Consider the following 62223-nt stretch of genomic DNA (forward strand, 5'->3'; position numbering starts at 1 on the left):
TGGAACAACTAAACCCTAACTAATAAGGTCTTCTTCCAGTTTCAAAATACTCGTTCCTCTCTTCATTTTGTTGGAGTAACCGTCATGGCAAACATTCCACTTTAATTCATATTTCAAAGAATAATTGAATATCGTCTGGAATCCATTTTATTGGATTCCTCTTAGAAACATTATCATTCAAACAAGCCATGATTCACTTGACCCAAGATACTTCACAGGAGCGGCACAGATGCTCTCACCATGGCTGCATCAGCGCTACTAGCCACTTCTCCAGCCAAGATATCAACACATCGTTGTCTCTCTCGGCCGCGCCTCGGGCACTTGCCGGCGCATGCCTCTGAAACGGCTGAACCCCTTTACACAAGGCTAGTAGCGTGGACAGTTCAAGCGCCGGATGAACTAGCGGCTAGTACTATCCCTGTGTACAGGCACCTTAACCGCCCGGCCTCCTCGCCGATTCTGACCAGAAACTGGCGCACAGAGCTGGGATCGAACCCGCGCCTCTCTGCGCCAATCCGGTTACTCAAAGCTGTAACCACTGGGCCACCATAGTATAGATATAGTAGTATAGGGGCCCAGCAAGTTAAGTTATCTGCAGAGCATCAATCAGCTAGAGAATCAGTGTGGTACGAATTATCTCTAGCAGGCAAGTATAGCCTCCTCATAGGCGTCTTCAAATATTCTAGACCTAGTGTTTACTAGTGAAGTATCAATGATAGATATGAGCTTCGACATGATGCTCCGTTGAGCAAAAGGCACCACTAATCATTGTATCGAGTGCTATACAGAAAAAGACGAGTGCTAGTTCAGCTAAAGACAAAGAAAGATGCTAAGAGCGTTATTTACGGAATCGGAGCAATGCTGATTATAACCTCTATGCACGAACTCGAAATCCTGCTAAAAAATATGTCACACCACAGTAAAAGACTTAAAAAATTGCCAAAAATGCAAAAAAGAAACCGAAAGCTTCTTCTTATAAGATAGTTCGAACAAACAACGGTATTTCTGATTTTACAGTAGATAAGCGAAAGATATCCTGTGATGAGGGCAAGGCTACGTTCTAAATCCGTTCTCTAGCAGCGTCTTCACAGTTAAGGACTCGAACTGTATTCTAGCTATTGAGGAGCGCCCTGTAGGGTAGAAGTTAACAGGTTTTGAAATACACGAAGAAGAGGTTCTCAAGCGCCTGGTCGCTCTGAATCCCAACATGTACATGTGAACCAGACGGCCTCCACACCAGATTGCTTAAAGAATTATATAGCAACCGTCCTGGCTGGCCCTTTGACGGTATTCTTTCGAAAAATCTTGAACAGAGGGACGGACTTTGCTGGCCGATTGGAAAGAAGGTCAAGTGACACCATTGTTCAGAATTCACATCTCCCATCAGACGGTCAACATGGCTTATATTTGCCGGTAGATCCTGAGCACAACTAACCTCTTGTCTTAGTTGAACGATTGGACTCGCCAGTGGATGCAGTGTACCTCGATTTTTCCAAAGCATTTGACAGTGTTCTGCATGAGCGGCTGTTGCGTAAAGTGAAGTCTTTGGGAAATCGAGGGAAATGTACTCCAATGGATCAGAGATTTCCTAGTAGGCAGACGACAACGTGTCAGTATTAACGGAACCGTTTCGGACTGGGCATCAGTGCGCAGTGGCATGCCACAAGGAAGAGTTATTGGGCCTTTTTTGTTAGTTGATATTATAAACGATCTGCCGAAAGTAGTGTCAAGCATGTGCTCCATGCCTGCCGATGACAAAAGTTTTTAACAATGTTAAGGATGTGTCAAATAAAGTGAAATTGCAAGATGATCTTGACAGTTTAGTTGACTGGTCTGCCACAGCCACGTGGCTGCTGCGTTTTAATGCTGACAAATGTAAAGTATTTTACCTCTGGAAGAATAATTAACAGCAAGATTACAGTATGAGAAGAAGTGGTTGCAACGAGAGAGTAATTGTTGAAAAGTCTAGCGCGGTAAAAGATTTGGGTGTTATTGTCGACACGAGCAAAAAATTCTAGGCATACTGAAACCCAAGTTAATAAATTCAATTAACTTCTTGGGCTGATCAGACGCTCATATGAGTTCCTATTTAAAGAAGCGCTGAAGCTGCTTGTCGCTGTCGTGCACCCGAATCGAACACAGAGTTCGGAAACGCCGTGTGTTAACCGTTTCTGAAACATACCTCCGACAAATTTACGGCCGTACTCGCGGATAGGTCTCGAAATTCAATGAGCTTGAAATGCCAGATTAACAGTAAGTAAAATTAACAAACGCGCCAGTTGTTACGTTAGTCTTTCTAACAATTTAGAATTTTAGGTTGAAATTAGCCCAGTTGATAATTTAGAACGTATTAGAAGATAGTACCTAAGTTCCGAGGAAATTTAAGAAACAAATGTTAAATTTATACTAATGAATTTAAATCATGACAACCAATAAAAAATTAAAATACTGCTACAAAATAGCAGAAAGACGTATGAAATCATTGAAAAGTATTATTTAAAGCAGTTTATTTCTCATTTATAAGAATGCTAAGTAAAACATTTCTTCAAGTACATCCGATGGTACGGAATAAGAACTTGTTTTCGCACAGTCTGCTCAGCTGATGGGTTTGTTTACCGGTTGATGACTGTCGGTCTGTCGTTTACTGCTTGCCTTCAATTTAGTTTCTAATTCTCGCTCCTTCAGAGTAATGCCCCAAGAGTTCTCTTTTATTTTCTGTACACTGCAAAGCAGCTACTTAGAGCCACTACTTGCTTTACCAACTTGGTATTAGGAAACTCCAGGCTTTGCTTTGCTGCAGTACTGCACCAGTGAGTGGCACTGTGGCAGACTGGCAGTGAGCCAGTGACCAGTGCACTGCTGCGGGCTGCCCAAGCTCAAGCTGTGAGGCTGGACTCTTGGACTTTCGCCCTTCAGTAACTTATACAAACTTATGTGAGGCACAGTTTAGGGCATGGATACTGCAAGTTGCAACTAACTGGATTTGAATTAAATAAGTCTAATAAGAGACTGTCAATGTGTTGACGGGTGGCTATGACCTAAATTATTTTTTGACCTCTAATGCCAAACCTCAATTTTGTACCTGCTTTCCTTTCCTGCTATTGAAAATATCTGGTCAAATCACTCAAATGACAAGATTTTAGATGTTATATGAAAAAGTTGTAAAAAGTTCAAGATTTGGCTACAGGCCACACCCACAACACACCACACCAGGTCTACTCTTTAGTTCTGACATCACTATGTTATGTTCTGTTATTGGGCCTATTGCTGAATGCTAATGCTAAAGCCTAATGCCAATGGCCTAAATCCACCTAATGCCTATGTTACTAAACTAATAAGTGAGTAATAACTATCATTGCCTTGCATATTTTCTACTTAAATATGTGGCCAGTTTTTACACATCATATTCTTTTATTTTATTTATTTTCTGCAATCTTTGTTTCTTAATTCACTTGTTTTTATTCTTTTTGTTGTTTCATTATTCTTCTTGCTCAGTTGCTGTATTGGTGTTTGTTGTATTGGCCTTTTTTGTCTGTGCATTGCAGATTTTCAGATTGTTATGTGACTATTAATCTATTCCTAGTATTAGACACCAACAATTTAAGAAAAAAATAACAATTATTTTATTAACTGTTAGAATACCAATTATAAGAGGAAGTTAGGCGTCAACTATATGAAGTATGAAGAATTTATGGACCAATTATAAGAATAAATAAGAAGAAGATGTCAGTACTGTCAGTACTCAGTAGTTATAGTTCAGTAGTTGTGCTGACTAGGGCTAGGCTGGACATCACCTTTAGTAACTACTTTGGGCTTCCACCTGAGGGGACCTATAAGGATGGGCCTTTGGTTCCCCCATAAAGCATTAATTGAGGAAAACTAAACTGTACAGTGTACACTGTCATGGGTCTGCATTGGACAAGTTGACAAGTTGTCAGAGGTCCCCAATAAACATTGACAGAAAAAAAAGACAACTGTCAGCTGAGGATAGTAGAGATTGATGACCAATGTTAATTGTAATTAATAATCTTTTATGTCTTTAATTAGTTCTTATTAATATATAAACAGAGCTGGGCAGTGCTACTTTGAAATGTAGCGGCCCTACCGCTACATGCTCTAAATGTAGCGGCACTACCACTACATGCTCTAAATGTAGCAGGTGCTACTGCTACCGCTACACCCACTAGATAGTAGCGAGCGCTACCGCTACAGTAAAATGTAGCGCTGCTACATTAGCCGCTACAATGGCCAAAATTATTGAAAATCTCTAAATATTTATTGTTCTGCTATTGGGATTTACTCATAAACATTTAATAACAATAAAACATTTTCATAACCTATCAATGCAACTTTATTGCAATTAACCTAACCAAACTAGTATGGGTTAGATACAGTAAATAAAAGTTACAGTTATTTTTATGTTATACCTTCCCTACATGGATGTCTACTTTAATCTACTAATCTCAAAAATTATCCACATATACATATAAAAAATCAGTCTTTTATTTGTATATATATGTGGATTATTTTTGAGATTGGTAGATTAAAGTAGGCATCCATGTAGGGAAGGTGAAATATAAAAATAACTATAAGCAAACTGAAACGTGGAAAAATACCTGTAAGTGGTAACTGGTAACAACTTAGAAAGTAAAAACTAACATGTTGGCACTAGTAACAGGCTGAGGTTGACAACATTACACTGAAATCTTTTGTACAGTTTTATTCTGTAATTTATATTATGTAGGTATCATGCTGGTTTTTAAATAATATTTAATACTATTAAGTAAAATCTAAAAGCTTTATCTATAAATGTAGTGGTAGCACTGTAGCGGCAAAACCTCATATCGCTACTTAAATATGTAGTGGGTGCTACCGCTACTGCTACAATTGCTTAAATGCAGCGCCGCTAGTACCGCTACTGAAAATGTAGCAGCCGCTACATGTAGCGCGCTACTGCCCACCTCTGTACATAACTATAGTTGCTAAGATTGCATTTCTATTTTATAGATTCTAAGCAGGTGCCAGGTAGCTTGCTTTCGATATCCATGATGACTTCTCTCATTCCTAGCAGTGAATGTCGAGTTAGTTCTGTTCTTCAACGTAATGTGAAAGAAGTTGGTAAACAGTTCATGTTTGACAATAACCCTTCCACTTGCTGGAATAGTGATCAAGGTTCTCCCCAGTGGGTTGCTTTCAAGTGGACAGAAAAAGTTATTCCAATAAGCATCTTGGCTACATTTCAGGTTAGTTTAATTATCTGCATTATATCTGTTCATGAACCAAACCCTGTTTTTCACTCTCACCTAATTTATTCTGTGCAAATTAGATAAAATGGCACATTTTTGCCTTCAATTTTCAAAGGTAAGCTATAAAATTATCATTAGGACTTTTGATTTTGGGAAAATAATGCCTGATAAGAGTGGCATGGAGCCATGACTAAATTCAGAAGCTTTTGTTCTTGGTTTATTTATATTGCATCTATGTAAAATTATTCTGAGGCATCAATATAGTTTTAGAGCATTTAATACATTTCCATGGCCCAAAACTACCTAACTAAAAAATGGATGGGAAAAGGATCAGCTTCCTGTTATATATACATAGTCTATCTATTCTTCAATAGCTTTCTGTTTTATAGAGGGAATTCTTATTGTTGCAGGGAGGCTTCTGTGGTGGCCGTGATACTGCAATTCAGGTGTGGAATGACGACACTGAGAAGTGGGCTGAGCTCTGCCCCTGGTATCTTGAAGACTCTGGCAGTGAACAACAGCTGCTGTTGCCTGCAGGTGTCCTGACTAGCAGGCTGCGGCTCTTCTTTCCGTCTTCTACAGATTTCTTTGGTAGGATTATTATGTACAAACTTGAAGTTTCTGGTAGTAAATCTTAGTACCCAATCAAATCTTAAGTTTTATTTGTCTCCGTCAGTTATTTCCATACAACTTTTAGTTGCTCCTTGAATGAAGTCATTAAGCTAACTACTTGGAGTAGGTGATACGTAGTAAACTATGAATTCTTATTTGAGTTTCAGCTCGAGAAATATTGTAATGATTATAAGAAATATTTTGAAGTTATTTACAGAAATAATCTTAGCCCTGAACTTATCAGCAGGCAGTAGATCGTCGTACGATTTTTTTCCTCGGGGTCTGAAAACTGTTGTGCTGCTATGCAATCTCATAATATTATCTCATCCGAAATAATAGTAATCATATACGCTTTTTCCATGGATTAATTGAGTTCCGTTTGTTATATTCCTACTAAATGACGTAATGAGAGCTATACACCATCAAAGGGTTAGACGTGAACGCATATTGCGATGCAGTCAAGTTGCTGTGTGGTTCCTTAAATATTCCATTAAATTTCTTGAAAATTTCGTAGTTCTAGTTCGTAGAATTTTAAATTGCCTGAAAATCGTAGTTCTGAATTGGCAGTATGAGTAGTAAAAGGGCACTAGTTAGTACCGGTACTTATCATATCGATTCCTAAATAGTATAATGATTGTTCTTAAGATTCTCTTATGTAGGAATAATTTCATCGGCTAGGTATTCAAATACTTGATTTTCACTTTGCTTTTATTTCGTGGACCGGCGTATTTTATAATTTTTGATTAGTTTATTGCCGTGTAGTTACGTTAAAGTTTAAAAATGCAAGATGGGAGCATAAAAATACATGTAGTTTTATTTAGATTTATTACTCAACGAAAATAAAACATTTCAACAAAAACTGAAAGAAACACAATGTATAAGAAAACAATTGAGCAAAACAGTGACTAGTAAATTACATATCCTTGCATTCCGTCGTAAATAAAATTTTCATAGCTGCGACAGTCAAGATAGCTGCACGACTATTGTCTCTGGAATGTTATATTGTTCCTGGAAGGTTGTAATCTGATAATTCCAACTGGCCTCTTCAAATGAAAAATACATATGTTTAAAAATCTGTCAGTGTGTCTTGCTTGACTGTTGCTCATAAGCTTCTCAGAACTTAAGACTGATTCACGTCAATTCGTGTATTCAGTTGAACATGAGCTCAGTTATAGCAATGCCAACGAATATGAAACTGACAGCAACGTCGCTGTAGAACATATATAAAGTTATTTTTAGAGAATACAGTTGCTGAACCGTCTGTAAAGCTGAACAAAATCGTCAAAAATGATTTCTTACAAAGCATAAGATGATAAGATATCCAGTAAATGAATTGCTTCTCTATTGCCAAGGCCACGATGAGGCTTCGTTCTCTGAAAAGAAGTAATGAGAAAATTCCTATGAATTTCTAGAAGGAACATAAAATAAAAATTTCTTACTAGAAAACAAAGAACTCAAATAAAAGGGCAAATTCTACTCTATGCTATTTAACTGCCAAAATACTTATCATACTTTTTGGAAAAAGTAGCAGCGATATTTGCATTGCATCGAAGTGATCTATACTAACTTATTTCATGATTTAATGACTAGAACTTGAGAAATAAATACAAATTAATGCCAGTGTTAGTTTAAGTACACAGGATCACATCAAGTCACACATAAATAATAAATGTAATGTAATTATCTATATTATTATTGGCTGTTTAGTGCGGCCTCGGAGACAGGGTTAGATTCTCAACCACATTCAAATGCGATACCCTAGCATGCAAACAGGAGCGGGATATTATAATTAGTAGTGAATTCAGTTCATCATTAGTAATGATTAGTTTACAATCACGTTGTTATTGAGTTAATTTTGGGAGGCGAGTGTAAAAAAGATGATAATATGTCTCATGCCAGCAAGGTGGTGAATGATCAAAAAATGATGCATGAAATTGCATAACATCCAGGAAAGAGTCGCACAAATATCGCGGTTTAGTACGTCCAATAAAGGAAAACCTAATCATTATTTTAAAGAACAGTTTTTCTTGTCAAAATGCAAACAGAAATAGCTGGAGAGATGAAACCTTTCTCTCGAGCCACTCAGTCAAAAATCGTAAATGTGCTACAAATTACCCAATCTCCGTTGATTGTAAAATTAAAGTCATGATTATTTCAATATTCATGTCAGTAAAACATATCATGGTCAATACTTGGAATAAAATTTGAACATGAACGCGATTTGCACATCTTGAAAATGAATGAACTTCCTTGCACAATAAATAAAAAATAATATTCAACATTGTAGTCAAGATAACATTGCATAATAAATAACTAACATTGTATCACTTGACAGCAAGTGTGAACAAGTTGCCCGCAAGGTTGGAATGCTGCAGTGTCAGGAATTATCAAAACTATTACGCTTTCGTATTGAATATAAGACGAGTTCGAGGTGCATAATTCACACATGGAAAGCTAAATGACAATGGAATGTAAAATTCTGAAAAATGTACATCTCAGCTTTTGTAATGTTGATTAAAGTGCTAAATAAGTTAACCGGATTAGTAAAAACTACCATTACTGGTTGCAATGTTCCTTAAATGTATTCTACATACAAATAAAGTTGACTGCAAAATGAATGAATTCATTTCACAATGTAAGTACGGCTGTTAGTAATGAACGTAATTCATTGAAAATTGCACTTGAATTCGCTAAGTGTGGCACACGCGACCACGTACATCATGCGTCCGTAAAGCTAGAGTACAAAATGTTATCCTTACCAGAAAATTAGCAATATTATGGCGAGTGACTAGAGTCGTTCAAATAACCAGACATAAACGCCTTCCTCCTATTTTCTTCATTTGTCAAAAAAATTTACGTAAATAATAAGTCGTACAATTAATGGTATCAATAAATACCGAGTCATGGCTGAGCTGGATTAATGTACAGCAAAGATACATCTGGAACATATCTCTGAGGCAGGAGCTTGCCTAGTGTCTGAGCAGCAGAAGGCTCGCCGATTCCATCAGGGCAAAGCGATTAGACTAAATTATCATCTTAAAATGTCTGTCATCCAGTAAAAATATTTTCAGTACATGAGATTTTACAGAACGATGCAACAGAAAATTAGAAAAAATATTTTTAGTACATGAGATTTTACAGAACGACGCAACAGAAAATTAGAACAAAGAGACGATTTAATTATAATAGATGTTGCAAGGCCTATTCGATATGGCCTGTATATGGAATTCACAACCTGAGGAATGTCAGAATCGTCATTTAAAGAAACTAAACTCATTTCCGATGTGAGCAAAGCGTCGTAAACCCTGCAACGCCCTGCACCGTTAACTAGCTAGTCGATGGAGCTTCACTAGCAAGAAAGCATTCGCTACATCATAGGCGCTGCACGGGACCATAATCTCATATGCCCATAGTGGGCAGATTAAGACGGATCACGATGTAGGAAGTTATTTTCCATGCCCTTAATTAAATAACCTAACATTTTAATAATAAATACCATTGAGAATGCTATAGTGCAATAGTGAGAATCATTGCACACAAGATGTCTTCGTGACGACACTCTCACGAAGACTTTACTCCCCACAAAGTTATCATTAGCTCGTTGCAAGCATTGCAAAAAGTTGCGTATGCTGCTCACGAAACTTGATATAATACAGCTATGTGGAACTAATTATTAATCCTCGGGTTCAGGTTTAATAAACGTCTGGAGAGGAGGGACAACTTCAGACGTTTCCGAGGCTTCTTCGTCGTCTTTTTCTAATTTTATGTTTTGAGTGTCGAAGTCTGGCGGCTCGAGTTTTATAACAGGAGATTCTTGGATGACATTAGGAGGGCTAGCAAACATAAACAGAGGCGCGGAACTTTCTTCTATATGTACAACAGGAGCAGCATCTTTCTCCTGTTTAATGGTGATATTATCAGACCCGGTGACGCCATTGATGTTTGGGTGGGACCGAATCATGGCAGCGGGACTAGACTGCAAGAATACCAGTCTTGCTGGTCCCCCGTTGATGCCTGGCAGCAGCAGGAGCTGTTGTGGTTGCGTTAACACGACCATCGGGGCGTTGGTGGCGACGCCCTCCGAACTGCCCCCGCCACTCATGCCCTTGTTAAGCACTATGATGCTCTCGGTTACGGGAGTGGTTGGCTTGCCTGCGGTTAGTGCGGCTTGTAAAATACTACCACTCGTGCTGGTCGTCGTGGGGGCGCTGCTCTTCACTGTCGGGTCTTGCCTTGACTTCGCAGGCGACGTTGGCGTAGGGGACACGTTTTCTTCCAGTAGGGAAGTCTTTGGCTTGGAGTTAGGCTGGATTTTGTGAGGGGAAGCCTGGGTTGACTTAAGGAAAAGTTTCGATGCAACTTCCCCCAACACCAAAGGCTGATTGCCATTAGGACCGTTAGGGAGGATGATTCTGGTGGCTGGTTTAGGTGAATTAAACGAAGATTTCCTGGAATGTGGAACTTTGACAAATACGTTATCTATAATGCCTTCTTTTTTCTCTTCTCCAGGCTCGGACTTCACCTTGACAGCCGCAGAATCTAAACTCCCAGAAGACTTGGGCGAGACAGGGGCCAGGCCGTAAGTGTTATCATTTTTACTGACAACCTTGAGACCTTTGGCCAGCAGTTCTTGCTCTTGGTCGTTCAGAAACTGGCGATACGTCATACTCTTGTTGTTGACTTTTTCTTGCGGCGTCATCGGCTTCGATGACACGATGGTTTGTGGCACTGGACCAGGCAGTGCAGGCTTCTCAGGGATGGAGGTTGTATATTCATCATAGCTCGTGTTGTCGAACACGCGATGTAGGCCTCTGCCTGGCATGGCCTTCTTGCCTAGAATGCCCGACTGGCTGTTCTCGACGATGGTTTTGTCTGGCAAGTATTTGCTGTCGGTCGTGAGGTTGACGTGATGCAGGTTAATGTGTCCTGTGATGCTGGCCTGCGTGGCGCAGTACACGCCGCATATCGAGCACCTGAAAGATTTTATTCCCGTATGACTGCGCATATGTCGCTTCACCTCATCGTTCCTAGGAAACCCTTTGTTGCATACTGTACATTTATACGGTCGTTCTCCCGTGTGCAGACGTATGTGAATTTTATGTTTATGCCAATGCCTGAAAGCCCTGCCGCAGTGCGGGCACACGTACGGTTTTTCTCCCGTGTGGTTCCGTCTGTGGACCAACAAACTCTTCGAGTGTGTGAATTTCCTACCACAACATTCGCACTGGTACGGGGTTTCTTTGGTGTGCGATCTCATGTGGCTCGTGAGACCAGACTTGTCATAACATTTCTTGCCACACTCGCTGCATGAGTAAGGACGGTCCCCCTTGTGGATACGCATATGTATCACGTAGCTCGTCTTGTGCGAGTACGACCGTGAGCAAAGGTTGCATTTGTACGGTTTCTCCCCGGTATGCACTCGCATGTGCAGATTCACGTAATTCTTGTGATTGAAGCGTTTGTTGCAGATAGGACAAGAGTAGGGCCTGGGAGTCTTATGGGCTACTTTCAAATGATCTTCCAGCTTTGACTCCTCGAAGTACTTCTTGTCACACATCGAGCATGCATATCCTTTGTTGTCCGTGGCGTCTATAGGCTTGCCTCGTGTACTCGGTCTCACTGCGGGTATCAAGCTGCCTTCTTTGACCGTCGGAGACTCACTATCATCGGAAATAGCTCCCTCGTCAATTTCCATCGATTCTGACATTTCCTCGTCATATTCTACGAAGTTTTCAATCATATAATCTTCGTCTTCAATGCCAAGGATATCTTCTACTGAGTTTTCCAAAGGATCCCGAATATTCGGAGCAGTTTCATCATCGTATTCCACAGGCTCTTCTTTGACGTTGACAACCTCGCACAGTTCGATGGGCTCTGCCTTGATATTCACTACTGGCACGGCCAGCTCAGCATCTTCAGTGTTGTTCTCTTGAATATCTTTAAGCTTTCTAGTCTTTTCGTTTGCGATTTTAGACGAGCTAGACTTATTATTAGTAAGTTTTGCATTACCCTTAGGTTTCTTTTTAGGTTTCCTTTGCTTATTCGTTCCCAACGCAAGTCGCATCCTGAATTTCTCAAGTGTAGGCGGGAGTTTGTTAGGAACACTTGTGGTTGATGCTATAGGTCCAGGAACGCCGCTCGTACCGCCTGTAACGGTGCTCGTACCATATGTAACGGAGCTCGTACCGTATGTAACGGAGCTCGTACCGCATGTAACGGAGCTCGTACCGTCTGTAACGGTCCTCGTACCGTCTGTAACTTTGCTAGTACCGTCAGTAACGGAGATCGTAACAAGTGCAGAAGAATCCACAACCTGACCGGCGCTGTTGAGCACAGGTTTAACGTCTCTCTCCTCGTCCTCCTCGTCATCCGGGGCCTCGAGTTTGATGGCAAGAGGCACGTCGTGGCCGTGGCAGTCGTGCTGCTCGTACAGCGCCTCCTCTGAGAATCTGATCGCGCACACCGCGCACTCGATCGAAAATTCGCTCATTTCTACGATCAATTATCAACGCTGGGATTTGTCCGTCTCAATTTGTTCACATTAGCTGCAGGGTTTTTACTGATTTTTTTTATCTGATCGAGACGCTTCGTTGCAATTCTTTAGCTAAACGCCATTTATTTTTTGGTCAAAAGTCGTGTTTCCGATGATTTTGGTTTTGTTTCGACAACAGATGGAATTTTATGAATCAGTTTTGATTGCACACATAAACCTACGTTTACTTATTCAAATGCAACATTCTTGTTTGTTTTCATCACTAATTGCATAAATAGTTTTACAGACTAGACACTCGTGATGGCACAGTTTCACTGTTAGACATATTTCTTTATCAAACTGACTAGTTTCACGACAATTTAAAATTTACAATAAAATAGATACTAGTTTCTTTTTATTTATAGCTTTTATATTGCCTGCACTTGGAGCTTTGACCTCGCACAGCTCATTTAGACTGAAGTATTGGAAGCCACTTCTGACTTCGCTTTTCAATTCAGTGCCGATTTCGATTAAGTTCACTGCATCTTCATAACTATAAAAACGTCATAGCCTCGTGCATTCGAAGGATAATGGTTGGTTATCAGGCAGTATGAATTTTAGTGAGTTAGTTAAACATTGACGAGCAAATAATACAAAGTTAGTTACTTGTGGTAGTAGCGAGCAAGCGTCGCAAGCGCGTGCAGAAGTCAATCGGGCAATCGTTAGTTTTGTTATATATACAAGTTTTTCAGCCACGATCCATTGATGTAAATTTTGTAATAAGTTTTTTTTGCAATGCGTGTCAATAATCAAATAATCATTTTTCTATTGCCTTCAAATAAAGCTGATCGAATTGGTTGGTGAAGGCGTTAGTGGTCAAGCAGAGCAGAAGTTCGGTTCGCTACTCGCGAGTTTGGATGCAATAAAATTATGTGTTAGTTTTTCATATCAGACGCTTCGTTTGAAGTGTTAGTGAGAAGAAGCTTGACATTTTACCAGTTCTTGAGCTCGAAGTGAGGTTCTGGACGGGGAAGAACCTTGTCAACATCAGGACTTGACCGAGTACTTATAGCTGAGTTAGGTGGACTTCAAGTGGGCGGTTCTGCTGTAGCACGACCTGTAACACGGGATATTTTCAGTCCACAACAACGTTAGGAATATCTAGTTGTAGGATAGAGTTTATTATAGAATACATCATTAATAAAAAAACATTCTAATTAATCCTGTTGTTTACTATCGGAACTAGAGTAGCAGGTTCCAACATACAAATAGTATTGACGGCAGATATTCTATTCGTAAACAAATTGTTAACTGAATGCAGGCTGTTGCTCTAGACTCTAGAGCATAAGTGCATAACCATTATATATTACCATCGATAAATATTTATTCAATAGTGAAGCAGCCAAACCAAATATCTTGGACGAACAATTGATGTCAACGATAATATTTAATTGAGTTAATTAGGCAGCAGCCAATTTATTTAATTAAAACAATACGCACGGGAACAGCTAGGGTCTGTGTCGAGCTCTGGCCTCAGCTTTACCATAGGTAGATTAAAAGTTAGTGAATTAATTACATTATATTGTGAGTAATTAGTGATACTGCTTGGTATTTGTGACGATTATTTTGAACGACTATTGAATATTTCTTATCTGTCCTGCATGTAACCGTAACACCCATCTGTCATATGGCCACAACACCATCTGTCATATGGTCACAACACCATCTGTCATATGGTCACAACACCCATCTGTTATATGGTCACAACACCCATCTGTCATATGGTCACAACACCCATCTGTCATATGCTTGAAGGATCATTGGTATTCTTTGTATCCTGCCTAGCCGCCTAGGATTATTTCACTCTGTATAATTTTAAACACACCTTAAAATATAAAGTGTGTATAGTTCACTTTTTCTAAAATAAATCTGGGTAACTAATTGCTGGGTATATCATTCTCTAGGGTAATTGGGAGGGGGTGATGGGGTATATACATGCCTGTATATCACTCTCGAGGGTAATTGGGTGGGGGTGATAGATTTCACTCATTTTAGCAACGTACAGTATATTCATGATAAAGCGTTAATGAGAGAGACTACAAGAGAACGAATTCACATTTAAAGTGGATAACATGCCAGCGTTTCATATTAAATATTGCAAAAAATGATGTTTAAGAAGCACTGAGCCAAGCTGAAAACCTGCAAATATTGCAGTTCGACGTCGAATCCGCGGGTGCTTGGCACTGCTTGCATGTGTTTCAGTCCTGTATTGTTATTCCATGAATTATGATCAATATTAGCCAAAATTTTAAATTATTAACTAAAAAGTGGCTGCTTCTTTACTAGGTTACGTTTAGTGTACAATTCTTTACAAAAATACCTAGTGATCTGTGCGAGTCGTGCAATTTATCATGTATTTTCATCAGTATATAAGGTAATAATAATAAGGATGCGGGTAATGCCTGCATGGCCACAACATACAACCTAAAAATGCTTCAGTTATGCCTCAAATGTCAACCAGCGCGCACAGAAAATCTTGAATCTCAACTCGTTCGAATGTGATTTCTTTGGAAACATTTCTCGCTACGTAAGACGGAAACGTTTATTGATGTAAATCATCGTATATTTTCAGGTTAATCAACGAGACCATTTAAACTGCGGGGGGACATTGATTTCAACTTGCATAGAAAGCTCGATGATTCAAGTTAATTAGTCCCAAGTCGCTACTGACGTTGAAACACGAACGTTCGTCACACGTGTGGATCAATACGATGACGCCAACTGACGAGCGGGATGCGCGAACACAGGGATTACGGCAACGTTTGCACCAACACTTCACTAACGTCACGCATTTCATCGACGACAATCTACGAATTATTCAGGTAAGCATATCATTAACTTACTGCAGGTCACAAGCAATGTGTATGGCTGGAGTGAGAAGAAGAGGCGCGCACACCCTACTTCTACGCTGTCCAGCCCCGCACTGCCGTTGACTCGTTGCTTCTCGATTCACGAAACTACGAACTCGAACCCAGCAACGGACGAAGGGCTTTGAAATTCACCCTCTTATTGATTGGGGCGCCAGCGATCTTGCTTATGATATTATTAACACGTAGAGAAATTATCAGGAGTATAATTCGACTGATGGCTTTGACTGATAAACTCTGACGTATGAGTGTGTGAACACTTGGGTTGAGCACTAGTGTTGCAATTCTGCTCTAGGTCAGATGTGAGTGTTGGCAGGTTACACTATTTTACTGTCTGAGTTGTTCTTTTTTTATTTCATTTACTTGCACTATATTGATGCTGCAAGCTGTTAATGGTAATTGGAGCTTAGACTTACTGTAGAAGACACACATTTAACCGTCGCTCTGACTTAATTAATTAATGTAAGAAATTACAATCTCGTCATCCTTTCCTGGAATCTTGGCTTGCCAATTACAAGAAAGGGAAAACCATATAAAATTATTGCTTAAATTTTGACGATTGAATTAATTTTGAGAGTAACATCTGCGTTCAAAAACCCCAATATAATACCGAAATATAATACCGTTTTTATATAATATAATACCCCAATATAATACCGTTTGACTCTTTCGAAAGCTGCTTCCCATCGCAAGTTCCCAGTGCCCATGTCGTCGCGCGATGCTAGGGGTGCCAACTAGCCATTTAGGTTACGAGGGCTGCAGCTCTGGGCATTGTCAGTCATTCACTTCAAATAAAGAATGTCCAGAGAATTATTCTAAATTCAAGGCTCGACGTAAGCGGTTCTCTAATAAATGTATTTATTTAAATTAAATTTCAACTAAACGGAGAAATTAATCAACCAAATAAGAAAAATGATGCAGAAATAATGAGCGAGTCCAGGAAATGTTATTGATTTCCTTTTATTTCTGGAAGTTTCTGCTTTTAAATCCGAATATCGATAACACGTTACATTCTCAAGACAATATGTACATATTTTTCATTATGAATATATTGGTGTGATTGAATTTGGTGGTGGTATAGGCGGTTGGTTGATGAAGGGTGCGTGGTGGTTGCCATGGGGATGGTGCGGATCAATAGAGTGGCGGTAGGTCGCTTGCTTTGCGCAGCTGCGAACACCACGACGCTCCGCCCCCCGCACTCATGACGTCACGCTGAGGGAGAGAACTGACCCTCACTTCCCTCTCATTGTATGCAGCCCTCGCTTTATTCCCTCGCATTCATATTTCTTATTCTCTTATTTTCCCACATTTTCATATTATTTTTACTTAATACTTATGTACTTGGATTCGCGTACAGTTTACTCGATATTTGAATAAATTACTTCATTAATTATATACGTTGGATAGAATAAATTCACCCTAATTACGACCGTTGCATCGACCATCATCAGAACAGCGGCTGTAATGCCTGCATCACTCCTTGCTAGCATCGCTCCGTGTACGGTATCACTGTGATGATGGACAGAATGCGTGACGATGATGGACAGAATGCGTGACGATGATGGACGGAATGAGTGACGATGATGGACGGAATGAGTGACGATAATAGATTGAATGAGTGACGATGATGGACGGAATGAGTTACGATGATGGGCAGAATGAGTGACGATGATGGATTGAATAAGTGACGATGATGGACAGAATGAGTGACGATAATAGAATGAATGAGTGACGATGATGGATTGAATAAGTGACGATGATGGATTGAATAAGTGACGATGATGGACAGAATGAGTGACGATAATAGATTGAATGAGTGATGATGATGGACAGAATGAGTGACGATGATGGATTGAATAAGTGACGATGATGGACAGAATGAGTGACGATAATAGATCTGTCTCTTATACACATCTAGATGTGTATAAGAGACAGATGAGGGATTGTTTGCCTCACGACGAGGGATTGTTTGCCTCACGATGAGGGATTGTTTGCCTCACGATGTGGGATTGTTTGCCTCACGATGAGGGATTGTTTGCCTTACGATGAGGGATTGTTTGCCTCACGATGTGGGATTGTTTTCCCCCAGGATAACTGGAATGTCACGCGCGGCGCATCATGCCGCTGAGCGCCATCTTGAATTTCGATTAAGACATGATATTTGATTAATTTAGATTAATCTTGGTTGTTAGTAAGTAAATAATACCATTTTTCGATATGAAAATTAACCAGATTTTTAAGAAAGTTAAAGAGATCACAAGGCACAGGAAAAAAATCGTTACGTTAGGACTAAAAAAACGCTGTAATAGTCTTTTATATTTTAAAGCGAGTGGAAACTTTGTTATCGTTATTTTCAATTATCTGCCTCGTTGCATGTAATTCGTATCAAGCTAATTCCAATAGTCCGCTTAGTAGATATAGATTTTAATTTATCGTATTTCAGCATTGGTCATCAGTCGTCTACACGTCACGTAAGCGAATGCTCTTGCGCGCAACTGACTAAGTAATGTGTGGGCAACCCACATCCTCCTTATCGCATTATCAGGCGCTGATCAGGTGCTGATTAGGCGCTGATAAGGCACTGATAAGCTCATCGCAGCGCAGACAACCACGTAGCCTTTGTAGCTCACAATTCAATATGGCGGCTGTGTCTTCAACTTAGCCTTTATGTGCGTCCCATGGCGTGATGGTTAACATCTTCTCAAACGTCTTACGTCTAAAATGTCAACGAACTTTTATCTTGATAGCATAAAGCCGTTCATAGCACCATGATTTAACCTAGGCTTATATATTACAATAACTTAACCTAGGCGTATATATTACGATGACTTAACCTAGGCGTAAATATTACGATGACTTAACCTAGGCGTAAATATTACGATGACTTAACCTAGGCGTAAATATTACATTGACTTAACCTAGGCGTAAATATTACGATGACTTAACCTAGGCGTAAATATTACATTGACTTAACCTAGGCGTATATATTACAATAACTTCCTAGGCGTAAATATTACAATAACTTAACCAAGGCGTAAATATTACGATGACTTAACCTCGACGTGGAAGCTCACGTCTCAATTCTAATCCTTCAGCCGCGCCGCTTATGTTCCGCAATTTTCCTCGCCGAGCTCGCACTCCTGGAAATGTGTGAGAATTTGTCCAAAAAGCGATTTTCTTTTTACTCCTGTGTGGGTCATCCTGACCTATATAGGACCGGAAGAGAGGCGTATCAGCCTCTTTACCTAACTACACTTCCGCTCTATACTCGTGCACCATTTGGACAATATGATCCATATATTTTTTATTGTTTTTTTTTCTCAAAGCCTATAAATGAAATTGTGTTTGAAAATCTATTTAGTATGGAATATAGAAATTTGCGCACTATTTACTCCTAACTTCATGCATAATATTGACAAGCTTTGCGATCGTTTTCTCCGTGTTTTTCCAGCATGCATCATACATATACATATACATATACAGACATTACATACATTAATAATTATTTATATGAGTGTGAAATGCTTATTTGATTATCAATTTTATGAAAGATGTTAATTAAAGCCTAATTTATATCACTCGTTTGCTTACATCGCAAAAGTAATCAAAAATCAAAAAGCAAAAAAAAAGTGCCAAATAACGACAACAATTTTTCATTGAAAATTGTGTGAATGTACTTCATCTGCTTTGTTGACTGATGTTTGGTGATGTTTACGGATATTTACTGATGTTTACGGATATTTACTGATGTTTACGGATAGTTACTGATGTTTACGGATAGTTACTGATGTTTACGGATAGTTACTTATGTTTATGGATAGTTACTGATGTTTACGGATAATTACTGATGTTTACGGATAATTACTGATGTTTACGGATATTTACTGATGTTTACTGTGATACTATTAGAACTTATACTGATGTTTCCTTATGTTCATTGTTGTTCCCTGGTGTTTCTTGATGTTCGCTGATGTTTACTTATGTTTACTGATAAAATTAGCAATTTCAGCGATGTTTTTTATTATGTTCGCTGATTTGCACTGATGTTAAATGATGATGTTAATTGATGTTAACTGATGTCCAGGGAGCGACATACGTGGTCGCCGCAGCGGGCCTCCTGCGCGTCTTGCTGAGCGTCAGGGCGGTGAGTCAACTCTGTCAACTCTGTCAACTCAGTCAACTCTGTCTACTCTGTCTACTCTGTCTACTCTGTCAACTCTGTCTACTCTGTCTACTCTGTCTACTCTGTCTGATCAACTCTGTCAACTCTGTCTACTCTGTCTACTCTGTCTGATAAACTCTGTCAACTCTGTCTACTCTGTCAACTCTGTCAACTCAGTCTACTTTGTCAACTCTGTCTACTCTCTACTCTGTCTACTCTGTCTGATCAACTCTGTCTACTCTGTCAACTCTGTCAACTCTGTCAACTCTGTCAACTCTGTCAACTCTGTCAACTCTGTCTACTCTGTCAACTCTGTCTACTCTGTCAACTCTGTCTACTCTGTCAACTCAGTCTACTCTGTCTACTCTGTCTACTCTGTCAACTCTGTCAATTCAGTCAACTCTGTCAACTCAGTCAACTCTGTCTACTCTGCCAACTCAGTCTACTCTGTCTACTCAGTCAACTCTGTCTACTCTGTCAACTCAGTCAACTCTGTCTACTCTGTCAACTCAGTCATTTCTGTCTACTCTGTCAATTCTGTCTACTCTGTCAACTCTGTCAATTCAGTCAACTCTGTCTACTCTGTCTATTCTGTCAACACTGTCTATTCTGTAGACACTGTCTATTCTGTCAACTCTGTCAACTTAGTCAACTCTGTCTACTCTGTCAACTCTGTCTACTCCGTCTACTCTGTCTACTCTCAATTCTGTCAACTCTGTCTACTCTGTCAACTCAGTCAACTCTGTCTACTCCGTCTACTCTGTCAACTCTGTCTACTCTCAACTCTGCCAATATGTCTACTCTGTCAATTCAGTCAACTCTGTCTACTCCGTCTACTCTGTCTACTCTGTCTACTCTGTCAACTCTGTCTACTCTGTCTACTCCGTCAACTCTGTCAACTCTGTCTACTCTGTCAACTCTGTCTACTCTGTCTACTTCGTCAACTCTGCCAACTCTGTCTACTCTGTCACCTGAGTCTACTCCGTAAATGCAGTCTACTCTGTCACCTCAGTCTACTCTGTTACCTCAGTCTACTCTGCCAACTCAGTCAACTCTGTCTACTCTATCTACTCTGTCAACTCTGTCAACTCTGTCAACTCTGTCTACTCTGTCAACTCTGTCTACTCTGTTTGCTCTGTCAACTCTGTCAACTCAGTCAACTCTGTCTACTCTGTCTACTATGTCTACTCTGCCAACTCAATCTACTCTGGCAACTCAATCTTCTCTGACAACTCAATCTACTCTGACAACTCAATCTACTCTGGCAACTCAATCTACTCTGACAACTCAATCTACTCTGACAACTCAATCTGCTCTGACAACTCAGTCTACTCTGTCACCTCAGTCTACTCTGTCACCTCAGTCTACTCTTTCACCTAAGTCTACTCTTTCACCTAAGTCTACTCTGTCACCTGAGTCTACTCCGTAAACGCAGTCTACTCTGTCTTCTCAGTCTACTCTGTCACCTCAGTCTACTCTGTCACCTCAGTCTACTCTGTCACCTCAGTCTACTCTGTCACCTCAGTCTACTCTGTCACCTCAGTCTACTCTGTCAACTCAGTCTACTCCAATTGACTAACTGTTGAGTGACGCTCAGACCTTAATATTTCCCTCTAAATAACGCTTGCGTCAGTACGTCACTATATATATTTTAATTTGTACATCTGTGAACGGGTGCTGACAAAGAACATTTAGTACCAACTGCCGTTTCCTAGGTTTAATAACAGAGTAATTATTATATTTTCAGATGACCGTTGTTTAGACGATAGTTGGGTTATGCTAAAATAATTTATTTTTGAAATTTGGAGCAACAGAGGAACACCGAGGCATAATATTAAGCTTGTCCTGGAGTTACGCATTCAGTACTAAGGAAGGTATCGCAAATACGACTTGTATTTATAAGGAAGGTATCGCAAATACGACTTGTATTTATAAGGAAGGTATCGCAAATACGACTTGTATTTATAAGGAAGGTATCGCATATACGACTTGTATTTATAAGGAAGGTATCGCAAATACGACTTGTATTTATGAGGAAGGTATCGCAAATACGTTACATGTCTATACAGTGCCCGGAGTTTTTGATCATCGTAATGGGCTTGTATTTAACTAAGTTCCTCCTGTGACCTCTAAAGTTGAAACTTCCGTTGTTATAGATAGTTCATATTCAATAGTTAGTGCTAAACATATGTAATTGATTTCCGTTTCATAACTATATTACAATTATGTGTCATATGTAACCGAAATCTATGTATTGCATTGTAGCAACCCATTTCACTAACGTTTATTGCAACCCTTGCCAGTTCACCCGCTTCAACCGGCTAGATGACGTGCCGGTTGAATTCATCCACAAGAACGTCCGGTTGAGGGGAGTCGTGCGATGGGTTGGAACTCAACCGCCAACTTCCCTTTCAATTGCAGCCGCTTCCCAGCCGGTCAAACGGGTGGAAAAAATACCATCTGTAACCGCAGACTTAACCGGCATTGCTGGTTCAACCGTTGAAGGTCTAGTGGACGTTTTGAAGTTAAATTTTATGATTTAAAGCTTGGAAGTCGTGGCATAGCTTATATTAGTTATTTTATTGCATACATTTTCTTCGCATTATATCAGCCAGTTACAGTGTAGTTATATCAGTCAGTTAGGTACAGTGTTGTTGTATGACTTACTGGCTTCCTATATTATGAACACAATTATGAGCAAAAATACCTGATAAATATGACAGAGAAGAGAAATTCCAGATATTGAATCGCTTATCGCTGTTTGACACTGAAATATATCAACAATTTCAGGACACACAGCTGAAGACGCAGGCGATATCGTTTCGACTGCGTCTGGTCCTGAACCGAACTCTTCAGGAGTCCTTCAAGAGGCAAAAACTGGTGGTTTGGTTCATCTCAGGACTTCGCTGGACGGTTCAGGTGCAGCATCTGTTGCTCCAAGGTTTACTGCAGATGCAATCGCAGCTGACGCAGGTGCCTCTCCTGGTTTTCGTTTCCAACACAAAGTTTGCCCAACTTCCGTTAAATTCAAACCAAAAGTTTGTTTCCATTTCTAAGCCAGGAACTTTTGTAACCGAATCAAAGTTTCCATCTGCTGAGCCTATATTCTATCCTGGGTCTACCTCTGCTTCTCCTATTACTTACTTTAATACTTACACATCTCCTACGCCTTTTACAGACGCTTCATCTCCTACAGGATCAGAGCGTCTTTCCTGTCAACCCCAGCCCGGGGGCCACGATGCCACGGCCCACGCGAGGGGAGGGGGACTGGCTGACGGAGGGCGTCAGGAGGAGCTGTACCCTCTGTACCTTCTGGTGAGACGGGGGGAGATTTTCTTTCTGGTTAGGGAAGGAAGGAGTGGCAGGGTTACGCTGTACTTTTCTGTGGTGTATGTCCGGTGTCAATTCACTTGACCTGATAGAGATTGAGGACGAGTCAACATCTGATAGACACGTGATAGATCACGCGATCAAGACCTCAGAAGTGGGCGGAAGCGAACGTTATAAAAGGTCTAGCAACCTTAAGCAAACCCTCCAGTACCTGATGAGCACTCTGCGATGTAGCGTGTCGGTAGAGTTCTCCGACCTTACGGTCGATGCCGTAGCTTATACCTCTGGGGCCGTATAATCAAAACTTCGTAAGTACGCAAAATCGACTTACGAGTGACAACGTAAGTTGTCACTCGTAACACCGCTATGACAGCGTAATACTAGCGGTGGTATTATCAAAACATTTGAGCGGGAAACATTTGCGCGGGAAAAACATTTACGCTTTTAGCTAAGACTTGCGTACGAAAGTTTTGATAATACCAAAATTAGGGTGTAATTACGTAACACATAACTTTTTTGTCGTAAGTACAAAAAGTTACTAAGTTTTGATAATCCGGCCCCTGTATCGCAACTCTGTATTACCACCCCGTATACAAGATACGTTATCTGGACTTATGTGTCTTACTTATCCCTCACTACCTTAGTCAACGAAACCCGATCCTTAGGTAGAGGATCGGGTTGAACTCAATATTGTGAGTTCAATTTCATGAGCGCAACCTCGGACGTGTATCTTATGCGTGATCAGGGATGTACACTTGGTAATCTTGGTAATCTTGGTACTTGTTTGGGACATAGCAGTCCCAGGCCACGATGGATCGTCGCCTCTGATTATCGTTCATCCGCCTTCATTTGGGCCACCTGATGCACGATGCTGTTGCTTGCTTCTCGCCGCTGGTAGTGTTGCAGGGGAGGTCGATCTGGGATTGTGCCCAGGAAAATGTCCAGTTGTCTCTTGAAGGTCTCTAGGGTGAACTCCCCCTCTCTTAGATCCTTTGGTAGGACGTTGAACAGCCTTGGCCCTGCCACTTAAAGTGATCCTTCCCGCAGGGATTGAAATCTGACTGCGGATCTGTACAGTATAACTGGGGGCTGTACAAGGTACATGTCTGCCATCTGCCAGGTTTCTGCAACGTCATTTGGCTGTACAGTGCACATGTTGCAGGTGCAGCACCTGCCAGTTATACGTGTGCCGCTGCAGCTGCCAAGTCACCTGCTGCCGGTCAGCCTCGCCGCAGTTGAGGTGATTAATTTTTTTAATAGTTATTTATTTTTACTAATTAAAATTAGTTTCAATAACTAGATTTTTTGTTAGGGACTGTATGAATTAATGTTGAGATCGTTTGGTTAATTAATCTTTATTTAGTGTATATATCTACACCTCTGACCATACCTCACCACCGCTGCCCACCATACCTCACCTTACTTGTTATTTGGTATATGCGTCTGAAAAATATAAAACTATTAAATTTTATGCAAATACGATTTCAAAATAAGTGATTTACAGAGAAAATTTGCAATTGTGCTATGTACATAATTTTATTATAATTTTTTTGCAATATAGATCTTAGTTACAAGACTGGCGCTTGACTGAAAGAGTGGTTGAAGAAGATCAAATTTTTATTTAGTTTTAATCGAAGAATAGATTTTTTCAATTTCAATAGAAGATCGAATTTTAAGTTTGTCGTCTTGAAATAGTTCATATATTGTCACGGCGTTTATGATGTGAACGCTCGTATCGTTCATAATGATTGTTAATGATAATTGAAGATGATAGTTAATGATAGTTGATTTAAATACTCAGTTCGCTTACCTTCGTTTGGTTTAAGTTTAAGCTTGTCGTAGTTCTTGTGACACTGTCGCCTCATTTAGGATATAACGTATAGTGTATCCCTTATAACGTATACAATTATAACATATAACATATGCAATTATAACCCATACCGTATATAATTATATACCTCATAACGTATACAATTATAACTCATAACGTATACAATTATACCTCATAACGTATACAATTATACCTCATAACGTATACAATTATACCTCATAACGTATACAATTATACCTCATAACGTATACAATTATAACTCATAACGTATGCAAGTATAGCTTATAACGTATTGAATTATGGCTTATAAGGTATACCGCTATAGTATACCTAACGCTATACAACACGCGGTTGCCCAGGTGACGGCCGCTGCAGCAGCAGACTGTGGTGCGCGTCTGCTGCACCAGCGCGTGTGGTTCACACCATACTACGTGCAGGCTGCACCCAGGGTCATGGTCTGCAGCATCACACTCACCACGGTCAGTCACCACAGCGAGTGTGGTGCAGGCAGCACTCATATATCATCATAAATAATTTATTATTATAACATAATAATAATACTGTACAGTGCACTTGTTGAATATTATATATTAATATATTACATATATAATATATTGCCTTAACTAGCAGAGCAGGCATGGCACTTGCTTAGATATTTTACAATGAGTTACATCACATATATAGGTTTCCGGAGGCGGGAGTGATACTACGATGATGCATTACCGCCATTACGAGTCGCTAATATCATTATTTGGAAATAGTAAATAAATTTTATTAACAAATTTTTCCTTGTGGTAGTTTGGTTTCAGTAACATACGCACCATCAACGAAGACATCGTACGCAGAGGGACTGGAATAATTTCATTGGTGCCGGACGCCGCCAGCATCGAGCAGCTAGCGCGACACACACCCTCTCTCATGGAGCGCTGGCAGCGCACTGCCGCCGCACGATTCCGTGCACCGCTCGCTGGCGCCGCCCTCGTGCGGGTTGACGACAAATCTGGACGTGAAATGTCCATGCTGTCTCCAGCTTATTATAAACTTTATGATAAGATAAAGAAGGCTGAAATAGACGCTAGGAAAAGGAGGCTAGGAGTTTGGAAGGATCATGAAGGAGACACTGAAGGATGGTTTGTCGTCAGGCTCTGGCATAGGTTCAGGGCTTGTGTTGTGTTGCTTGTGGCAGCGTGGCGAACGGACGTTTGGTGTCGCGCGCGGTCCGCCGGTTACATTTAATTTTGCCGGTTCAACTGTGTTATTGCATTCTGTACTGAAGTGTTCCAGTGAATAGTCTGGAATTAAGTAAAGTCAGTAAAAAATTGAGTGCAAGTAACAATTGATTGAAAAACTGAGAACTGCCATTAAAAATTGAGTGCAGGTAACGATTGACCCTGCAACACTACCAGCGGCGAGAAGCAAGCAACAGCATCGTGCATCAGGTGGCCCAAATGAGGGCGGATGAACGATAATCAGAGGCGGCGATCCATCGTGGCCTGGGACTGTTGTGTCCCAAACAAATACTAAGGATACTAAGGATACTAAGGGCTTATACGAGGGATTCTAAGTCTTGATGCATCACGCATGGTAACTAAATGTGGTTATTATTTAATGAATTCCAATGGAAAGCAAGTAATGGAAGAGAAAATAACGAAGTATGTGGCTGCTTGCTCGTAGCGTTCGATTAAATGACGTTTCTGTAAATTTGGAGGTATTTTGTCTTATACGAATTTTTATCTGGAACCTTTTGGAATTCATTCGAGCATTTTTGATTAATTACCATCTGAAATTTGATTTTGAGTGTCACTTTGATATGCACACAATCATGTTAGTTGTTTGTATGTTTGAGATTATTATTTTTTTAAGTATTGGGTTCAGATAATGACGATATCTTGAACAGATCTGCAGTAATCAAAATATTACCGAACAGTTATATCATAGAAGCCAGGTATAAATTATGTATATATCGCTTATTTGCAAACATCTATTATGTTTTCTCGATAAACTGAGATAATGAATCGTGTTTTCCTGTTACTGTGCTTGTATTTCCCTTAATTATATGTTATTTTTCTTCTCAGGGAGTGGAAATCTAGTCTCTTTTAATTTTTTTTTGACCGGAAAATCCTGAATGATTTTTTGTAGACGAACCTACCCGGAAAAAATGGGCATAACGAAAACGCGGTTATGAACCGTTTTGTTTTTAGTGCAATTTATCATTTATGCAAAAAAAGGCGCTATTGTGCTCGTCATGTCCGTCCGTCCGTCCGTCCGTGACTTCACGTTTTGCGCTCTCTTTCACTCACTGCAGTGAGTACTGATCTATTTTTTTTTAATACAGCGCAGTAAATAATTCATTAGAGTCGCAACAAGCAATTAGAATTTATCTTTTTATTTATTTTTCATTAAAATTAAACAATAAGATCTTGTGATTTTTAAGAGGATTTTCAAAGTTGAAATTCTAAATCCAGGATACTGAAGTTCCGCCAGAAGCGACCATAAACACGGCTGAATATCCGTCGATTAAAATTTTTTAAAATGCTCTTCAGGCGACCACGTGACATCTGTTTACTCCACCGCATGGATTGTGGAAAAGTTGTATTTATCCCGAAACTGTTATTTATTTATATGTTATTCTATTATTTAATTTATTTTCATCGATTTATTTTGTGATCGAATAGGTAATCGTATTTCCATGGACTTTTTAAACGCTTTTTACGCACCCAAAAAAAATTGCGTTTTTTTTAAACGCCATACGCACCCATAAAATTTTGGAGTTAGACTCAATAATAGATCGTATTCCAGAACATTTTCATCTAATTAATTGTTCTCATCACAAAATTTGAATGACATATCAGTCAATTATTGAATACCATTGTATACATTATACGTATAGGTATAATGTATACAACTCATCAAAGAATGAATAAGTATTCATCAAAGAATTATATATGTTTTGCATCAAATATACTGGCCACTTTGTTTTAATCACAGGTTCGTTGTTCCTATGATCATTGTTGATGCAAGCACAAAAGTTGAATGAATTTACGTTTAAATGAAATTAATTTATTAATTCGGTAAACCGCAGGGCAAACAACCTGGGCCAATACTTTCAAAAAAGTTAAGAGATCGTAAGTTCATCAGCCAATCATTGTTGGCCTTTCAAGCAAAATCCACCAATCATAGACAAGAAAATAGAGCGCAAGTTCTTACGTTCACTTAGCGAATTTTGAAAGTATGGCCCCTGATCGTTAGGGGAGAACACATTCCCCCGGTCGCCCAGTGATGCAACCGCGAACTTTGCGCTGAAATTAATGGCACGTAAATATTGCCTTGCGCGGTGTGCATGGACACGAGATGTGCAGCACATCTTATGAGAAGTTTAAGTCGTCCGCGTCCATGCACGGTCATGCTGATGCATCGCCTTCATCGTCCACCGTCCTTCAGCCTCATGTTATCTGTGAAGGTTTGGTCGATCGCGTCTACGGCCATGCTGATGCACCGCCTTCGTCGTCCACCATCCCTCAGCCTCATGTTATCTGTGAAGGTTTGGTCGTTTGCATCCACAGTCACGCTGATGCACCGCCTTCGTCGTCCATCATACTTCAGCCTCATGTCCTCGTATGAAGGTTTGGTCGTCTGCTTCCAAGGCAACGCTGATGCGCCGCCTTTGTTATCCGTCATTCCTCAGCCTCAGGTTTGGTATACGTCCACGGTTGCGCTGACGGCACTAAGCTGAAACAGACGATCAGCTCGTATCCAGTCGTCAATTGCTAGTCTAAAGGGCGGACACGCCGCTCCTCTCAACTTCTTCTGCAAGACGTTGAACAGCCTATGTCCTGCCACGGATGGAGATCCCTCTCGAAGGGTCTGAATTCTGACCCCAGCTCTGTTGTTCGAAGCTGGTATCCTGCACATTGCCTGCCTGAGGAATAGGTATCCATTTTCTCTTTGTGAAGTGTCACTATGCTCCAAGTTTCGCTTTCAAAATTATTGTCTAGTCCGGTGATCATCCTCCATTATATGTACCTCTCCTTCCACCTCTCCCGTGAGTATAGTTCCAGGTGCCTCTGCCAGTAAAACAGCTAACAGAGGCCAAGGCTGGCAGAGGCCAAGGCTGGCTGAGGCGAAGGCTGGCAGAGGCCAAGGCTGGCAGAGACCAAGGCTGGCAGAGGCCAAGGCTGGCAGAGGCCAAGGCTGGCAGAGGCCAAGGCTGGCAGAGGCCAAGGCTGGCAGAGGTCAAGGCTGGCAGCCGTGATTTAGAACAGATATAGCCCAAGGGCTTTGAAGAATGTAACCATTAACATCGCTGCTGCTTTTCCGAAATATGGCAGATCCACCCCCTTTGTTTGTCCGCGCATCACCAAGTTGCCGCTATGAGGTTATCAAAAATGACCTCAGCTCTCTACACACTGTGTAGTGTACAGGCCCTACTCTGCACTGTCCAGTGTATTGGCTCCATATTGTGGTGTACACTATGTAGTGTACAGGCCCTATACTCTGCACTGTCCAGTGTATTGGCTCCATATTGTGGTGTACACTATGTAGTGTACAGGCCCTACTCTGCAATGTCCAGTGTATTGGCTCCATATTGTGGTGTACACTATGTAGTGTACAGGCCCTACTCTGCACTGTCCAGTGTATTGGCTCCATATTGTAGTGTACACTGTGTAGTGTACAGGCCCTACTCTGCAATGTCTAGTGTATTGGCTCCATATTGTAGTGTACACTGTGTAGTGTAAAGTTGCTACTGTGCATTGTACTGTGTACGGACATCACTGTACGCTATATACTGTGCAGTGTACGAGGTCTTGATGTTGTTGATGGAGCCAATAAAAGTCTACTGATGTTCAATATTATTGCTTCAGCTATCAGATATCATTATACGAATGCTGATGTTCTATGTCACTGTGAAGGTTTGAGGGAAACCATATAATTAATTTAAATAGTATTTTTTTGTGTTTGAAAAGTAAAGTTTTCCCGCATTGGCGGCTCTGCACCGACGTTGCTAATTAAATGAATCGCTTTAAGCTCACAAGCGAATTTAGTGCAGTGAGATCTCGCCAGACGTTAATATGCACGTCAGACTTATCTAAATACAATTGCATATATAATCAGTAATCAGCCTAAATTAAATTTCCAGAAGTACAATTCTCATTAAACATTGAAAATTTCATTCATTCACGTGGTTTGCATCATTTAGTATGGAAGTTCGCCGGCGTACAGACGGCGTTCGCCGTAAATCCGAACGCTCTGACGAACGCGACAGCAGCGAAGAGTGCGACCAGAGCATTCACTATACTGAAAGATCAAATGAAGATCATAATAAAAGATCAAATGCAGGAGTTTATGATCGTTCAAATGATCGTGTCGTCATGGAGACCCGTGAAGATATTTCTGAAGGAGGCGGCGAAGGTGAAGGCGCAGGTGAACAAGGAACCGGAGGAGCTCCAGGTTTCTCCCGAAGAATAAGTAAGGATTCCTGCTTTAGTCTGAATGTAGTGATTTTTTGCATAAAAACACAATTGCTTACACCGCCATCAGTTGTTGTTTTGGTCTCAAACTTCGTTTTTCATCTTAACACATCCCTTTTGCTCTAAAATTCACTCGTTTGTTCTAATAACCTTTCATTTGTTCTAAAATCCTCTCATTTGTTCTAAAGACCACTATTTTTCCCGAATTAATTACTTCTCTAGTGCGACATTGGACATTTTTTATACAGGCAACCATTTTAGGTGCCTTGTCAGTTGAGTTTTCATTGACTGGATTGTATTTGACTCCTGAGATGCACTATTTCTCAAATTGAGAAATATCAATGCTTCTATATAACTTTGTGTGCTTAAACAATTCGATGGTGTCTTAATTAACATAGATTCTTCGATTCCCACGCTCCCTCTTACTGCCCAATTGTAATTCTTAACCGTAGCGAATTATTGTTTTCATCAGATACCAAACGCTTGATAATATGAGCAAAATTCAATCATAAATATGTTTGAGTTGAATTGCGAACAATTTCATGACAAGTGGTCGTAAAAGTGTCAACATCTTTTATGTTTGCCCTGTCAACTCTAGGAGAATCAACACCTCGTAAAGTCCCATTTTCGGACTCCAAGCTACCGATTTCGAACACCGACCTCCAAGTTTCGGACTCCGACCCACCGATTTTGGACTCCGACCCACCGGTTTCGGATTCCGACCCACCGGTTTCGGACTGCGATTTGTCAATTTTGGACTCCGAACCACCGGTTTCGGGCACACACCCATCGGTTTCGGAATCCGACCTACCAATTACGGACTCCGACCCGCCGGATTTGGGCACAGGCTCCCCGGACTCGGACCTCCCGGTTTCGGACTGCGACGTCCGGCAGTGGCTGCAGAGGCACGGCGGACTGGAGGCTGACTCTTATTGGTTGACGCGCGTCGTGCTGCTGCGAGCGGTTGCCTTCATATACAGTCAGTCAAGGAAATTGGTAAAGATAGATATATAATTTAGTTGAAATAATTAAGTTGTCAATTCTCGCCGTGTCGCACGTAAACTATAAAACCTTATTTCCTCTCCCAGATTAAACTTTCTCCTACGCATATTTGTCACATCAACCATGTTTCCTCGTCAGTTCTGTCATTCACACATTCTTCAGTTCTCCCTACATGCGTCGGTTTCTGTCACGTACATTTATTCAGTTCTGCCACTTACATTTGTCAGTCCTTACTAAGTAAATTCTTCAGTTCTGTCACGTATATTATTCAGCTCTACCACGTATATTCATCACATATATAACGTACAATACTTACGTCACGTTTACCACATGCATTTCCTTCACATTCGGCCGGCGGCGGCAGTGGTGGCGTTCGCGGTTGCCTACCATCAGAACAAACAGCTTCTGGGCGACCGTGGGCTGCTGCCTCTGCGCCGTTTCCTGCTCAGCGTCTGCAACTCGTAAGAAACACACCCCCACTTGTAACTGCAATACTTTATATACATTTTAATGCATTCATGATAACCAATAATCTAGTCTGGGTCCTTCAATGTGTCAGTGAATGAGAATGAATGTCAGGGAACGTCATATGTTGGATCAGGATGACTCACATTAAGACAAAAAAGTATCGCTGTTTGGACAACAAGCCATTCATTTTTCTAAGTAGTTCTTCAGCGGGTCGCCTGCCGAAGACCACCCCTGCCCTTGAGCCTGATGTAATGGACCATCATGATTCCTGCCTTCTGGAACGTAGCCTTCAACACTTCAATTAAGCCGTCCGTATCTAGGCCGTGCGTCGAACCAGCCCCCGGTCGAACGGCCACTTGTCGAAGGACGATAAATTTTGGAACAGAACTATGCTATCTGAAACCTTCAGATGCGGTGAACATAAAATTACATAACTTAACGATGCCTGGAAGTCATATTCGATCCGCGGCCTGGTGGTGCACGGCAGGTTCTATGCGAGGCCGGAGGAAGACAAAGCCGAGTGGTTCACGGCTGATTGGTGGATGTCCGGAGAGATCCAAGGCGTTCGATTCAGGGCTTATTGGTGCACAAAATTGGTGGTGCACGGCTGCGATCCCTTTTGGACAAAAAACCACGTATTTGCACGAGTGTGTGGCAGAACTTAACTGAGCCTCTGATGCGCAGGCGGGAGAGCTACTGGGCGAGGTTCACTGCCGCGCCGACGCTGCTGTGGCTGGCTTACCCATGGCACAGGGTCAGACCTGGCCCTATAATATGTTTAATTAATATAATATGTGTATATCTGTGCTATAATATGTCTAATTAAAATAATATGTGAATATCTGTGCTATAATATGTCTAGTTAATATAATATGTGTATATCTCTGCTATAATATTTCTAATTCTTTGTATTTTTTTCATAAAATTTTGTTAGAATTCGAAGCTTTTGATTATCCCATATGCGGATGCCTTAGTATATTTTATTAAAATTTTTGGTTGGAATATAAAGTTCTGATTAGTATATTATGTTTCCTTGTATTTGTCTGATGCATCCTCTTAGCAGTATTTTTTGTATTGTTTCAGTAATAATTCGAAGAGCCAAATTGATTTAGAAATCTGATGATAAAATTATATCATCAGATTTTTAAATCAACTTGGCTCTTCGAATTATTAGTTATCGACCATTTGATTTTCATTAACGATCCTTATTTTTGTTAACGAAAAAATCCCAGACTTTATTTATTCACTACATAGCAAGTTTATTGAAATTATCATCAGATTTTTAAATCAATTTGTTAACGAAAATTCCCAAACTTTATTCACTCTATAGCAAGTTTATTGAGAATATAAAGTTTATATCAATTTTTCGTTTTGTTCGCCAATGGTGAACATACGAACCTGCGAGGTTTTCGGGAGGTTGGCTAAGTTTTTTCTAGTTTTTTTCTAGGTTTTTGGTATATCTGTTTTTTTTAAGCTAGGTTTTTTAGCTAGGTTTTTTCTATTTTTTTTCTAAAAATTTCTAGGTTTTTCTAGGTTTTACAACATACGAACAGGTGGATGTTTGGCTCGACACCATCGCGCTCACCGGGGCGGCCCTGGCAGCTATAGTGATGGTGTCAGGAGCTGGCAACTGGCTGATGATGGTGACGCTGTGGTCACTATACCACTCCATCGTGGCAGTGGGTGAGTTGAGTGGTGCGTGATGGTGACGCTGTGGTCACTACACCACTCCATCGTGGCAGTGGGTGAATTGAGTGGTGCGTGATGGTGACGCTGTGGTCACTATACCACTCCATCGTGGCAGTGGGTGAATTGAGTGGTGCGTGATGGTGACGCTGTGGTCACTAAGAGGGTGTGAGTGAGGGTGTGAGTGAGGGTGTGAGTGAGGGTGTGAGTGAGGGGTGTGAGTGAGGGTGTGAGTGAGGGGTGTGAGTGAGAGGTGTGAGTGAGGGGGGTGTGTGAGGGGTGTGAGTGACGGGTGTGAGTGCGGGGTGTGAGTGAGGGGTGAGTAAGATGTGCCATGTCATGTTCAACGATCTCAATATTTCTTCAACAATCAATGTTTGTGACCAGACTCAACCAGTACCCAACCCGCTGGCATACTACCTCCACCAAACCCCGTCCCTGGTGCACAACTTGGAGGTGCTGGGCAACCACGTGGTCGAGCTGGTCGCGCCTTGGCTGATATTTGGCAACCGTGGTTGTCAACTCGTGGCCGGTGTGGTGCAGATTGCGTTTCAGGTGAAAAAGAACGGGTGATCAGTTCAAATTACTGGCGAATATATGATCCGTAAAGATGCTTGCAAATGAGTGATCAGTTAAGATGCGTGACGGATTTGTGATCGGCAAAGATGTGTGGTGGATAAATGATCGACAAAGATGCATGGCGGATTAACAATCGGAAGAATTGCAGGGCGGATTAGTGATCGGCAAAAAAGCATGACGGGTAAGCAATCGGCTAAAAATGTATGATGAATGATCGATCGGTAACCCTGCGTGGCGAATGAGTGATCAGCAAAAATGTATGGCGGATAAACGATCGGTGGAGGTACAGAGCGGATGAGTGATCAGTAAAGATGGAGGGTGGATGAGTAATCGATAAAGATACGGGGTGGATGAATGATCAGTAATACTCGTAAGTAAAAATATCGACACTCGTAAGCAATAATATTGATTTCTTGAAATAATTACTCAATATCAAATACCTGCTCTTATCAAAAGCAATCTCTCCGTCCACGAAAATGTGACCAAAATAACGCTGTAATCGCGTTGGTTCTTTACACGTTTTGTGCTACCGTATGTTTGTTATGTGTGCTCCTGGTAGCACAGGTTTTGTGCTACCTTACGTTTGCGTGTGTCGTTCAGTAATTAAGATTTATAATTTATTTTCTTGTCAGGTTATCCTGATCATGTCGGGCAACTTGAGCTTCCTCAACTGGCTGACGATGGTGCCAAGTCTTGCGCTTTTCGATGACAGATTTTACGCGCGTTTCTTCAGCGCGCGTAAAGTGAAGGCCGTTGCAAAACGCCAGATTCTGACCGCTCGAGACCACGCTAAAGTCCAGCCTGGTTAGAACATCTGGAATTATTCATTTACAATTATCGTAGCTTTAGTACCTATATCAGTTCAAATTATGTACACCTGTTCGCATGAACGGTTGGCTGTTGATGAAGTTGTTACTTGTAAAAGTCAAGCAAGTTGATTTCACGAGTTCCTTATATTCTCGACTCCCTTGAAATATTTATAATTGCAAATCAAATTAAGTAAATAAATAGATATGGAAGTTCTGTGTCGCTATTTACTCACTGCTAGTGGAATCCGACTCCTATGAATTTTTCATCACTCCATCGCGACTTTTCTTTTATTGCTATTTTCGAGGGATTTGTTCAAAATTTTAGTCTTTTTACAACACTTCTCTTTAACTTCACTTCTTGTTTTTTTTGTCTACTACAAATCTTATAATCGATATTTAACACACTTCTACCTGTCCAATCGATCTGAAATTTTCCTCACTTGCGTAAATTGGAGACAATGCTTGAATCAATTGACAGAACAAATATATTTAAAAAAGTTAAATCTCTTTCATGTATTAAAAAAATTCAAAAATTAATTTTTCTTAATATATGGAAATAAAATGAGAAATTCATTGTAGATATGTAACATCGGAGACACTGTATTCTTTAGAAGTATATAATTCTTTAATATATAAAATTATATTTATTCATATTTACATTTTTTATGGTATATAATATAATTAGAAGTATATATAACGTATATATAATAAAAAAGTAATTTAAAACGCATATTATTACGATGCAGGTTTGTTCCGCGACGTGTTGAACCTGGCGCTGTGTGGTGCGCTCGCCTACCTCAGCCTGCCCGTGCTGGTGAACCTCCTGTCGTCCCGACAGGCCATGAACACGTCCTTTGAACCCTTCAGGATACTGAACACCTACGGCGCCTTCGGCAGGTCATACTAATACTGTTTAGTCTATAGGAACAGTTATACCATGAACACGTCCTTTGAACCCTTCAGGATACTGAACACATACGGTGCCTTCGGCAGGTCATACTAATGCTCTTTAGTCTAAAGAAGTTATATTTCTATTGTTCTTTATAGACTATAGAACACTGTTCTGTACAGGCCATAGAACAGTCATATACTTTTACTGTTTTTCATGGGCTATGAAGAGTCATACTTTTACTTTTGTATATAGGCCATTGAACAGTAATACTTCTACTGTTCTATATAGGCTATAGAACAGTCATACTTCCTCTGTTTAGTCTGCAGAAGTTATATTTCTACTCTTCTATATATGCCACGAACCTATATACTATGCCTTCGAGCCCTTCAGGGCCCTAAACACCTACGGCGCCTACAGCAGGTAGGCGCATCAGGCTCAATTTTATTTACATATTGTCATAAATATACTATTTCTATATTTTAATCAGAAGTAAACATTTAAAATTTTATTAGACAAATCTACCTCGCCACAGTCTGCCTGACGGCAATTCTTTTGAGTACAATAGCTGCTGATTTTTTTATTCTACAACGCAAGCCTTTTGGTTTTAGCCTTATATGACTAAATCAAAGGCATAAACCAACCTATGATTTAATAATAAAAATTTGCAATTGCGTGTGTGACAATTGTTGCGGATTCTTATCAGCGGAGAATTTTCACAACTAGAAGGGTCTCGAACCTACAACTCTAATTTTGCCGTTCTTAACCACCCGGCAACCTTGCCGATTTTGACCGAGATTTTCACAACCAGGTGAGACTTGAACCCACAGCTCACTGCTCCACCTTGCTGATCTTAACTACTTCGCTTCGACTCCTTATGTCGCATATTTTTAGGTTTCCTGAAACATTACTTGGTGTTTACTATTTTCATATTAAAGTGTAGTAAACTAAGCCTAAGTTAGTCACTAATAGATAATTTAGTTTAATGTTGTAATAAATGAATATATTGCAATTGTCCCCGTATGCACAGCGTGAGCAAGGAGAGACATGAGGTGGTCTTGGAGGGTCTGGCCAGCGACGGCTCGTGGCTGGAGTACGAGTTTAACTGCAAGCCTGGGGCCGTAGACCGCAGACCCTGCCTTATATCGCCCTACCACTACAGGCTCGACTGGCTTATGTGGTTCGCTGCTATGCAGGTCTGGTTCATGTGGTGCCTGGGGCTGTAGACCGCAGACCCTGCCTTATATCGCCCTACCACTACAGGCTCGACTGGCTTATGTGGTTCGCTGCTATGCAGGTCTGGTTCATGTGGTTCACTGCTATGCAGGTCCGGTTCATGTGGTTCACTGCTATGCAGGTCTGGTTCATGTGGTTCACTGCTATGTTAGTTTAGCGAGTATATCAGCGAGTTTCGGATACTTGAGACCAATAGATTGGTGTAAAATTATTATTATTCATCTTGTCCTTATGAATATTTGTGTATACAGCGCGCGGAACACAACCCGTGGCTGTATCACCTCGTGTACAAACTCCTGCAGAACGACGAGGCGGCCACGTCACTCATCAGAACAAACCCCTTCGAGGCGCGCGCGCCCCCCAGGTGATACAATGCTATCTAAATTATAAATAATAATAATAACTATTATATACATATTATATATATCTAAATTATAAAATATCAGTCCATCTTATGGATATCGTCAGTTAGGGAAAAATCGGGTTCCAAAGGCCGGATCCCTTGTGAATCAAGTCACGAAAAATTCAAGAATCGGCAACAGGCCATGGGCCTATTTCTTCAACGCCGACACTTCTGTTCTATATATAACGTCTTCACTTTTATTGAGAACGTATTAATTGTAAAAAAAACTAGCCAGAAGGCCTGGAAGAAAGTGGCAATGTTAACAACTGCAGTATCAACGAACTAAGATTGTCATCATTTCTTTTGATTAGCGATATTGCGGAATTCTTAAAATACCATCGCTTGAAGCGCAGTTAATTTCCAATTCATGTACTGTTCATGAGAGATTATTGAAAATGAGATTTTGGTAAATGTAAATCTCAAGTAGAGAAAGTGAGATTTTGCAAAGAATATAAAAGTAAAGGATATGCCAAATAAATTCAGGCACTTGGTTTATTTTTTGGCTTAAATTCTTGGCTTTTCTTGTTGTTAAATTCTTAAATGAGACCTTTTTGGACAATTAAGAAATGCTCCTGTTTTAGAATAAGGGGTCCCATAGCGGACTCTAGATTATCAGCTCAATTTGAATTTCATTATCAGTAACAAATCGTTTTCATTAACTTTTGCTGCCCATTAAGTGACGTGACTTGCATCTCAGTGATGAATATCCACGACGACGCTTCACGTTCCATTGAAATAAGAGCCATTAAATGGAGCACCGTAAGTCATCTTCAAAAAGTATTTGAATTATTCAAGTCACTCTTCAGTTAACTGAAAGGCCGTAGCGCTCTGGCATTAAAAGCAACGCTAACAAAGAACTAAAAATTCTGCTAAGTTTCTCAAGATTGAGAAGTGTTGAATAAAATTGAAATTAATACCTATATGTGCAGGAGTGTGCGTGCGTTGCTGTATAAGTACGAATAAATTAAATAAGTACGAATAAAATTGAAATTAATACCTACACGTGCAGGAGTGTGCGTGCGTTGCTGTAAGTACGAATAAATTAAATAAGTACGAATAAAATTGAAATTAATACCTACACGTGCAGGAGTGTGCGTGCGTTGCTGTACAAGTACGAATACACGCAAGCATTTAGTGGCAGCGCTGCGTGGTACGTGAGGCACGTGGTCGATGCCTCGTACCTGCCTCCCCTCACCAACGCCTCGCTCGCCTCCATCGCCAGCAGGATGCAGTGGCCGGGGCTTGCTTAACACCTAAGCGTCTAGCTGTACATTTCTGTCGCCTTTCAAAATAACTTTTTTTTGTAGCTAAGCGCCTTTCGAAATTTTTTTTTATCTAGCTGAGCGACTATCAAAAAATTTTTTTAGCTAAGCGCCTTTCAAAATTTTTTTTATCTAGCTGAGCGCCTTTCAAAAATTTTTTTTAGCTAAGCGCCTTTCAAAATCTTCTTCAAGCCAAGCGCCTTTTAAAATAGTTTTTTTTGTTCATGCTTTAAGCTCATTCGTCCAATGTTAGGTTTTTTTTATAATGAATAAATTCAGCAATGTGGTACATCACACATCACTGCATACATCACTGCATACATCACTGCATACATCACTCATCACTGCACACATCACTGCATACATCACTCATCACTGCATACATCACTCATCACTGCATACATCACTCATCACTGCATTCATCACTCATCACTGCATACATCACTCATCACTGCATACATCACTCATCACTAAACTTTAAGGCTGCAGGGATGCTACTTAATAACGACAGAACATTGCATACATCACTCATCGCGATACATTAATTAAAAAAACGAATTTGCTTTTTATTTTTGCAATACAAATTCTGGAGTAGCGCTCGAGCCAATAATTACAGTTCCGCTGATTCTGGAGGATTATCATTATTCTGCAAGAAGACAGCGCATTTGTTATTATTTCTCATTTTTTAAAATAAACGCTCAATTCATTTTTTTATTGAGAGTGAAAGATTTCCTTTGTAAGGTTGAGTGAAAATAAGAGAATATAATCAACAAGGTTTGTTGCGTCGTTTGATTTTATATTCCGAAGTAAGCACATTAATCGATTTCTCCCATTGTAGCTTATTTAACAGATGCTGACCCTGAAGACTGGATTATATTACCAGAAAACATTTTTTTTACAATATATTCCTAACACACCAATTTTTACACAATGGCGGCAGGAAAGTACCCGGGATAGACCGTAGTACAATTTTGCATTTCACAGGCACCATCTTCCATTCTTATTTTGGTTAAACTTACTATACAACTTAGTTTACATAAATAATATTCTTAGCACCAGCGCTCATGTTAGAATTCATTGATGTAGAGGTAATACAAATTTATTTTAGGTTTAACCGTACCGTGGACATAACATTCGACGAAATTTAAAAACTTAGGCGTTTTCCATAGCTCACTGCCCCAGGTATTTTGATTCAACTGTACTTTAACATTTACTTATCCGTCGAAATTCACGACTTGAATCTGTGAAGACTTCAAACCGCGCTTCCAACATCGCTATAAATAATTGGAACAAACTTTAATTATTTACATGAGCCTGGTAGCTGCACCTCATCACTCCTATCAGCCATGACCCAGCTCGGTGAACCATAAACTCGTTGCCATCGCTGTCACCAAGAGCGATATCGACACGCAAATGAAGCGAGGAAAGTTAAAACCTTTAATTATGAACACGGTCAAGTTGACCCAAGCGAAAAATTGACATGAGGAAACAGCTTGACTGCCACAGTTTTATTACATGACCTTATCACGTTCTTGACGCTTGCCCTAAAGAAATTCAAACTCACTGTCGTTGCCAAGATTAGCATTCAACTCGAGTGTCGTTGGCACATCTATGTGCATACACGTCGCTGTATATGTACCTATACGAACGTATTGGTAAAGCGACACAGTGATAACCATACAGCAATACGTGATGCAATAGCAAACAAACAAGAATATCGTGAAAGTCAAAGCGATACAATGAACCAGGATCATGGAAGCTTCGCTAAAGAACATCAGCAGCGATGCCGAGCTGCAGTCCCGGCTGGGTCTTGTCCCAGGGTCTGTGTCTCACTGGGACGCAGTAATTGAGCTCTACGCGCGCCACGCCCCCGACGTTCACGGCCACGCCCGCCCCCAGACTCATGCGGGCGGCCAAGTTGGCTGCTGCGTCGGCGCCTCCTGCAACGGGTGACTCGTATAGAGCTTCTCATGAGTTTCTGGCTCAATAGCGCGGATACTCAACACTCATCCACTACCATAGCCACTCATTCATCACCATAGCCACTCACTCATCACCATAGCCACTCACTCATCACCATAGCCACTCACTCATCACCATAGCCACTCACCCACCACCATAGCCACTCACTCATCACCATAGCCACTCACTCATCACCATAGCCAGTCGCCCACCATCATAGCCACTCACTCATCACCATAGCCAGTCACCCACTACCATAGCCACTCACTCATCACCATAGCCAGTCGACACCACAATAGCCAGTCGCCCACCACCATAGCCACTCACCCACCACCATAGCCAGTCGCCCACCACCATAGCCACTCACCCACCACCATAGCCAGTCGCCCACCACCATAGCCATAGCCTTATTGTATTAAAGAAGCAAAGTACAGACGAGTCTCTCGAGCCTTTCTTTTAATATAGAATCTAAACTCACCCACCCTGCCCATCACTCGCCCACACTGCCCAGAACTCACCCACCCTACCAATTAATCACCCACCCTGCGCAGAACTCACTCATATTGCCAAGGACACATCCACCCTGCCCAGAATTCACCCGTCCTGTTTCTCACCCGCGGCTGGGTCGGCGAGGGTGCCGGCGCTGGCCCAGGCATGCAGCCTGAAGCGGTCGACGAAGGAACCTCGCGGCAGCAGCGGCAGCGGCGCGTAGGCGTGTGCACTGCCCAGCCAGTAGCTCTGCAGGAACAGCGAGAACGTTAAGGAAAACTGGGTCTATACTTTCAAAATAAGTTAAGAGATCGTAAGTTCATCAGCCAATCATTGACGGCCTTTCAAGCAAAATCCACCAATCATGGACATGAAAATTGAGAGTAAGTACTTACGTTCACTTAGCGAATTTTGAAAGTATGGCCCCTGGGAAGGAAAACGCGGTGCTTTTTCAATCGATTAAAGGGCAGGGCTAAAGCTAATAGAATTGCAGTATATATATATCTACAACTACGGGGCAACATACCAATGTACCAATGACTGTAACCGATGCACAGTCACCGAAATACAATAATGCTGCTACCTACCAAGGCATAGTGGTATTGTCACTGTAATTCAGTTACTGAAGCACAATAATGCTACTACCAAAGCATAGTGGTACTGTCACTGTAATGCAGCTACAGATGCACTAATAATAACAACTGCCTGTCACGAGCCTAAAGGCAGTTCATGCAATTAGAAGGCAGTAATGCATCGATTTTGTTTCAATTTTTTCAGTTAGTTTTTTTCGACTAGCACTATATGTAACGCAACATAAGGTGCACAACAATCCCAATACAAGGCTCGTGTCCTTCCTGCCCAAGACAACACGCGGAATATTTCCTTCCTATTCCAACGGACATCAATGATAACTGCAATTCGTTCCTAAGTGCTTTCATGCTCAAAAAATATGAAAGCAACCCTTCAAAGATATTTTCAGTGAATAATGAAAAACTGCATGGAATCCAGAGACCAGGCATTTCTTCGTATCCCCCCCCAAAAAAATCACAGCACTTGAATCTTTCTTGAATCAAACTTTAGCCAAAGCACCAGCAATTTACCAACTCGAAAAATATTAATCTGAATTAAGAATATTTCCTATTGTACGATGTTTCTATAGCCGAATATTCATGAAAACGGAGCAAATACATGCTGGGCGTTTCCATTCACCCACTCATAAAAAACAAGTAACTTCAACCAGCAGAAAACCTAAAACCAAGGGGCCACCCAAGAGGCCAGGCATCCTCGGGTGTGCCCACCTGCCACCCAAGGGGCCAGGCCCTCTGGTGTGCCCACCTGCCACCCAAGGGGCCAGGCCCTCTAGTGGGCCCACCTGCCACCCAAGGGGCCAGGCCCTCTAGTGGGCCCACCTGCCACCCAAGAGGCCAGGCCCTCTGGTGTGCCCACCTGCGCGCCCAAGGCACACTTGTCGCTGTGGGGCCCGACGCCCCCCATCTGGAATCCCCTGAAGGTGGTGGGGCCGCCCATGAAGAAGCGGTCGGCGATGGTGAAGCCCTTGGACCCCAGAGGCGCGAGGTGACCTAGGCTCAGGCTTACTTGCGTCACCTGGGTACGTGAAAAGTTAATTAATAAATATAACAAATCCGAGAATCTTTATGAAAGATGCCCAAGGTATTCCCAAAGTATCGTCTAGAAGAAAACCAAGTATCGTCTAGTTTCTGCACTGAAGAAAAACAATAAAAAAGTGACTGTAGCTTCAGTGGCAATATTCGATCGTTTGGACGAGTCAAACGGTTTTTAATTACAAAACCGTTCTTAATTGCCAGCTGACTAAAGGAGCAAATCAAACAGTTCATCGAAATCAGCACCCTGAATCCTTCCAGAATCCTCGACAGCCCCAGCACTGACCACATCAAAGGGCAGCTCCCCAGCACTGACCACATCAAAGGGCAGCTCCCCAGCACTGACCACATCAAAGGGCAGCTCCCCAGCACTGACCACATCAAAGGACAGCTCCCCAGCACTGACCACATCAAAGGTCAGCTCCCCNAAGGAAGAGCTTGGTTGGCCTGTAGTTGGAGTTCGGATTTCGAGAAGCCCACGTTGCCACCGTAGCCCGCTGCCTCGGTCTGTAGGAAAGGCACACGGCTTAGTAGAGCGGAAATTCGACATAATTATTTATCCACGATCACTATAACTCAAGTTTTTCCCATTAGGTTCGTGTTGTTCATGATGATCCACGAGCAACGTGAGATCTTTAAATATTTTACAATAATGAGATAAGTTCTTCATAGGCCAGACATAAGCCTCTGTCCATGCGCGTCAACATTTTTAAACTAATGCTGTTGGATTATTTCTATCGCAAACTATTCATCAAACAGCACTGAAACCATAATGAACTGAAACCATAAATAAACTGAAACTCTGAATGGCCTTACCAATGTAGCTGAACATACTTCGGCCTGCAATGCTAGACTAAAATAATTCTGTAACACACAGCAGCATGACGAATAACAATGCCTCTAATCCCACAAATTGATGCATCTCATATACTCCGTTATATAACGAATTACATTCTTATGATGTAATCCAACATCATGACGCGAAGTATCAAGTCTTTAATTACGTAATCATTAAATGCGTAATTAATACATTACAACGGCGGGGTGCATAACGATGAGAGTGGGGAGGTTGGGCGGGTCTCTCGTTTCATTGCAGTCAATAATGAATAAAGCCCCAGGGGCAGGAGGGGAGTACCCAGGCCCTGAGGAGGTGGCCGCGGGTGGGGAAGATGTGCTGGTCCCCTAGGGAGGCAGTACCTGGGCCCTGAGGAGGTGGCCGCGGGTGGGGAAGATGTGCTGGTCCCCTAGGGAGGCAGTACCTGGGCCCTGAGGAGGTGGCCGCGGGTGGGGAAGATGTGCTGGTCCCCTAGGGAGGCAGTACCTGGGCCCTGAGGAGGTGGCCGCGGGTGGGGAAGATGTGCTGGTCCCTGGTGTCGACGCTGACGCAGTACCTGATGGAGGTCTTGAGGGTGTGGCCGCTGTGCTCCCGCACGCCAAAAGCTGTCGTCTTTGACAAGCAGGACAAATGTCGCCATGCTGCCTCTGCTGTCAACTCGTGGCTCGTCTGCAATATAATCCTAATATAGTTTCACGCATACAAAAAAAAAATTGATATTAAATATACCTACGTAACCTTGAAAAATATCTACGCTATTTCTCACAGGAAAAACTGATATAATAGTTCGTTATGATTATAACATAATTTGCCACATAAAACTTTGCTACATTAATTCTGCAATAAATTCACCTCAAAACATATTTTTTCGCACGAAAACACGATGGTATATTAAAATGATGGCTTTCTTAATATGTTTTTGGTCAAATAGAGTTTAGAGTTTAGCAAACGCAATTGTGTTGAGCAATGATGGCAGCACTTGAAAAAATGATTGATAATACTTAGTGAATGCACAATAAAACTGAATTTATGAAGAAACTGACTGAATAATTATAAGTGAAATTTTTTCAGAAAATGCACCACAAAAACATTGTTTTCCTCTGATTATAAGTGAATAGAAATCATGTAATGATGTAATCTAATATTACAGAGATAATATTGATAATTCTTAATTCTTAATAATTAATTCTCGCGAATTCTTAATAATTATTAATGCGTAATCTAATATTACAGAGATAATATTGATAATTCTTAATTCTTAATAATTAATTCTCGCGAATTCTTAATAATTATTAATGCATGATCCTTAAGTCCATGAACATTTGAATGAAGCAGACAATTTCAAGCTGGGTAGAGCTCACGCCTTTTGATTGATACATTGCACAATTTTCTAGCATGAATACTGACCTCGTCAAGTGATGGAAACATGAAAATAAGCTAGATTAAATTAGAGAGTATCAGCTTCAGCTGAAGTGACTTTTCAACTTGATAAGTTTGATTAAAAGTGATGAGTCGTGCTTCAGTACCTAGGAGTGATATCGTAACTTTGAAGTAAAAGAAGTTATACGAAACAAAGAGCAGAGGTTCAGTTGAAGATATGGTTAAAAGTGATGAGCTAGGCTTGAGTTGAAGTTATTTTACAACTTGACAAGAAGTTCTATAGTGAGTGAAGAGTTAATCTGAGGACACAGGAGCTACGCACGTATTTCCACTGGGAGCCTTTTTTCTAAAAACTAATTCTTAATACAATATGGTTCCCCTAGGTTCTCCTGGAAATAACTGTCAGAAATAAGGTTCCCCTTATAATATCTTCACTGGGAACCTTATTTCTAACAGTTATTTTCAGGGGAACCATATTTTATTGCGAATTACTTGCTAGAAAAAATGGCTCCCAGCAGAAATACGTGCAATAAAGTAGGTTCCCCTGGAAATAAGCGTTAGAAATAAGGTTCCCCTTATAACATCTTTACTGGGAACCTTATTTCTAATAGTTGTTTTCAGGGGAACCATATTTTATTGAGAATTACTTGCTAGAAAAAAAAGGCTCCCAGCAGAAATACGTGCAATAAAGTAGGTTCCCCTGGAAATAACTGTTAGAAATAAGGTTCCCACTAGAATATTTTCACTGGGAACCTTATTTCTAAGTTATTTCCAGGAGAACCTAGGCAAGCTATTTTATTGTTTACTGACGGTGGGGGTGGTGTTGAATGTGACGCCCAGAGCAGCGCCGCGCTCCAACAGCTTGTACCCCGACCAGCCCGCCTCCAGGGAACTCTGGTGCACACTGCTCGTCACTCTGTGGGGGAGGCGTGGTGAGGACATTTCACATGCGCGTGACATAGTTAAAACATTCATCACACAGAGCATTTTAAACATGCATCATGTCTTCGGTTCCTGAAACATGTATCAATTTCGATTATTGATACAGGTTCTTGGTACCAATAGTTTTTCATAGGCAAGATAAAATTTTTCTAGTTAATAATCTACGTCTAATGACAGGTAAACTTTTTATTATCCGATTTATTGCAGAAGTTTGACTGCCACTACCTTGATCTGAAGCGGTCGTGGATGTAATTGACTGCCACTACCTTGATCTGAAGCGGTCATGGATGGGTTTGACGGCGGTGACAGCGAAGGCGGTTGTCTTCTTAGTACCACGGCCGTAGCTGACGGTGCAGTGCTCACCGCGCCCCAGGATGTTCCTGAGCGCGGCGCCGCCATTAAAGAGCGCCTCGTTTTGCCCCACGGCGGTGTTGGCCTGGGCACCAAGCACCTTCACCTCCTCCACTTCGAATGTGACCTGCCAATGAGAATGAGTTTTATCCTTTGTCAGGCTATGTAATTTTGTCACGTTATTATTGTACCAAGTGAAGGTACGTACAGTTTTACAAATGCCATGTAGAGTTGTAGAGATGAATAACTCCACAATTATCTACAAATAACCCTTTGCCTAGTTATGACATTTTGTTCTTTGAATGGAACTGACACTTGTAAATCACAGCTCCGGTTTTTTTCAGATATTGTGACCAGAAGACCTTTTGAACAATAACAACTAAGTACCCAGTCCATGAGAGACATGCACACAACTTTTTTTGGTATGAGAGGAACTGTGGATCTTAGTAATAGCGGAGGATCCTTGTGGTATGAAAGGAACTGACTTGTATGCCATCAGTGAGGGCATCAGATCCCTCGTAGGTGTCAATGAGGACATCCACGCCCTTGAAGCAGCCAAGCTCCTCTAGTCGACTGCGTGCTTCATGGATCTTCAGTACAACCTGAAGAACAACATTTCTATTAACTATGATGATATCAATAATAATTATGAGATGGAGAGCACAAATGAGTCTTATGTATTGACTTTAAAGCTATCACAAAAGAACAGCATCTGCTTTATTGAAATTGCAATGGAAAGTACAGCACCAATTTCCACATTTGAATTTGCTTCACAATGAAAAACACACTGTTTCAACAATGGAGTTAGCAATTGTACTTGGATAAGAAACTGGTGTAGCAATTCTGCACAACTCACAGACTGGAAGTTGTTGGCGGAGAAGACATCCTTGACGCTGCTGATGATGATGTCCTCCTTGGTACGTCCTATGCCTGCCACATGCACCCTCTGCACCTGAGCCTTTAATATCAATACACTTCTTTAACTCAATAACAGAACAGAATTTTGTTAAAATTAATATCTCAATTATTAGAATATGTAGCAATTTGCCTCGTTTCTTACAGAAATGAGGCCTCATTTATTACAGAAATGAGGCAAACATTTATGTAATCATTTTCTGTAATCATCTTCTGTAAATCTTACAGATCATTTCTGTAAGCTTTCTTACAAAAATGAGGAGGCTAGGGATATTTTAAAATTACAATTCTGATTACTGGATACAAAACAACAGGTTGGATCTTCCTATGTAAGAGATAAAAAATGGATGAGAAACAAACACAGCGATTGGACACATGTTGTAAGATCAGGATGGGGAGGGAGCCTGTATTTTTTTACCAATAATTCTACAGCATTCCCATGCCAAGAGAAATTAAAATGCATATAAATGGCACCATGGACAAAATGGTTATTGTGCATTATCTCAAATGCATTCAATGGATTCACTAGAAAATATAGTTAATTAATAAATGTTAAAAAGGAAATATGATATCAAAAGGAAAATATTGACCATTTGCATATATAACCAAAATTGAAGACCATTGGTTATGACTGTGTTTGAAGTGCATTGAAAGTCCCACAATCTTTGATAAGAATTTAGGAGCTTGATTGTGCAAATAAAAAACAAGTTCTACTATAGTAACCCTTTTCATTCAATAATGTTATTAGAGCGTAACCAGCACCAATACTACATTATTGTACAAGTATTACTGTTTGATGTAGCATTTTTTACACATATCATGCATTTATCATCAAATGTCTGTACATTTGAGGTGAACAGCACTACAAGTAATCCTAAGATAATTTTATATTGAATTTGTGTCCCTAAAGAAGCAGTCACTAATATGACTGAAAAATCATTGCCTCTGAAGCTCCCTAAATTAAATGTATTGTTAAGGCGTAAATAATAAACCATACCGAGGTTATTGGATAAAGCTGATATAAAATTACAGTCAAGAAGAAGCCATAAAATTAGAGCTTATTGAGCATCTTATGACTCCAGGGAGAAGAACCAGCACTGGTAGCAGCCAACATTCAAAATGAGTGCTTGTAATAAATGTTGTTCATTAGCTTTGTATTTATCAACACTCTACTAAATAAATTTACCTGAGCTGTAGATGGAAGTCTCAGAAAATATTGTAACAAGTTTTCCCTATTTTAGGATTCAAGTGGTGTACATTTGTATGATTTAAATGCAATTTTGATTGATATTTATATATCAATAACATTTGATTGATATTATAATATCAACAACAATCATGAAGTATTTTCTTTTCTTAGTAGAAAAAAAGAATAAAAGAAATGGAAGACTAGTAAAAGCATAAATAGGTAAAAAACACATACACAACTCCATGCCAAATGAGTATGCAAACACCATGAAGAGATAACCTAAACTGATGTTGAAACTCAATGAATGCAAAAGGTGAGACTCCTGCAGTTTCAAGAGAATAAGATTTGGAACTGACAATTTCTGGCTGGTGCTATGATTTGCCAGTATTATTAATTTACATGATTGTTTATAAGGGTAGAAAATTAAGTTTCAATACACATTAAAGAATATCATTGGGTGTAGATTGTTGTGCTCAGCATTTACAATAGAATATGTTGAGGTCATAAGTCATAAAATTGAGGGAAAGTAAACATTCATTTTTTGTACAACAGAATGACAAAAACTTAACTACATACCATGCATTTAATCAACTCACAAAATGCTTCGCATTTATGAGTCCTCTGACCTGGACAAGCAAATAAGATCCAGCGGCATGGAATAGGTTAAATAAAATAAGGTTACAATCCATGTAAATATGTCTATATCTCAACTTTTTGATGTGAACATGGTTTAGACAAAAATTAATGCAAGATGAATTGAAATGTTTAACTTCAGCTCTCCATATCTGATCTGTAAAGTTGATAATTCAGAAATATTTTCCATTTATGCTCTAGGTTAAATAATTAAATGTCAATAGAGGAAGTTTAAACCTGTTAGTTAATTATTACTGCAACATTTGTTAATCTACTGTATCAAAAATATATTAATTCTGAAATTGAGTTAATTAGGAAACATAAAACAGTAAAATAAAAGGTCATTGAAGCATCCATTATTTGTAAGGCGTCATGATTAATCTAAGTCAAGAATTGGGTAAATAGAGTTATAAAAAGTCAGTGTTCAATAACATCTAACAATGAAAATTGTGATACATAATGAGAAAGTCAAGCAAAATAAATATAATTTTCATGATGTTTTATCAATAGTTCAAACAATTTATAAACATCACTGTTGATAATAATTTTCAAACAAAAGTAGCTGTTAATTACAGATAAACTACAGTAAGCACTAAACATTGATTCACATAATCAAGCTTAAATTATTTTCAAGGTCAAGAGCCACTCTGCAGCCATGAAATCATAAAATATTCTTGGGATGGGTGGGGCAATCCATTAATAATGACTGGATAGGTGCTCATGTCAGGTTATTCTACCAGTAACGTATATGACAGCTTTGAGGCTCTCTTTAAATCCCATATATATACTTGATGTGGAAAGGAAACTTGTCTGTCTTGATGTTGTAGATGTCGCAGTGGGGCTGCAGTACAGTTCTAATAATGCTATATGGTAACTAAGCTGAATTATGGTCAGAATATTTATTAATTCTTAATCATAAAGTAAATTGTGTCAAATTGTGTCACAAATGTTTGCCTGAGCACAAAAATTTTGCCTTCTTGCTGCTTGTTTTTTGCCATTTGTAGTAGTTTTCTTGAACCTATTTTCAGCTAGAACATTAGTAAAATGATCCTTAAGAAACAAAATTAAAGTTGATTGTTGAGCATATTAAACACTCAAACACTGTCAATCTTCATAGTTGCTTTGTTTCAACTTAATCTGTACAACTTACATCAGTTGGTCCTTGTAGGAATACCTTTATAAGCCAATTCCTCTGCACAAATTTGATTTTTATTCTACTAATAACTCTATAGTGGTGGTACGTACTTTAAACAGGATTTATGATCCTTTTCAGGAGTGTTATAAATACTTTTTAGAGGTAAGCTAATGCAAAAAAATTGCATTTTGTCAATTTATTGTCAGATGTCTGTCTCTCAGTCACACTTGATAAAAAAATTTCTGTGAACATGAAGAATTATTTGCGCAAGTCATCTCATACTTAAGTTTGAACAACCAAATCATCAGTGACCAACAATGAGTTTCAAGAAACAAAGTCCAAGGAAGTATTTTATATCAAGTTAATAGAACACAAATCTGAGAAGGCTTACTGCTTCACTGTCCTGGGAGAAGCAATTTGAAAATTATTCACTTAATACTCATCCGATTAATCTTATAATGGTAGCTTCCATCACAAATTCAAAGAGGAAGGAATAAGCACCAAGACAATAATTGTGCAATGGTAAAATAAAAGCATGGTGACAAAAGAGTTGCTTTTCTGGTACTTCTTTACTTCATCAACACGTTAAGTGCGGTACAACTCACGGGTGGGTCGTAACACCGGTATGAAATACACACTTAATACAACATGGCCGCACTTAACATGTTAAGAAATGATGTTCCATATTGAATGAGTTAACTTGTCTGAAGCAAAACTGGACTTATGTATTTATTCAATAAAATCAACAAAATAATTCATCAATAAGCAAAGAAGGGTAAAAAAACTGGATTTAGTTTTACCACCATGATTCTAGGGCAGTCAAGCAGCCTAACCTTCTGATGTTGCAGTCTTTGCATGAGGCTCTGCCTTTTGATCCGTTTTAAGGTTTCTCTCAAGCGAACTGCACCAACTTTCAAACGTTTGTTCTTTCTGACATTTTGCTGCACAGTAATGCAGCAAGAGTATGACTTAAAAACTTCTAAAAGTTATTAGCAAACTATTATTGGGGAAAAATTGTGTTGAAGTGATTATTGCATCATGAATCACTGACAATTTATGTTAGGTAGCTGCTTCACTGTTCAGTCCAAGATTTAAATGTGCAATAGAAAGGAGTAAAACAAATTTACAGTTAAGAATACTTCTAATGTTCACTTAGATCTGAATTTGAATCTAGAAGAGAACGATGCTCCATGCTTTCAGATATTAATGGCATTATGTAAGTAATATTCACTAATGTCTTCTTCATAAGGTTAAATATGAAATATTCATAAGGCAAAATATCACAATTGTGTACATAAAACATAATGCAGTTATTGGCAGCTGCATGTGATTATAAAATGAGAAAAATTTAACAAACAATGGTAGATAAAATAGTAGTTCATAATAAAATACTTTTGTTTCAGAATGAATGTAATGGATGGGGAATGCCTCACAAGTTAAATCCCACTAAATTAACAACATTTTTAATACTTTTTACAACACTTCTCTTTAACTTCACTTCTTGTCTGTCTGTCTGTCTGTCTGCTACAAATCTTATTATCAAAATTTAACACACTTCTACTTATCCTATCGATCTGAAATTTTGCACACTTGCATAAAGTTGGAGAATGCAAGAATCAAATGACAAAAAAAAAGATTAAAAAAAATTTTGTTTTAATATTAAAAAATTGAAAAAATAATTTTGTCAGCCAGAAATCTTATAACTGATATTTAATACACTTTTACCTGTCCAATTGACCTGAAATTTTGAACACCTGTGTGAAGTTGGAGGCAATGCATGAATCAATTGACAGAATAAATAATTTTGAAAAAATTTTATATATTAAAATAAATTGAAAAATTAATTTTTCTAATATTCAAAAATAAAATTAGAAATTCATTGTACATCTGTAACATTGAAAACACTGAATTCTTTAGAAGTGTTGTCTTTAAAAAGTAATTTTTTAAGTTAAAAAGTAATTTTTAAACGTATATTATTTTCACATCAAAATGAAGAAATTCAATAAAAAAACTTGGAAAAATGCAAGCTAAAACTGAGACCTGTACTGAGGTTTGATGCATCAAGGTTAACTGATTCTTGAGGATGAGCATAGCAGACTTCAAAACCAATAGCTCTATAGTACACAAGTTATTACTCCCACCATCATCTTTACCTACCTAATAGTTTGAGACAGAAGAGCACTTGAAAACTATTGCCGGATTGACAAACTGAAAGTGTTTTGAAACATCAAGCAAAGAAAAATAATCAAAACACAGTAAAAAAATATAACTCAGTACTCACTGCAGCGAGTGACAGGGAGCGCATTTTCTCAGAATTGATGAAAACGTGAAGTCATGGACAGACGGACGGACAGACATGACAAGCACAATAGGGCATTTTTCCATAAATGAGAAAATGCGCTAAAAACAGGTACTCACCTTGAGGCTCTGCAAGTCGATTCGGTCGCTCTTCCGAACAGACTCCTTGTCGGCATCTTGGTCAACACTCTGCAGCATCGAGCATGAATTTAAACATAGAATAAAAAGTGATTCTAAAGTAAAAGAACTTATTACAGAAGATAATTAAACAATTTTATGGAGATATACGTTTTCATAAATACAAAGATAGAAATTTAGAAGTACCGTAGTAAAGATAATTATAATTTAGATCATCATAGAAAACAACTTAGAATTACGTACCATTCTGCAGATGAAGATTAAAAAAATAATGATAATCTTAAGTTTGGTTTATTACCTGTGCTAAAGGATTTATGTTGCTTGTACAGTCCCAGAATTTCCCATTCAGGTCTCCATTTGCATTAACTGCATAAATTTGTTGTACGATTACAATTATTTGTTTAAACTCAGCCCTTATCTTCCTGAAAATTATTTTTATACACCACCACCACAAAAATTGAGACTTTTTGTTCCAAGTGCATTCAAATGCCTAAACAAAGATCCAACAAAAATCGTGAGGAAGCTAATATTTTGAGGCTTCAATTATATATCCCTACATATGAACATACCTTGGCATAGACAGTCCCCATCCTGTGACTGCAGGCAATGCAACACTAGAGAACAAGTATCTTGAGTTGTTTTTAACAAATAATCTAAACTAAAGCTTCTAGCTGGTCATTTTGACTGTGTAATGGCAGTCCGTTCAATGCATAGTAAAGGAGCACTCTCTGAAAAACATTAACTTTGGTGAGACAAAAAACACATTGATATTTGATTGTGAACTGATAAAAAAAGAAATGCAAATTAGATATTTTATAAACTTGCAAAATTCTGCAATTTGGATACAGTCAACTCAAAATATAATCTATTTCAGTCTAAACTAGTATATTGTTCTTTGTTTAATCCTTTTTTGTCTTGTAATTTGAGGTTATAGAAAATCCCCTGCATGTATAAATCAACATGCATAAAACTGAATACATTACTGGTGTTTCCGTATTGAGAACTGCAGTCTGACAACATAAACATGAAGAAGCTGCCAGCATGGGAGGCTCCTAGCTAGGCCTTGGTCTAAAGTGTAAAATTGGGCAGAAACTACTCGTAAATCAAACAAAAATGCCTGTGAATCCTATTATGAGTCACATCCACCATTCAAGCCATAATTAAAGCTTTCCTGCTATTTTCAGCCATGCAACTAAAGCTTTCTTGTGATTTTCAGAGCCAAGAGATTCTGGCTAGATGAATTATCCCTTATTTAATTGTTGATAAAACTGCATGATGATCTGTCCAGATTCCAAATGTTATGAAAATTGGTCACTTAGCACTGCAGAAACTGGCCTCTGCTGATAGGGTAGGGTTGCATATTGATAGTTATCTGCGTGTCCAAGGCCGGAACTGCCAACAACATATGCTGCTGGTTGCTTAGTAACCTTACTGCTGAGGGTTGCAGTGGGCTGGAGCCTATTGAGTTGTTTGGTCTTTCTCAGCAAGTACTGACCCCCCTATAATCATCATCACAGGGTTTATCACTGCAGGCGCCAGCTCACAAGGTGTGACAGCATGGAATTCAGAAGTTGGTTCATCAAGGGCTTCAGCTCTATGTAGAAGAAGAGTGGGTGGGATTGATGTCTTGAATGTGTCCTCAGCACTCCTTGTCACTGCTCCAGTGCTCCAACAATGTCAATATTGGCAGTATTGCCACACAATCATAAAAATTTCAAGAGCAGCTTTATTAATTTTGCAACAGAAATATCCCCACATAGAGCTGAAAGAGGCTCACGGCTGTTCAAAGTTTGGGTGGCAACTGACCTTAATGGAGTTTCTCGGCCTCTCACATGCTTGGCTCTGTTATGTACATTATAAGCATCAGAGGACTGTTGGTGAGTTGAATAGATCTGTAAAGAATGATTCAGTGGTTCTGGCTGTCTCTGAGTAGCTCTTGAGGGCTGTAACCTATTGCCCACTTTAACAGCATATCAGTTGGGAATTGGTTGTGTGAGGACCTCCACAAGTGCAGCATTTATGGACTGAATTACCAGCATTAGGACAATTCTTGATATTGTGATTGACATGAATTTTTTCATGTTTTTGCCCTATTATGTCTACCGTCAACTGAGGCTACTCAGGACGGGCAGGGTAACTCGGGACAGTCCTGCGACACGGCGTAAAACAGTTTTAGTAGCAAAACTAATTGGAATATTGCAAAACTAAATATAGTGGCGTAAATGTCAACATTTTTCCGATCTATGTAGTATAAAGGAAGTTCAAAAATACTACATTTACTAGCTTTGAAAAATTCCTGAAAAAAATGGTGAAAACCGATATTTAGAAAAGTTACTTCTGCTAAGGTCTGTAGTAAAAAAAAATATTTGCCATATTAAAAAATTTTGCTTAGAAAAAAGTGGCAGACAAGTGTCAGCATGAATTTGCAGAATTTACATACCTCAATCCCAAAAAAATTGGCGGCCATTTCCGCACCTTTCCCCCCGGGGCTATTCGGGACACCCCTAAAAATGTATTTTACAGTAGAACCTCAGTTAGCAAAGGCTCCAGTTAAGAAAAAATTGATTAAAAACAAAGAATATTGATTACATTTACCTCGCTCAGTGAAAAAAATTTCACTTATCAAAAAATTAGTGCATCATCGGTCATCACAAAATTGTGCATAGAATGTTGTATATAGAATTGTGCACCAGGCATCATAGAATGAAAAGTAATTGACCTAAACTATGATTTATTTCTCCAAAACATACAATGGTCGTCACTAAAACATTCCTTTCTGTTTCAGGTATGTTTTTCATGATCTTTTTTTTATAGTAAATTCACTTAACCCAATTTAAATGGTGTGAAATTACAAGCCATCCTGTAAGCTTACAGATACAGAAAAAATGCTATAAGGCTGCTGATATGAAGCTTGCAGTGGACAAGGTTTTTGTAAATGCTCAATGGCATGTTTATGGATACGGTAATATCACATCAATAATACGGTAATTAATGTATATGGTAATATCATATCAATAAAGGAAAAACAAGTAAAAATCACAGAAAATGTCATTTATTCTACCTCTACATCATCTACAATGAAAGAGGAGGACTTCAGAGTACTGTTAGTAATGGATGAGTACACTCTTCATGCTTCAAATGTTTTAAAATGAAGTTTTATTCCAAGTGTCTCGAGTAGCCCCGTTCAACGGGGCTACTCGGGCAGGCTGGAATTCTAAAATTCGTGGTTCACATAAAAAAAAGCATTCCACCTTAATAAAAACATTCCAGGCAACTAGAAACAATTTGCAGGCCGTCAGAAATCGGCTTCGGTTACGGTAGCTATGATCGTATGAACGTCAAGTCAGGCAACACAGAGAAGGTCCCATGCAAGATTGTTAATTGCGCGCGTTACTCACAGATGAGCAAGAGGGATGGATCTACAGAAGGAAATACTATTTACTCCCAACATAATAGTTTCAAATTAAATATATAAAAAAAACATTTATGGCACCTATTCATTACCTCAGCTTTCAAATTGAGGAGAAACTCATCGGCAGTTGAAGAAACTTCTCGAAGAAAAGGCAATGCACAACAAACAACATGACACTTCACAGTTGACTGACTAGAATAGACTCAATAGTCAATAGAGTGCTTGAAAGTCAAAAATTGAGCATTCAAACCTTTAGATTCTGTGAACCTTGTGATTTCTTTATTATTTAAACTTTAGAAGGCTCACAATATATCACATAAAGTTTTCACTCAATTATCATCTCGAAGTTTGGGAGCTTTATCTACAGTAATGTTCTGTAGTTACCTCACCCACCCGTCCCACCGATTGCGTAATGAGAACTAACCACTAACCATCATTAGATTCCTGCACACAATTGATTCTGCATGGGGTAGTGGCTGTATTGATTCTGCATAATATTTACGAAGGTTATTAAACCATTCTGATTTCTGTTGAATGTCAGTTACTGATAAATTTTTAATATAGAAGAATTTGTGTCTTTCATTTTTTTGCATGACTATATTGATGTTGGTTTCACATTGGTTGCCGGTGAGGTTGGTATCCCTGCTACCTTCTTTGTTTACATTTTTTGTTCGGCTGATTGCAACGAAAGGAGATTGTATGTCTCAGCTGATTGCATCGGTGGTCAGTTTTGCATTTGTGGATTGAATCATAGGCAGTTTTTCATGTATTTGTGAGTGAGTGTACATAGTGAAGATGTTATTCTTTGCAATTTCTATCAATAATGACATAACTACACTATTGTATTACGCTCTTGAAATACGAATTGTAGCATTACGCATTAAGTTAGCATCAGTGCGTTAACATTGTGTGCATTTGAGGCGGTCCCTTCTAGCTTTCTATCGCTGATAGGATTCCAGTGGCTGTGACGTTGCACACGTTCTAGGGATGATTGGATCCCTGTGACAGTACGTTGGGTGTGTTCAAGCATTGATTGGATTCTTGTGACTGTTACGTAGGGCGCGTTCAAGCTTTGATTGGTTTCTTGATACTGTGATGATGCAAGCGCTGTTTTTTTTAATGAAACAGCTGTGGCATCTTGCAGAGACTCCTCAGTGATGATGATGGACTGGAAGTGGAAGTGTGCTGGACGTCCAGATTTTTGGGTCCTGCTTTCCAATTTGCTATGTTTACCACTTACCAGTTAATATAATACCGTAAAATGGGGTAACTTAGACCACTTTTTTTCTTATAAATGATGCCATTTTCTTACTAGATAAACTAAACTTGAATTGAAACATGCAAAATACAGGTCTATACTCTAGCTTCACTCACCATAAATTGCTGGCTCCTGCCTCTCATAGTCTTTATGTAATTATAAAAAAAGTGATGGTCTTTGTTACCCCAGCTCTTGGGGTAACTTAGACCGGGTGTTAAAATCAATTATTTTTTTTTGTAAAATAACTCCAAATAACTCCAGGTTTTGGTGCATTGTAGTAGAACTCTTCTAGTTACATATGCAAATGACAAACTTGAGGAAAGTGTCATAGTTTGCAAATGGGGGGCGCCGCCCCATAATGAGGGAAATGTGACTACCACTATTGTGTTATGTAGCCTCAGTATTAGGCCTTTAATGCCCATTGACAAAATTTTTCTATGTCAAATAGTTTTTGAGTTGTGGGGGTTTTTGTAAAAAAAACGAAAAGTGGTCTAAGTTACCCTGCCGGTCTAAGTTACCCCATTTTACGGTACCCCCTCTGGAATTCTACACTGTTTAAATAACGTGGGACACTCTTTTTTTTTGCTTCTGGCACCTTATGATTATGTGGGTTTGTTTACATTTGGATTCTGAGTCTTTACCAAATCGTCGTGAGGTGAGGTGTGACACGTGTTGCGGCGGTTCAACATTTTCCTCGCGGTGCAATTTTCCAAAAGCTCATGTTATTATATAATTACCATTGAATGACACCATGCATAGAGTGGCTCAGTGGCATTAGTTGGAAGCTTCACATTTGTCATATTGTTATCAGTGAAGACAGAAGCACTTTCCAGTTGTAACCTATTGCTAGGAATGGCTAGGCGCTTGGCCCTAGCTCAGGGTTGGCAATGATTAAATCAAAATGATTAAATCATGCGATTAAATCACTTGATTTTTTTATAAAAAAATCATGATTTTTTTATTTTTTCAATTTTTTGATTTTTTCATATATTTAATAATATTGAGTAGCAGTCTTTAATTTATATTGAGGTATTGTTATTCATGGTTTAGTATAAATGTACTATGAATGACAAATTGGTATATAAACTTGTTGCCTTTAGTGTGTATTAGGTTCCAATAAATTGAATGTTTTTGGTACAGAGGCATCAAGTGTGTAATACATTGTACGTAGCTAGCAGCTTAGCTTATTCTTATAAGGCTATAAGTAGTCTACTATTTGACTATTTGTTATATATTGATTACAACATACAATTTAAATGTGTTAGCTAGCTTATACAGGGTGGGGCAGAACTGATTGAACAGTTTTGGGGCAAAATAAGAGTAAAAATACTTATGTTTTGAAAACAATATCAGGAAGATGTGTCTGTTACCTGCAACACACTGTTGGAGTCGTTCTCAGAAGTTTTCTACAGCATGTTCACACATAAGGCGAGGTATGGCCATAACCTCTGCTGCAGTAATTATAATCCGTTCCCTTAGCTGTGGTAGGGTGTGATGGCAACTTCTGAACCCCTTTCTTTTAGATGTCCCCAAAGAAAGAAATCGCAAATGCTCAAATCAGGTGACCTCACAGGCCACTGTAAATCACCCCTCAGAGACACCAGACCTACGGGAAACATGTGTTTGAAAACATTGAGTGACATTCGGGCTGTGTGAGCTGTAGCCCCATCCTGCTGGAACACATGTCTTCCTTAATGCTTCATTTTCAACAATATGTTCCATCATGGGCTGCAAGAAATTTTGCAACATTGCAGCATAGCGATCGGAATTCACTGTTATGAATGTTTGCTCTTATAGTTTCCCTTTCTTCCTCCTTTCTACTAACAAATGAAAATGCGATGCGTGGCTGATGGCCGTTGCAAAGGCCTGACTCTGAAATGTCGTTCTTCCCTTCAGAGTCACCACGCCCCAAATCCAAATCCTACAGTTACTCCCTCCTCTGAGAATGACTCCAACAGTGTGTTGCAGCTAACAGCCCCCATCTTTCAGATATTGTTTTCAAAACATAAGTTTTCTAAATGGTATGTTATGCTAACCTCTAGGAAAATAAACTTTCTTCTTTATGTACCTCCATTACTCTTTTATTTTACCTCAAAACTGCTCAATCAGTTCTGCCCCACCTTGTATATTGAGAGGTTGAGATTATATTGACCTTTTAGGCAATTAGAAAGATTTTCCACCCTAATACGAGTATTCTAATTAAAATATTTAATTTCAATATTTAAATATGTGAATTTAAAACTAGAAACTAAACAATTACAATTAAAAGACTATACATAAAAAAAATCAAATGCAGCGAATGGATATAAAATATTTGAATTGTGCACATGTTTATTTCAAACAGTGTTAGCTTTTCTCATAACTTAAGTCTTGTTTCAAGTCGTATGAGGTTTGTTTGGTTATCGTTCAGTTTATGTTTAGTATTGGTTTATTGGTCTGAATTAAATGGGAATAGTGCAGTCAGTTATTCAGTCACTACTAGTTGATGTGTATAGAGGGTAGAGTCTGGTAGATTTATAGAACATAAAACTAGTAGACCTATTGATAGTGCTGTGCACTGTGCTATCAGTACCTATCTGTTATGTGACTCTTCAATGTTTAGAAGATCTGCATTCCTGAAGTGTTTTTGTATATTGAAGCCAGTTAAATGGTCAATATTTAGCTCATTGCCTTGCTCCATACAAAGCTAATGAATAGATTTATCAATAATTGTTTACCCAAAAATCCCTAAGTGGTAAACACCTGTTGGCCATTATTGAGGGCAATAAGTGCCCTTTTTAGCCATCCATAATGATCCATATACTGTTATTGTTAGTAGGCTAATTGCAACATAAAAAATAACACTTCGAAATGACAAAAAAGCTGAAAAAATCAAATAAATAAAAAAATCATGAAAAAATAAAAAAAATCACCAACCCTGGTAATGAATAACTTTTTACAAGCCACAAACTTATTTACAAGGTTGTATGCACATGTTACCCCAAATAACTAATTTTACCCTAAAAACAGTCTGATTGTACAGCAAGTGTCAACTGAACATGTGATAATGCAGTCTGACCGCTCTAATGTGACCGCAACTACGTAATCGTAAGCTTAATATTTACATTTTTTTGGCAGGAACTCATCGCAACTGATTTCCGGACAAGCTTCACTGCATCCTGATCCATCCAACATATCCGAAACCTTACTTTTTTTAAATACTTGGCCGAAGACTGACAAATATATTAAATGCAAGAATTTCAATCTAAATGTGTTGGCAAGATCTTCTGTAGGCGTATATTCTGCTACTGAAGCGTCACCAAAGATCTTGCAATATACATCCACTCTCTGCACAGTGGGCCAGTCCCCTTAATCACAAACGTGCTTTCGCCACAAACGCAACTGACTTTCTCCTAGAGTCCTATAGAGGTTTCACAATTTATACATAAATCTAATGTCGGCACTCCCAGCTCAAACGTGACCCAGAAAGGGAGCGCAGCCATGCACCACCAATTTTGTGCACCAATAAGCCCTGAATTGAACGCCTTGGATCTCTCCGGTCCTACACCAATCAGCCGTGCACCACTCGGCTTTGTCCTCTTCTGGCCTTGACCACTACCTGCCGTGCACCACCAGGCTGTGGATCAAATATGACTTTCGGGCATCGTTAAATTATGTAATTTTACGTTCACCACATCTGAGGTTAGGTTTCAGATAGCATAGTTCTGTTCCAAAATTTATCGTCCTTCGACAAGTGGCCATTCGACCGAGGGCTGGTTTGACGCACGGCCTAGATACGGACGGCTTGATGTGTCGAAGGCTACGTTCCGGAAGGCAGGAATCATGATGGTCCATTACATCCTGGGGGGAGCGCAGCCCTACACCACAAATTTAGCTCGTAAACAAGCCCTAGCACCATCGCCTACCCTATAATGCAATAACTAAACTCAGCTCACACCCAAGAAGCTGTACGTAACTGAGTCATCTCCCCACATCAACTTTAAGCAACATCTACCTCACTCCACAGCCTGCTGAATCAAATAGTCAATTATCAACAGGTCCTACTCCACAAAATTTTACCCCATACTATCACTTCTTACACACGCCATAAGCCTTACTGGCCGCAGATCACGCCGGATCACCGTAAACCTGCTCAGCTATTTGCAGGACTGGCATAATCCCATCGCACTCCATGGGCAGAAGCGCAAACCGCCGTCCCTATAATGCCATGCCCCGGCTCTCCCCCTTCACAGCCATAAGGCTTTGTTCAGTTGGTGATCAGTTGTGCGCTGGGTTGGCAATGATTAAATCAAAATGATTAAATCATGTGATTAAATCACTTGATTTTTTATAAAAAATCATGATTTTTTAAATTTTTTCCATTTTTTTGATTTTTTCATATATTTAAATATATTGAGTGGCAGTCTTTAATTATATTGAGGTATTGTTATTCATGGTTTAGTATAAATGTACTATGAATGACAAATTGGTATATAAACTTGTTACCTTTAGTGTGTATTAGGTTCCAATAAATTGACTGTTTTTGGTACAGAGGCATCAAGTATGCAATACATTGTACGTAGCTAGCAGCTTAGCTAATTCTTATAAGGCTATAAGTAGTTTTTAACTATTTGACTATTTGTTATATATTGATTACAATATACAATTTAAATGTGTTAGCTAGCTTATACAGGGTGGGGCAGAACTGATTGAACAGTTTTGGGGCGAAATAAAAGAGTAATGGAGGTACATAAAGAAGAAAGTTTATTTTCCTCAAGATTAGCATAACATACCATTTAAAATACTTATGTTTTGAAAACAATATCAGGAAGATGGGGTTTGTTAGCTGCATCACTCTGTTGGAGTCGTTCTCAGAAGTTTTCTACAGCATGTTCACACATATGGCGAGGTATGGCCATAACCTCTGCTGTAATAATCCGTTCCCTTAGCTGTGCCGTAGGGTGTGAGGGTGACTCCTGAACACCCTTTCTTTTAGATGTCCCCAAAGAAAGAATTTGCAATTGCTCAAATCAGGTGACCTTGCAGGCCACTGCAAATCACCCCTAAGAGACACCAGACCTCTGGGAAACATGCGTTTTAAAACATTGAGTGACATTTGGGCTGTGTGAGCTGTAGCCTCATCCAGCTGGAACCACACGTCTCCCAATGATTCATTTTCAACAATGTTTTCCATCATAGGCTGCAAGAAATTTTGCAACATTGCCGCATAGCGATTGGAATTCACTATCACGGTTACTCCCTCCTCCGGGAACGACTCCAACAGTGTGTTGCAGCTAACAGCC

General features: G+C 39.7%; 5 protein-coding genes across 8 annotated transcripts; 3 read left to right on the top strand and 2 right to left on the bottom strand.

Annotated features, from left to right (window-relative positions):
- The first annotated feature begins 5005 nt into the window (after positions 1–5005).
- Positions 5006–6920, top strand: LOC108669530 (nuclear receptor 2C2-associated protein). The gene is made up of 2 exons (XM_018156880.2): positions 5006–5243; positions 5657–6920. Exons 1-2 carry the CDS (start codon positions 5046–5048, stop codon positions 5882–5884), a joined length of 426 nt encoding a protein of 141 aa, XP_018012369.1. The 5' UTR covers positions 5006–5045; the 3' UTR covers positions 5885–6920.
- Positions 6669–15302, bottom strand: LOC108669529 (RE1-silencing transcription factor). 2 transcript variants are annotated; one of them, XR_001930667.1, is made up of 3 exons: positions 15234–15302; positions 13327–13447; positions 6669–7231 (listed from the first exon to the last, which is right to left on the bottom strand). XR_001930667.1 is itself a non-coding variant. In XM_018156879.2 (2 exons), exon 2 carries the CDS (start codon positions 12346–12348, stop codon positions 9532–9534), a length of 2817 nt encoding a protein of 938 aa, XP_018012368.1. In that variant the 5' UTR covers positions 12349–13447; positions 15234–15302; the 3' UTR covers positions 8138–9531. The 2 variants fall into 2 exon arrangements, 1 of the variants encoding a protein (XP_018012368.1); XM_018156879.2 differs by lacking the exon at positions 6669–7231 and having other exon boundaries at positions 8138–13447.
- LOC125178710 lies at positions 14992–26770 on the top strand. 3 transcript variants are annotated; one of them, XM_047883106.1, is made up of 9 exons: positions 14992–15212; positions 19342–19401; positions 21723–21924; positions 22210–22392; positions 22598–22734; positions 23912–23989; positions 24940–25059; positions 25379–25740; positions 26124–26770. In XM_047883106.1, the coding sequence occupies exons 1-9, from the start codon at positions 15102–15104 to the stop codon at positions 26149–26151; spliced, it is 1281 nt and encodes a 426-aa protein (XP_047739062.1). In that variant the 5' UTR covers positions 14992–15101; the 3' UTR covers positions 26152–26770. The 3 variants fall into 3 exon arrangements, with proteins under 3 accessions (XP_047739062.1, XP_047739063.1, XP_047739064.1); XM_047883107.1 differs by having other exon boundaries at positions 22616–22734; XM_047883108.1 differs by having other exon boundaries at positions 22210–22338; positions 22616–22734.
- Positions 26771–29716: 2946 nt separating this feature from the next.
- On the top strand, positions 29717–38446 carry LOC108669527 (lipase maturation factor 1). The gene is made up of 11 exons (XM_018156877.2): positions 29717–30046; positions 30647–31027; positions 31415–31511; positions 32203–32272; positions 33072–33213; positions 33521–33759; positions 34416–34587; positions 35339–35489; positions 36512–36677; positions 36969–37081; positions 38208–38446. The coding sequence occupies exons 1-11, from the start codon at positions 29779–29781 to the stop codon at positions 38368–38370; spliced, it is 1962 nt and encodes a 653-aa protein (XP_018012366.2). The 5' UTR covers positions 29717–29778; the 3' UTR covers positions 38371–38446.
- Positions 38447–39143: 697 nt separating this feature from the next.
- LOC108669528 (sorting and assembly machinery component 50 homolog A) lies at positions 39144–53002 on the bottom strand. The gene is made up of 12 exons (XM_018156878.2): positions 52841–53002; positions 52254–52322; positions 46820–46921; positions 46449–46565; positions 45879–46090; positions 45481–45586; positions 43777–43959; positions 42889–42962; positions 42802–42856; positions 42280–42438; positions 40959–41082; positions 39144–40322 (listed from the first exon to the last, which is right to left on the bottom strand). Exons 1-12 carry the CDS (start codon positions 52859–52861, stop codon positions 40147–40149), a joined length of 1398 nt encoding a protein of 465 aa, XP_018012367.1. The 5' UTR covers positions 52862–53002; the 3' UTR covers positions 39144–40146.
- Between the last annotated feature and the right edge of the window lie 9221 nt (positions 53003–62223).

This window comes from Hyalella azteca, unplaced genomic scaffold (genome assembly GCF_000764305.2).
Source record: "Hyalella azteca isolate HAZT.00-mixed unplaced genomic scaffold, Hazt_2.0.2 contig12026, whole genome shotgun sequence".
Classification (NCBI taxonomy): Eukaryota; Metazoa; Arthropoda; class Malacostraca; order Amphipoda; family Hyalellidae; genus Hyalella; species Hyalella azteca.

Excerpts from the sequence above, each read along its gene's own strand:
- LOC108669527 (XM_018156877.2), top strand. The coding sequence starts at position 29,779 with ATGGAAGTTCGCCGGCGTACAGACGGCGTTCGCCGTAAATCCGAACGC. Across the intron at positions 30,047-30,646 it reads AGGTTTCTCCCGAAGAATAA|GAGAATCAACACCTCGTAAA; the intron begins GTAAGGATTCCT and ends TGTCAACTCTAG. Across the intron at positions 33,214-33,520 it reads GGCAGTGGGTGAGTTGAGTG|GGGTGAGTAAGATGTGCCAT; the intron begins GTGCGTGATGGT and ends GGTGTGAGTGAG.
- LOC108669528 (XM_018156878.2), bottom strand. The coding sequence starts at position 52,861 with ATGGGGACTGTCTATGCCAAG. Across the intron at positions 46,922-52,253 it reads TCGACTTGCAGAGCCTCAAG|GCTCAGGTGCAGAGGGTGCA; the intron begins GTGAGTACCTGT and ends TTGATATTAAAG. Across the intron at positions 41,083-42,279 it reads AGTGTGCCTTGGGCGCGCAG|AGCTACTGGCTGGGCAGTGC; the intron begins GTGGGCACACCA and ends CTGTTCCTGCAG.
- LOC125178710 (XM_047883106.1), top strand. The coding sequence starts at position 15,102 with ATGACGCCAACTGACGAGCGGGATGCGCGAACACAGGGATTACGGCAA. Across the intron at positions 22,735-23,911 it reads TGTACCCTCTGTACCTTCTG|GTGCAGCACCTGCCAGTTAT; the intron begins GTGAGACGGGGG and ends CACATGTTGCAG. Across the intron at positions 23,990-24,939 it reads TCAGCCTCGCCGCAGTTGAG|GTGACGGCCGCTGCAGCAGC; the intron begins GTGATTAATTTT and ends GCGGTTGCCCAG.
- LOC108669530 (XM_018156880.2), top strand. The coding sequence starts at position 5,046 with ATGATGACTTCTCTCATTCCTAGCAGTGAATGTCGAGTTAGTTCTGTT. Across the intron at positions 5,244-5,656 it reads GCATCTTGGCTACATTTCAG|GGAGGCTTCTGTGGTGGCCG; the intron begins GTTAGTTTAATT and ends TTATTGTTGCAG.
- LOC108669529 (XM_018156879.2), bottom strand. The coding sequence starts at position 12,348 with ATGAGCGAATTTTCGATCGAGTGCGCGGTGTGCGCGATCAGATTCTCA.